Here is a 66,357-nt window from a genome sequence, read left to right on the forward strand (position 1 = left end):
CTTTCCTATCTGAATAGTGCTATCCTGCATCTCATTTTACCCCAAACTATCTTCTCCTTCTGGTCCTCTTTAAACATCTCTGTCTACAGCAGAGCCCCAAGTTTCAGACAAAAAGAGATGGTGAACTATAAGTCCCAGGACACTGACTGTCACTGCATTGTCTCCTTCCCAGGGGCTCTTGGACTCTCCACATCAACCAACATCATCCTGGGGGCTTTGGGGGCAGCTGCAGGAGCAGGAGTCGCAGGAGCTGCAGGAGCTGCAGGAGCTGCAGGAGCTGCAGGGGCTGCAGGAGATGCAGGAGATACAGGAGATGCAGGAGATACAGGAGATACAGGAGATACAGGAGATGCAGGAGATACAGGAGATGCAGAAGATGGAGGAGATACAGGAGATGCAGGAGATACAGGAGATGCAGAAGATGGAGGAGATACAGGAGATGCAGGAGATGGAGGAGCTGCAGGAGTTGCAGGAGCTGCAGGAGCCTCCAGAGGAGAGGAGCCTGAGCAACAGGAACTTCAGGAGCTGCAGGAGCTGCAGGAGTCTCTGGAGAGCAGGAGCCTCCAAACCTGTTAGGGGCAAGATTTGAATTTAGGAGATGACACCTCTATCAGTTTAACCCAAAGCCTGTAAGAATTACCCAGGAGAAAATGTACCAAGATGCACCTTCAAAACCCTCACTAAAGACAGAAAACAAGGAAAAATAAAGGTGGTTTGTTGGTGTGGCTGTCTTGCTTGAGGTGACTCTTTGAATGCTGCTGTGGCCTGATAGTTCCATGTCTTCAGGATTTGCCATCCAGCCTTGGCCTGGAGATCAGAGGGAGGTGACAGATTGGCCAGCACACAGTCAGTAGGCAGAGGGCTTTATGTGGTCCCTGCATTAGAGGAAACAGTCTGTGTGGTGTGAGGGCCTCTTTGGTGTTCATGGACCAACTTTATTTACTATTCAAGGTCAGACTGACAGAGGATTCTGTCATGAGGAAAAGGTGAGAGGTAGCCAGGACCATTGGCCCTCGAGCTCTGAGTCCTTCCTCATCAAGGGCTCTGGATTTCCAGGGCTATGAGCAGCCTATAGCACTGCAAATGTACAGCTGAGAGTCTGACAGAAAACCACCAGCGGGTAAATTCGGTGGGCTCAGCTACTGAACTGGTACCTCAGGAAGAAGATGGAAACAAAAATGGTCACCACCATCTATAATGACTTTAACATGGAAAGGAGACACAAATTCTTGCCTTAGGTTCTTGGATACTAACCACACTTCAGTCAAGGACTACAATCATCACCCATGTGATAAACTGTGCAGTGTTGGACAGAGTCCACACTGACACCTAGAAGACTTTGAAATCCAGATGATTCTGGCATTTATGAGATAATTATGACACAAAATATATGGTTCACCCCAGTGACAGGCACCAGGCACATTCATGAAAAGCAGAGAGGCAGGGATACAAGCTCATGGAAAAGAACTGAAAAGACTTCCTGGAAGAGGGGCATGTGTGTGGGACATGGAAAGGCATGCAGAGTCTATTGGGGAACACACAGAGTGATAAGGTTGTGTGTGGGCATCTGTTAAGTAGGGTCTGATGGGTTGGAACTCATCTGTCACCTCCAGGCCACTGGACAGAGGCTCTGTCTGGTTGTTGTGTGGCAGATTGCAGTCTGGGATGAGGGCTCAAGTTTTACAGAACCAGTTGTGGGGATGGGCCAGGATCTGTTCTTGATCATGCATTATGTGAGAGTTGAACATCCACCTCTCTCAGGTTCCCATCTCAAAGGGGCCTCAAGAGTATGTGGTAGTTAGGAAGAGTTCCTGGCTCAAATTCACCTTGTCAGCTTCTTTATTAGCATAGCTGTGGTAGCCACCAACTGAAATAGGACTTGGACAGAGAGGTCACTGGACTCTTCCAGGCTCACAATACCTAGGCTAGCGCCCTCCCCAGTTGCAATAGTTTATTGGATAAGACACCCTTCTCCTCTCTTCCTTCCTGGTGTCCTGGACTCCCCCTTTGACATATCATGAATTGCTCTCCTCAAGGATTTCCATTACTGTCCAGGTCAATATTTTCTTTTCTTTTTCTTTTTTTTTTTTTTTTTTTTTTTTTTTTTTTTTGGTTTTTCGAGACAGGTTTCTCTGTTTAGTCCTGGCTGTCCTGGAACTCACTCTGTAGACCAGGCTGGCCTCGAACTCAGAAATCCGCCTGCCTCTGCCTCCCAAGTGCTGGGATTAAAGGCGTGCGCCACCACCGCCCGGCTGCATATTTTCTAAAGGTGACACTTATTGTAAACATTTTAGCTATCTCCATTAACTGGAACCCATTCATATGCTCAAATCCTTCTAACTTCTGATGTTTCTACTATCTGTGGGTGCCTGAATGACAAAATGTTGGCAGGTTTTTCAGGTGTCTGGGTCTGAGGGAGTGAACAAGGGGTAAGGCTCACATAGCCGCTCTGGGAGTACAGTGTGTGATTCCTAGGACTCTTGTATTACCTCTCTCACCCTTGAGGTTTTCCCAGGACCTAGGTCAATCCTTGTAGATCAGTCTGGAAAACCTGTTCAGAGCCTCCTTATCCTGGGCAGTGTTGATCTCCCAGTCAGGTCACACAGAAAAAAAAAAACCCACTCTGAGCTACACTGTCTGGCAGTGATGCTCTGACAGACCCAAGGTTGGTTGGTGCTCAGGATCTGTGGGCATTCAGGCTAGGTCAGCTGGTGGGCATAAAACCTGTCTTGAGGAGACTGAGGTGGGCCTCATGATTTTCAGAGAATGTTGGGTTTTGAATTACCCAGTTATACAGATCACTGCTTGAAAAGGTGACATTAATCATGAAAGAGAGAGTGGAAACCTTTGAGTCTGGGGACACTGTTGTAGTGGGACTTCTTTCTTAGAGGAAGGATGAAGCCTGTGTCTGTCCCAGGGAGATTCCTCCCACAGCCCCAGGGGTAGAGCCATCTGCATGTGAGGACTGGAGCCAGGACCCAATGTGAAGAAACTACCTTTTCCCATAAACAAGCATAACTAGTAAATTAATTCTTCTCTCCTAGCATGGACAAGGTCTGCACTGAGTCAGACACAGGGGTAAATTTAATTTCCTTAGTAGACCTGTGGAACTGAAGTACAGGCAGAGGGTTTACATTGTGTTTGCTCAGCTGACTCACATGAGGGTTTTGATCCAGACCACCAGCAATAATCCCAGGATACACAGGGGTAGAGAGGATGATATGAATGCAAACCAGGCTCTGCCTTTGAGATGAGTGGCTCAAACAGAATGCCAGGACAACCTCCTCACAGGAACTGATTGAAGCCCATCCTGGCTGGCATCTGAGAAGTCAGGGAGGTCAACTCCTCACTTAGGGAGGGGCATAAGAAAGTGACATGCTCAGAGGTGTGGAGCAGTAGCAAGGCAAGGAGCCGCTTCTGTAATCACAGTTAGATACAGTGGAGCTGAGCGCACACCTACACCATGTTGGTCTGGGACAACACAGCAGGAAGAAGAGTTGAACCTAACCCAACCAATCCCACGGGGCAGAGAGCTCTGGCCCCTACCTTTACAGTGCAAACAGCACACAGGAAGAGAAACAACAAACAGGCAAGAACTTGCTTTTATTTCATATTTCCACCTAGGTGATCTGTGTTAGCAGATTTTCCCCCTTGGGTAATTAATCCGTCTCTATGTTAGACAAGTTGGGTGGTGTTTTCTCTGTTGCCATGTCTGCCGCCTTTGTTCCCATGTCCGCCACCTCTGTTCCCATGTCAGCCACGTCTGTTCCCATGTCTGCCACCTTTGTTCCCATGTCTGCCACCTTTGTTCCCATGTCTGCCACCTCTGTTGCCATGAAGAGAAAGGGGTAGTAACTCTCACAGATGCCCATCACACTGGCTACAACAGCAGACCCTGCAGAGCCCATGAGGACTGTAGATGGCATGGAGAGTCCAGCAGCTCCTGGGAAGGAAAAGACAATGACCAATATATGATGAGATAAAACTATGGGTCAGAGAGGTCAGAGGTGCCAGGACCACCCTGGATGGCCAGGGGCACAGGATCTCCACAGTACCCCTGCTATTTCCCAAAGGCTCTAGCACCTCTGTTCAACACTGTTGCTTTTGCAGGAAAAACTCCATACATGAACACTAGGTAATAGTCCAGCTAGATAACATCCCCCTCTGCAGGGAAAAGGCTGGACCTAAGGAGAGGACTAAACCAGGTAAACCATCCTGCAATGCTACACTTTCTCCTTCACCTCCCCTGTTAAACCCCAGAAAGAAGGGAAAGAAGTAACAGAGAGTGGGATGTGACCTGTTCTCCCTCTGGTCCTCCTTCCAAGACACTTACCAGCAGACTGCAGAATGGCCACCAGGCCACCAGCTGGGACTCCGCCCCCATTAGCAATAGCTGACAAGGACATCATCTTAGCTGCTAGAGAGGAGGCTGCAATTCCTGTCCCAGTGAAGCCCACAGCACTCAGCACAGGTGGTACAGCAGCTACTGTCACGGCTGAGGGAAGAGGAGCTTTGTCAAGTGGACTTGGAGATAGGGATGCCCCACCCCCACCCTGTGTCCAAATACACTTTGTTGAGCCTAAAGGACTTCCAGGGGTCTAGAGAAGGAGAGGATGAACAGAGCAGACAGAGCCAGGCTTCTCCTCTTCCCTGTAACTCCTCCTCAGGAGAAGCCTAGAGAGCACGGGTGAAGGGCTAGGCAGGAGGCACTCTGAACTGCAGTGCTGGGAGTCAGGATGCAGGGAACACAGGAGGAGAGCAGCTGTTAGTCACTGAGGATGGAGTTCTCACCTGGCTCTGACTGGGAGCAAGACATTCAGAAAGGCTGCTTGCTGGGCTCAGTGTCTGTCTTGGTCTGATCTTGGGATAAGGGAGCAGACCTGAGTAAGTATTTCTACAGGAGAATGTTTTGTCCAGGCAATGGACAGAAGTGGAACCCAACTGGAGTGACAGGAGGAGGCATGTCCCAGCCCTGCTGGGTTCTCACTGAGCATGTCAGAAGCCACCAAACTGATGGAACCTGTCAGGTCTTTAGGCCTGGGTAACTGCAGTTTGTCTAGCCAGGAGTTTTAACCTGTTACTAATGTTGCAAGACACGGTTTCCTGTGCTGTGATTACTGTTACAAGGGAACTGTCTTCTATGCCCAATTTTTGCTTATTCTATAGTGTTCTGTGCTGCTCTGTTCTTAGAAACCAATCACAATACATGTCAGTTAAAACTACTTTGTAGATATGGTCTTAATAAACTTCAGTCTGAACACATCCTGCACAATATATGAACTTGTATGGTTCATAGATTTTTTTTGCCCATATAAGTTACCCCCAGTATAGACCCCAACATAAAAGGAACATCTGTTCCAATGTAAGAAGCCATTTGAAATAAGACTTCCACCGTGAATGTGAGTTAAATAAAGTTTAAGTTCCCAAGACCTTCCTGAGAGTTGACATCCTACTTGGCAGAAAGAGTCATGAACATGGGTAACTGACATCATGGCTGGCAGACTGAGATGTGAATGTTGGGCAAGGGAAGTCCCCGACCACACTTGATTACCCATACCCAATGGGAAAGGGATAAAGGTACAGTATGTTCCTAAGGAAGTCTCCTAACCCTAACTCCTGATTGGCAAAATAACTTGGCACAGATGTTTGTGGATTTCAGGCTTGAGCTCTGTAGGATTCTGGCTCAGGAGAGCAGTCAGCTCCTGAGTCTGGTCTGAGGCCATGCTCAATCAGTCCTGGGGTGAATGCTCAACACCCTAGCCTTCTCTGAGTGACTTCAGTGTTCATGTGGTATGTGAGGTGAGTGCTGGACCCCAACACACAGCAACTCTAGTGCATTCCAAGTGTTTCTCTCCTTCCTAGAGCCCCCTTGGTAAATACTAAATGGGACAGATAAAATGTTCCGTCCTGTTTTTTCTTTCAAGGTTATAATTAGGAGCTCAAAAGAATTCAAATCATGCATCAGGTCACAAGGTGACTGCTCTCACATGAGGGAGTAGGCATTGAGGAAGATGTGGCTTTTCCTGCCTCTACACCACTACACTCCTTCCTTCTTTCTAGTTCCTTCTTTCAACCAGTTCCCTCACTCAGTCACCACCTTTGCCCCATGACCTCCAGGGAAACCTACTGGGAGAAGATGGGTTGTGTCCTGGCTCCATGCTGACAGAGACAGGTAGGAGGGGACCTGCACTATTTCCTGAAGTCACTTACCTCCCCCAAGCACAGCAACAGCAGCCTTGGCTAAAAAGGAAAAAGAAATCCTGTGAGAACTGTCACCCACCCCTCCACCACCCAGCTCATAGCAAAGAAAGAGCCCTGTGTGCCCTTCCCTAAGAGAGAGACCCAGTGCATATCTCTGCCCTGAGCAGGACCTGATAGCTTGCCTCTGGAGAACTCCAAACACTTCAGAGAGGTTATTCTTTGTCCTCCCTGTATCTCTCTACTTGCTGTTTTGCCTGCTGTGGAGAAGGGAAATCTGAAGCTACTTTTCTTCTCTCTGCCCAACTGCTTTTCAAACAAAGCAAAACAAAACAAAACAAAACAAAACAAAACAAAAAAAACAACAACAACAAAAAAACCAACAACAACAACAAAAGCCAGAGGCTTGGAGAACAGGTTGGTAGTAAAGTGACTGCCCTGGCTTCTATGAAAAAAAGAAAAAAGACCAGTATTCATGTATGTAGAACTAGAAAATGCATGTAGCCTCTCAGAGCACAGACTACTGGCTCTATAATTTAGGGCTGTGGGCCTGACTGATGTAGGGATAAGCCGCCATTGTGACTGGCTGCAGGTTGGCAGGCAGTCATGATGCTCTTGAAACTCAAAGGCACATCTTCTCCAACAAGGCTACACCTGCTAATTTTTCCTAAGCAGGCCCACCAACTAAGGACCACACACTCACATATAGGAGGTTTGAGTTTCCTTCTCAGTCAAACCATAGATGCTAACATGCTGGGATTCGTCCCTCAGGATAGGACTACTAGTTGATATGATATAGGGTCAGTGTTTGCCAGTGTGGATTTTCAGACACACTCCTTGCCCCCACACAAGGCAGTAAGTCTCCAGATCAGGAAGTGTTGCTTCATAGTAAGGTCTACTTGCATCCAGGTGGAGGACCAGTATCAATGATATAAATTTTTTATCTGAATGTTACCTGAGAGCCATGATTGAATTTACTGAGGCTGTAAGTCACTGTATACTCCTTCAAGAAGCTTTCTCAGGTTCTCCAGGGTAGAACCCCTTACTCTAGACACGAACATCCCACACTGAGTCATAGGAAGGTCATGGGCTCAGTTCCCAACAGTGTGAGCCATTTAGGATCCTGATCCCCTGCAGCCACTGGGCCCAGATTGAATTCTCTGAAGCTCAAAGGGCCAACAGTTCAAAGGTAACCTGGGGAATTTAGCCAGGTTTCCAGTGGCCTTGGGGTAAAAGGCAGAGGAATGGAAACAAGGCTTGTCCAAATCAGGTGCTGAGTGGCCAGAGGTTAGAAGGTATTTGCTGCTCACTGGTACTGACTGGCAGTCTGTCTGTCAACTGATGGCACATGGCCCATGAGACAAGAAGGTCCTCTCCTAAGGATGGGTGTTATCTGTCTGTTTTCCAGCATGCTGGGCTCCACTGATGGCCACAGGGGTAGCCTAGACTCTGGTGGATCTTCAGAGCTTCTGCCCTGAGCTCTTCCTTTCATCACTCCCACATATATCTTGATTGTCCAACTCTGAATTTCCTTTCTATTAAGTGGCCCTCAGAGAAGGAAAGGCCCTACAGTCCCTCCAGCACAGGGCCTTGGAAGAATGGTCCACAGTGGTCAATGAAGAATAATATTGACAGACATGGTGGTGTCAACACTTCAAACATTGAAAAGTTTATCAGAAAGGTTGTCACAAGCTTAAATGGGCACTTGCTCTCTCTCTCTCTCTCTCTCTCTCTCTCTCTCTCTCTCTCTCTCTCTCTCTCCCTGTATCTCCCTGTATCTCTTTCCTTCTGTGTGTGTGAGAGAGAAACACACACACACACACACAGAGAGAGAGAGAGAGAGAGAGAGAGAGAGAGAGAGAGAGAAGGAATGTGAGAGGTGGCTTGTCATAGTTCTCCATGTAGACCCAGGTCCCAAGCAGGAGTGTCAGGTGGACATGCAGGGCTAGTTACCTCCAATGGGGGAAACAGCCAAGGCGGAGGCATGGAACCCTGATAAAGCAGTGCCAACCTTCAGCCCTCCCAATGCAGATCCAAGTGCAGATGCTCCAGAGCCCAGGGCAGTCTGGGCTAACAGGGTGAGCCCTGGAGGGTGAAATCACAGATCAGAGAGGGGTCAGAAGCCCATCCCTCATGAAGGGACTCAAACCCTCATGAAGAGACTCCTGTGGGGGGCTGAGTGTGTCTTCCCTGGGCAACAGAAGGGAAGAGCAGCTATACACAAAGATTCTGTATAGATTTAGGAGGCCTGACCTTTTATTTTCTTTTAGGAACACTGGTAGGTTTTTAAGAGCCTTGTTTTCAGTGCGAGAAAAGCAACCGAATGAGCTAATGTTATCCCAATGAGAGTGTTACACATTGCTTCATCATCCAGGCAAATGATCAAGAAAAATCTCCACAGCAGGCTGGAAATCTGGGGCCGAGAGAGAAGATTTGTGCAAGGGAATTAAATAAATAAAAACAGAGAGGCCTTCACAAGCTGGAAGGAGAGAACTTTACGTTGATACCATGGCTTGTACACCCAGAAGGACCAACAGTTCTACAAAAGATGGCAGGACCCCGCTCCAGACCCCAGGGACCAAAGTCTCCGAGGAGAACCCTATGAAGCATGCAAGCCTGAGTTTTTAGGGACTCAGACCCTGCCCCATACACTCGTCTGTCTTTCTTGACTCCCTCAGGGCTTTCTCAGGGACAAGAGTTTGATGGATGTGAGACAGTGGGCAGCTCTGAGGTTAGGAAGCAGAATGATCCATAACTGTCCCCTCCCAGCCCACTCTCCACCCTTCCATGGGCACTCACCCTGTGATCCAGCTAGAATGGTGCCAGAGACTGCCCCTCCAGCTTTGACCATAGCTGCTGAAGATGCTATCTTGGAGACAATGGAAGCCAGCAGTGTACCTGTCCCAGACAATGCCATGGGGCCCAGTAAAGGTTCCAAACAGGAACCAAACCTATGAAATGAATTGGAGCTTTGATGAGATTGGAGACGGAGAGCTGGATTCCACCAACCATCCTGAAAACAGAGAGGCTGCTCAGAGTTGGTGGCCACAGTGGACTTGACCCCAGCCACAGGGTCTGAGATCCTGCTTCTTGTGGGAATTAAGGAGCCATTTCAGACAGTGCAAGTGATTTGCTCCAGGGCAGAAGGCTCCATAGCAAAGACATTAGGCAGCAAACCAGCCAGGTCCAGCTGCTTACAAGTGGCAGGATCTGACTACATTACTCTTAACACTTACAGCTTACTTACCTACTCTCTAGCCTGCAGGGACTAGTGGGGCCTGGGGTCCCTTCCTTCTAGGAACACACCTACCGTTTGGTTTTCAGACCCAAGCACGAGAGACTGAGGTGCATATTTTACCTATCAAAGCAGACCTGGCCTCCAGGTTCCAGACCTGGCCTCTAGGTTCTCCCAGCATCTCTCAGGCCTTCCCTGGTATACCTTGTCCCAAACTCTAAACTTTTCAGCCCAGAGGCTGGGCTGTCCTTTCCCCAGGGCTCTTCCCTGTATGACCCAGTCACTCTGGAGTCTGTCTCTTCCTGGACTTCTGTTCTCTCTTGGTACATGTACATTTCTCTGTGTCTCATCCTCCTACTCCCATAGGGAGGTTCCTGAACTTGGTCCTTGGGGGCCAGTGATTTTGCCTGAAAGCAGCTTCCCAATAAACTAGCCAATAAAGTAGGCTATATACAATTAATCCTTCTTGAATTGTCTTAATGCACTGGCTCAGGAAAAACAACTTATCACCTTTAAAGAGAGGTGCCTTTGTGAGAACTAGAAGACTTCTGAGAGAGACTGGACATTGGCCTCCCCTCAGATTCTGGGGACTTTTGCCTCCTAGACCTAGGGGCATCCGACTAGGATTTCTGTTGTGGCCCTGCCCACTGAAGATTCCTGAAAATCCCGACTGACGCCCCCACCCTCACTACTACCACCAGCTGGATCTTGGATTAGTTTCTGGAAAATGCAGTTCTCTTCAGAGTGGAAAAATCTACTGTGGTTGAAAAAGACATACCCAGTGATGTAAACTAGAGGATGAGATAGGTTTCGGTTTCCCAGTTCCCTCCAGGCCTTAGAAATCCACTCTAGTTGAAGGTGCACCCAGTAACTGAAGACAGCTACTGAGATGGGTTTCCGATTTCCTCTGCTCTCTCCAGGCCTGATGAATCCACTCTGGATGAAAATACACTGCAGTTACTGAAGACAGCCACTGAGATCGGTTTCGATTTCCTCTGCTCTCTCCAGGCCTGATGAATCCACTCTGGGTAGTGATGGAAGGCAGCCAAGGAGACAGTTCTGTTCTCCCTGCTCTCTCTAGGTCTGTTTGGGTTGGAAAGAATGAGTTATTCTTTTACTGAGAATTCTAAGTGTTAATTTGTTTGCAATGTATTGTAAAATATTACATGTTTGCCAGTGGGATTTTTTTCCTTCCAATGACAGTGCTGTGGGAGAAACTTGAAAAAAATTGATGCTATAAAAATTTATTAATAATGTTGCTTAGGAAATATTAAATTACATAAAGTGGAGTGTCTCCAACATTAATGGAATGTAAGTGGAATATAACTAGGTTTCTTATACACTGTATACTTATATTTGTATACTTATATACAAATTTTGTACCATGATTGAAGTTTAGGGTTGCTGAGAAAGTTTTTGCTATTGTTCATCAAGAATGAACCCAAATCAGGCTCCATTCCCATAACAACAGGGGACAACCCTGACTCACAGTCAGACCTTAGTTCCCTCCCCATATCAAAAAGCAGGCTCTAAAAAGGGCATCTCAAGGGAGCATCTCAAGGTCACAACCACCTTTAAGTCCTGGTCTGCCAACAGGCCCCATAACCTCTTATTAAGAAAGGCTGAATTCTGCAGGCTGGCACAGTAGACCTGGGTTGCAAACATTCAAAAGGAACAATACTGGTGTAATTAAAAATAATTCTGACAATACCTTTGCTGTATAAATCCCCCATCTGCACAAGGTGTCTGACTTTCAGCCTCCTGTCTCCAATTAAATATTCAAAGTGTACACTGGGGCTGGGACTGAAAGAGACTGAGGGGGTGACAGTTCCTATCGAATGCTAAGCCTACAGTGTAAATAAGTTAGTAAAATCTTCTATTTGTAGCCAGCTCCTCTTTGTACATTAGCCAGAGCCTGTTATTATCACTGCTGCTACAACTAGAAGTAGTAGTCCCAGTAGGAAGCCTTTTCCTTTAAAAAGTGTATATTTACTTTTACTATTTTATGTGCATGAGCTTTGTGTCTGGATGTACATCTGTACACCACGTTTGTGCTTGGTGCTGGAAGAGGTGGTGAGCGCCATGGGCGTCCTGTGCAACAGCAAGCGCTCTTGACCACTCAGCCAACTCTCCAGCCCATGGAAGGCATAAAATTGCTATAACCACAGAATATTCCAACAGGCCAATACAGGAGCTTATAAAGGCAAAGAGCTTTGTCCTTCTCACCTTCACCCAATCAGAGGCAAGCGTACAGCCAATCAGAGGCAAGCGTACAGCCAATCAGAGGCAAGCAACATCCAATCAGAGGCAAGCGTACAGCCAATCAGAGGCAAGCAACATCCAATCAGTGATAAGCATACATCCAATCAGAGGCAAGCATACATCCAATCAGAGGCAAGCATACATCAGACATCCTTTCTGTCTATTTACTTCCTGCCTAACTTCAATCAAGCACAGCCTGTGCAGTTAGGGCAACCAGCATTGTTTACTGAAGTGAAAACACACGTGGCTTGTTATCTTTCATAAACATCAGCCCCAGGCCTTCCAGGAAGTTGTCTGACCTTGGGCAAACCGGGCTTATGGATGACAGGATTATTTAATATCATATATAATATGTATTATATATCTCTGGGGCACAGTAATTTAAACTTAGAACTTTAGCCTTTACAAGGGTTATGTAAACAATAAGAATCGTTGTAAAATTTGATAGAATAAATGAATTTTAGCCAAGGCTAGCCTTAAAATAAGTATCCCTCTGAGGATGATCTTGAATATTTTGCTCCCACTGGGAGAGTGCTGGATTATATGCATATATCACCATGCTTGGTTTCTTCCATACTGGGGATAAAATCTAAGGCTCTGTCTACACTAGGCAAGCATTCTACCATTGAGATGCAGCCCCAGCCTAGAAGAGTTTTTCTGTAGTATTATTTTCTTAATCATTAGATTATTTAGATTTGCTTCTTTTTTCTTTATTTTTTTTTTTGGGGGGGAGGTGGTTTTGTCTTTGAAACAGGGTCTCTCTACATAGCCCCAGCTGTACTGGGACTCACTGTGTAGACCAGGCTAGTCTCCAACTCATAGAGACCCTCCTGCCTCTGCTTCCTGAATGCTGAGATTAAAGGTGTGCATCACTGTTCCGTGCGCCTCCCGAGTCCCCTTCACCAGCGAAAAAGACACGGAGGCAGTGATCGGGTAATACTACAGCGAGGCTTTACTCTTGTATAAGCAGAAGCGGAAAAGACGGAAAGACAGGAAGAGGCGCTGCTTAAATATACCCTAGAGTGACGTATTCACTTCTGATTGGCTGTTCACTCATTACCCATAATACGCCTCAGGATTGGCAGTGACTTTTGGCGCGCTTTTTGCCTTTGCACCTGCACAGTCAGTTGTTTACTTGTGGGAGGACAGGATGCCTGCGCCATCTTGGAATGGCGGATGTATCACCGCTAACCGTGGCTTCCTACACATCACCATGCCTGTCCTGATGTATTTGATTGGACAGCTAGAAGAAGCAGTGGGCATGCTCATAGATCCCAGATATTCCAGTGCTTGTCAACTTGTAGCCTGAAGTTGTTGAGGTCAGGGGCAATCTGGTTTTCATGTCAGGGCTATATATCAGACAGCCAAAGGTTAGTGATGTGTCTTGGTGGTAGATTGTTTACCTTACATGGACGGGGTTCATCCTCAGCACCGGGAAGAAAGAGAGGAATTTCGTAACGAGAGCACCAGAGTTTCATATGCCTGTCACTACAAAAGCCAACGAATAGGGACAGGATTCCCATCTGTGAGCCACATTTTATCCAGAGATCTGAAGATATGAGAGAGTAGCAGGTTAACATAAAAAGAAAACACCTCATTTGCCCCGGCCCGAGGGATTCGACAAGACCCTAGGGAAGAGGGCGAAAGAAGACACAAGGAAGAAGCACAGGTCTGAATGTCTGATCGAGCGCTTGAATCTTTATTGTTCAGGTTGTCCTTATAAAGGCAAGCAGGGAGAAGGGTCAGGATCTAGGGCCATTGGTAATTGTTTAGTTCTTGCAAGCATTCCTTAGCCCAAACCACTTTCTCAGGAGCAAGAGGGCAGTAAAACATCTGTTAGGCTCAAGTTGCTAATTTTCTCTCCCAGGCAGGAAGGCTGGTAAGGTCTTCCTTAACTCAGGCTACCCACTTAATTGATGTTTGCTTTCTCAGGAAGAAGGAAGTCTTGGCTCCCAGCAGTCATTTATTCATTTTATGTGTAGAGGTGTTTTGTGTACATGTATGTCTGTGCACCACCAGTATGTCTAGTGCCCATGGAGGCTAAAACATGGCACTGGATCCCCCAGAGCTGGAATTACAGTTGGTTGTAAGTTGCCCTGTGGGTGCTGGCAAGTGAATCCAGGTTGTCTAGAAGAACAGTCAATTCTCTGAACTGCTGGGCCATCTCTCCAGCCTATATCATGTTGACATTTTTTTTTCTTTAAAAATAATCAAATGTACAATTACCAAAACCTTAGGTGGGGGGTTAGGCCAGTGGTTAAAGAGCTAGTAATGCAGGTGTGAGCCCTGGAGTTGAGAATCCAGCACTCAGATAAAGGTCGGGCATATACAGCAACCTCTTGCAGTCCCAACACTTGGAAGCATTTATTAGGAGTTCCCAGAGTAATCTGGGAGCCAAATTGGTGAGCTCCGTATGGGATGAAAAGCTCTGCCTCAAAATCTAAAGTGGAGATTTAAGACAGAAGACACTTACCCTCATCAACTTTGGTATCTCACATGCACACATGTGTGAGCTTTTATGCCTGCACAAGTACACATACACAGACCCACACACACACACACACACACACACACACACACACACACAAACACCCCTAACATCTAATATTTCATCTCTAGTCAGTAACAGCCAGGACAGCTGTAAAGAATGGGAAGGTGGAAGAGAGCAGGGTTGGGGATGGGCAGAAAGAGCTGGCACAAAGACAACCGGTTAGTTTGGAGTTCAGTCATGGCCTTAAGGTCAGATGGCCAGTCACAGTCTAAAACTTGTAATATCCAATGTTTGTGTCTCTTTCATCCCTTGTGCTCTTGCTGGACTCCATGAATGTTTGGGCTCATACTTGGAAATGCTAAAGATTTATTAGTGTCTACTGGTGTCAACTTGATATTCCTCAAGGGGTAACAGGACTGGGAGAGGTTACATAAGATAAACAAGCCATTGACAGTGTATACATGTTAAGCTAATATTAACACACACATACAGTTTTCCTTTCACAATATGGAACACAAACTTTTTTTTCTTATTTGTTATTTTTGTATTTTGCTTTTTTTTTTTTTTTTTTTAATTCCAGAATAGGTTTTTCTTGTAGCCCTGCTGCACTGGAAAGGGCTCTGCAGACCTACCAATCTCAGGCTTTGAACTCAGAGATCCACTTGCCTCCACCTCTTCAGTGCTGGGATTAAAAATATGTACACACACACACCCCATTCCTGGCTTCAAATATGTTTTTCTAATATAAAATATTAATGTGGTGGTGGGGCCCATCCTTCTTGACCACTGTAATTTTTCTGCAGATGCTGTTTCCAGAGTATGCTGAAACACAGAACACTTGAACAAGGACTGATGCTAAACACCTCAGAGGCTTTCATTAAGACTCCACAAAGGCCTCAGAGATGATTCCACAGTTATGTGTACTGGCTACTCTTCTAGAGGACCCAGGTTCAATTCCCAGCACACAGAGATGTCATCTTCTTTGAAAACCAGGCATACATGTGGTACACTCATACACAAAATAAAAATGAGTAAAAAATTTAAAAGACTCTTTAAGAAGTATTCTTTTCTAGTTGTAACTGAGATATTTTTTTCTCATGGATTTGAGGTTTGTGATATCTAGTGAAGTTGTAGGGAGCAGACTGCACTGTCTTCCAGGAGTTGACTGCACAGAGAACAGAAAGGGGCCACCTGGCTTGTTATGTTCAATTTTAGCACATGTCAAGGTGGTTGAAGACTTCATGGGTGCTCATCCCTCTGCAGTCAACCTCCCATGGCTATTTTCTGTAGCTCTGTCACAGTTCTCCTGTGGTTGTCCTTTCCTCAAGTCTACCACTTTGGTTGTTTTGGGTTTGGGTATTTGTTGTTGGTTTTGTATTGGTTTCTGTGAGACAAGTTGTAGGGTAACCAAGGCTGGCCTGGACTTCTCTGTATGGTCCTTGAATTCTCCATCCTTCTGCCTTCACCTGCTCAGTGTGCAGAGGAGAACGCTTTGCCCCCCTCCCCCCACCCGTCCCTGTCTAAAATTCCTTAAGCAAACTTGAACTTCTTTTTTCTTTCCTTTCTTTTTGAAGTTTTAAATCTACAGGACTGGAGAGGTAAGTTGTAACGACCGAGCTGCCCCACGTTGGGCGGCCAAACTGTAACGCCCGCTCTGTTCTGCAGGTCCAGGGAGAGAGAGAGAGAGAGAGAGAGAGAGAGAGAGAGAGAGAGAGAGAGAGAGGCAAGCGACATGAAGAATGGAGACAAGACAGGGTGTGTGGTCAAGTCTCGTTTATTGTCTCTCTCTCCTTTATTGTCTCTCTCATTGTCTCCGGTATTCTCATTGAAGGGAAATCTGGGGTATTTATAGGCTTTTGCCACGTGCCTTGTAGGCGAGTGGATATCACGTGCCTTGCAGGTGTGGATATGACATAAGCCTTACAGGCGTCTATAGCATGGAAAGCACGTGCACCGTGTGCCTTGCAGGCTTGGATACCATGTGCACCTTACAGACATGTATGGTGTGGATAGCATGTGGACAGCACGTGAACCACATGCCTTGCAGGCGTGGCTACCACGTGTGCCTTGCAGCTGGGGGCAGTAAACAGCAAAACAAAATATGTGGGATATCAGAGTGTGCTTCAGCTGTTGTAGGCTGTTGAAAAACAAGTCTTGCCGGGCGGTGGTGGCACACGCCTTTAATCCCAGCACTTGGGAGGCAGAGGCAGGCGGATTTCTGAGTTCAAGGCCAGCCGGGTCTACAGAATGAGTTCCAGGACAGCCAGGACTACACAGAGAAACCCTGTCTTGAAAAAAAAAAACAAAAAACTGTTGGGAGCCGACTTTAGTAGAAAGCGGCTAGATCAACTTTGCAGTCATCTGGAACCATATACCCTGATGAAAGACTTGGTTGTCAAAAGCCTATAACAGCTGAAGCACACTCTGATAAGTATATTGTTTATCCCACATAGCTTGTTTTGCTGTTTAGTGACCTCAGCTGTATGGTGCATGTGGTAAAGTGTTTTCACCTGTGTTCTCCTGCTTGTGTATATAAATACCTCAGAATTCCCTTCAATAGGAGAGACTTGATAAAAGAGACTTGATAAAGAGAGACTTGATCACACCCTGTCTTGTCTCCATTCTTCGAGTCTCTTGCCCCAAGAGCCCCACTCTCTCTCTTGACCAGAGCACTTAGCCCCAAAAGTGTTGAGGCAAAACCGTTGAGGTAGAGTAAAGGCCGCCACAAAAAACAAACAAACGAAAAACAAGTCTCACGTCAGGGTATATGGCTTGAGATGACTGCAAAGCTGATAGCCGCTTTCTGCCAAAAGTCGGCTCCCAACAGTAAGTCAGTGGATAAAGTGCTTGATGTATAAGCATTGTAGGGCAGTAGGCTGTGAGAAGCAGCTGGGTGTTTGGTTGAGCATGAGTTTTGAACCCCAGAACCTTTATCGGATGGCAGGAGTTCAGCTCTGCTCCCAGGCCCTAGTTCTTTTCACTTAGCTTCAGTTCTCCAACAACCCCTCCCACAGAGAGGTTTATGACCATCAGTCATGAGCAACGGTCCCCTCAGGCTCTCCCACAGGCAGATGAGATATCTCCAAGCTCTCAGACCAAGCCAATAGACATTATCTGCTGTCAGACCCTAACCCACCCTGTGGGGGAAAAAATCTCTCGGGGGTGGGGGGAGGGAGTCCGGCGGCGGGGTCTCAGCGGCGGTGGGCTTCCCACACCACCTCGGAGGGTCCCACATTCACGCAGCTGTCGGTGGGTGGGCCAGCGGCTGCATCGGCAAGGATCCAGGGTTCCAAAAACTGGGAATCTGGCGGTGAGACCAGGCAACATGTGGAGTCCGGTTTTCCAAAGCTTTATTGTTCATGGCATATTGAGTGGGTATAGATGGTATGCGCTCCCCTCCCCCCCCCCAAAAAAAAGCCAAGGGAGCCGGACTTTTATAGGGAGGGGGAAAGGGAAGGGAATAACTTAATTAGCTACAACCCTGGCCTTTAGATAACTCATTAATATTTAAATCTCTGGAGGTGGAAACCTCTACCTGTGCTACGTGATTGAAGGTTGCAGGTTAAATGGAGTCACCTCGTCCAAGGCCCAACACCACCCCAAAACTGTATATAAGGGCTCTATTTAGGGGAAGTAAAGTGCCCTCAAGAATCATCCTGGTGTCCGAGAGTTTTTGTCACAAGAGCTGTAACACTTGGGAAGAGCTCTGCCTGGGACACCAAGCTGCCTCCTTGCCAGCTAGCCGACTGCAGAGAGACAGGTGCAGCACCTGGGAGAGACCAGTCAGTGACAGTGGCGAGCCAGCAGAGGCAGCAGCAGGGGCAAGCAATCTCCCCTCCTGCTCACACTCTGTGTCCTATGGCCTAGACCTCCCACATCAGGCCGGGCCAGAGACCTACAGATAGTGGAGACGCAGGCCGGAGGCAGTGCGGAGACAGTAGTGAGCCCTCCCTGCTCTTACCCTGTCCCCAATCAGGAGATCGTCGTGGGACACCCTCCAGAACAAGGGACCCACAAGCATAATGGACCTAGAGTTCAGAGCCACAGAACTCATGAGGATACTGGGTGGGTATGGTAACCCACCTTTAATTCCAGCACTCAGAGAGGGGAGATAGGCGATCTCGGAGAAAAATAATTAACCATAGGAGCCTATACTAGAGAGCTCCAGCTTTGAGAGACCTACCTCAAAGAATGAAGTGGAAAGCAATCACAGAAGAGAGTTGTCAACCTCAGGACTCCATCCGAGTGCACACAGGTGCACCCACACATACACCCACACTCCCACACGAATACACATGAAAAATGAAAACAATTTATTATAGTGGATACATAAAAACCACAATTTGCACATTTGCATTATATTTCCATTGGGCATTCATGCCTATGACCTCAAACATTTACCATTTTAAGGGGCAATATTTAAAATCCATTTTAGTGATGTTTTGAAAATAAAGTGAGTAACTATTATCTGTAGACACACTGTGGTGCAGTCCATGCTGGAACCTCTCACTTCTGGTTGGAACTAGTTCCTGCCTCCTTCTGTCCTCATCCTCCCTTGTCGCTGACCTCTGTAACCACTGTTCAGTCTGTTATCAACATTGTCTGTTAGGGTCCACACAAGTCTAGTACTATGTTAGGGTCTACAGGAGTCCAGTACCATGTTAGTGTCTTCAAGCGTCCAGTACTATGCTAAGGTCCATGTGAGTTCAGTACCATCTTTCTACCTGGCCTTATTAGACTTGACATCATGATCTCTGGTTGTATCCACATTCTAGCAGAGGATTTTATTCTTTTTGTGACCAAATGGTATTCCACTCTGCCTGAGTGCCATATTTCATGTATCCACTCATTGGATGATTGTTGGGAGCCGACCCTTAGCAGAAAGCGGCTAGAAAGCAGCTATCCACATCCTAGCCACACCTCCAAGGCTTACGTCATATCAACGCGCCTACAAGGGGCGTGGTAAAAGTGTATAAATACCCCAGATTTCCCGTCAATAAAAGAGACTTGATCAGAACCTCTGTCTTGTCTCCATCCCTTGCATCTCTTCCCCTTATCTCCTTATCTTCCTCTTATCTCTCTCTCTCTCTCTAGACCCTGACCGGAAGACGGGAGCAGCAAGACCGGAGCAGCAGTTTGAAGCCAGGCAGTGGTGGCGTAAGCCTTTAATCCCAGCCTTTGAAAGGCCAAGCCAGGCAGAGCAGAGCAGGCGGCAACATAGTAACTATTCATGCATTGTTAAGTCTTTTGTCTCAAGCCAGGTAGAGCAGAGCCAGTTGCAACAGATGATGACTCTATCCATTTGCTGGTTATCTTGAAGTGTTTGATGCACATAGGACTGCAAGTGTCTCTGACAGACTTCACTTGCTTTGGCTGTATTCCTGGTCATAGGCATGCATACATTCTGTGCAGATGGTCATTCTAGTTTTTCATTCTTCAAGAATTTGCATGGCCGGGTGGTGGTGGTGGTACACGCCTTTAATCCCAACACTTGGGAGGCAGAGGCAGGCAGATTTCTGAGTTAGAGGCCAGCCTGGTCTACAGAATGAGTTCCAGGACAGCCAAGGCTACACAGAGAAACCTTATCTCGAAACACCCCCCCCCCCCAAAGAATTTGCATGATTGCATGAATTTACTTAGTTACTTCCCACAACAATATGCTAGGCTTTGTTCCCTGTCCCAGTAGCCTCCTCACCAACACTCGTATCTGTCAGCACTGGTTAACATTCTCACTGCAGTCCTGAGCATTTTTTCTTGTCCCTTTTGAGAAATGCTTATTTTGGTTTATTGCCCATTTTGTAAACTTACCCTTTTGCTATTGAGTTTCTGAATTCTTTACTTCCTGCTTTATTAACCGCATTCAGATGTGTGGTTTGTAGGATTTCCTTTACTCTTTTTAACAAGATATTTCTTTTATGTGTTATAGGTATATGTCTGTGCACCACCTGTTTGCAGTGCCCACAGAGACCAGAAGAGGGCATCAGATCCCCTGGACTGGAATTATGGATGGTTGTGAGTTGCTATGTGGGTGGTGGGAACTGAACACAGATACATCCCTCGGATGAGCTGTCTGTGCTTGTAATCTCTGAGCCATCTCTCCAGCCCAGATTTCTTTTCCTCTCTATTCAAGGTGCTGTGCAGAAGCATTTTGTTTTCATAAAATCTCATGCATCTCTTTTGGCTCTTGTCTATCCTTTTGGTGTCTTGGCGAAAGTCCCTTAGTCCCTTGCCAATGACAACACTTTGATATCTAACTCAGTGTTAGGTGTGTATCTCATAATGCTGACACGCCAAAAAAAAAAAAAAAAAAAAAAAAAAGATCTAAGTTAAGAAATAAAAGAATAGCCAGGCTGTGGTGGCGCACGCCTTTAATCCTAGCACTTGGGAGGCAGAGGCAGGAGGATTTCTGAGTTCCAGGCCAGCCTGGTCTACAGAGTAAGTTCCAGGACAGCCAGGACTACACAGAGAAACCCTGTCTCGAAAAACCAAAAGAAAAAAAAAAAAAAAGAATACATTTTAATACATTTTCAGGTCTGGGGAGATGGCTCAGCGGGAAGAGTGCTTCTATGTGAATGGAAGACTAGTTTAAATCTTCAGCACAAACATATAAAAACAAACAAACCAAAGAGGCAGCTTTGTGCGGTAGAAAGGCACTACGGAACTAGAGAACATGGCCCTTTCAATTCATGCTTAGGTGGTTTGTAAATTAGATAAGGAAAAGTTTTAAGGATCTAGGTTACTCATTAACCTGGGACAGCCACTGCACACAAACTAGATCAAGATTAGGCAGACACTTGTGCTCCCTAGCGTCCAGGAAGGAGCTCCGAAAACATTGCCTAAGCCATAAACAGGAAGCGTAACCTAGGCTACGCAGGGCACCCTAGCCCAGCCCTCCCGGTTCCGGCCCAAGTCCTGAGAGAGTGCCAATCAGATAGACGCTTCCGCACAGAGGCGGGACTTCCTTCTGCAGCGCGCACGTGTGCTTGAAGCTCCGCCCCGGAATTGCGTTCCGGAACTGCAGTACAGACGCTGCTGCAGTTCCGGGTCGGGTTGACGCAGACGGCCCGGCGTGTGAGTTACCGCGGCGGTGAGTGCTCTTTGTGGGTTCGGAGCGGAGCAGGCCCTGGCCGGCTGCGGAAGGGCTTCCTGGTGTCTCCGAAGTATAGTGGCTCACGGGTGTCCCCACAGCCTTGGTTCCCGGTGGCTCACGCTTTGCTTTGGACATCAAGGCCCAGCAACCTCCCTTGAAGTCTATCGGCTGTAGTGCCCGTGGGACTCTTGCAGGCGGTACAGGTCACTCCCCGCGCCCTATTTCTAGTGACGTTCCCTTCCCTTTGTCCAGGTGGGACCGAGGTGCGGTGGGGGTCGGGAGTTGCTTTGAGTCCCATGCCAGAGACTGTTGGGCGAGCTTTGCGTGCGAGTCAGTGTGCCTCTCTACACAGACCGCCATGTTCAGCGGTTTTTTGATGTGCGTCACTATTTCGTATTCAGTGACGACCCAGTGGGATAAATATCATTGTCTTCAAATTGTAGATAAGGAAACTGAGGCACAGAGTTGTTCAGGAAACACTCAGAGCTGTCAAGTTCGGGATCCAGATTTGAATAGAGTTTTACCTTATGCCCTCCACAATATCCTTTTTCATTTAAAGAGGGCCAGTGTGGAGCCACTTCCACTCAGAGGAGTCATACATAGCCCCCCCCCCCCCCCCCCCCCCCAGACTTTAAAGACAAGGTCTTTTCTAGCCAAGGCTGGCTTTGAGCTCCTGATCTAGCTCCGTTCCTGAGTGGCTGGATAACCACTATGTACGGTTTTTACACAGTGCTGGGGGTGGAACCTAGGACTTAACGGGTTTTAACCTATCTGGCCAAGGCCAGGATGATGGAAATGGCGCTTGTCTTGTTCTACTAGGGAAGAAAGCACACTCTATCTCAGATACATGCTCCATGTTCAAAATGAATTATGTAGATCAGGTATCATTCTGTCACCTCTTTTGATACTTTGAATTCTTAATGTGTACGGTGTAAAATTAGATGTTATCACACCCCTCTCACTTAAAAAGATAATAACATAAATTCTGAGAGGACTAGGGAATATTGTTGATGGTTGTGTACAAATTAAGTATTGGAGCTAGGATCCTAACCAGAGTTAGCTCATGTGTCCTTTAGTCTATTGCCTGTGTCCCCTCTGCTTCAAGCCAAACTACCTATTCTGTGGGTGTGTTTCATTTTCTGAATGAGAGCATCTTCTGTATGTAAGTTAAACCATCTTCATGTCCTTGGCTGTTTGCAGGGTCTGGTATGTGTTAGGAAAGTGTGTGCTGCCCTAGAACCCGTGCTCCATAGTCACTAACCCAAAAGAACATTCCTTTTCAGCAACCATGAAGTTGAAGGAGGCAAAATCAAAGCCAAAGTCAGCAAGCCGTGGCACGTTTCAGAGGAAGGGCATCAAGGTTGTAGGGAAATGGAAGCAAGTGACGATCGACCCAAATCTGTTTGCAGATGGACAGATGGACGACTTGGTGTGCTTTGAGGAACTGACAGATTACCGTTTAGTCAGGAATCCCTCCCGTTTGTTCTCAAATGAGGAGACCAAGAAGAGAAAGGCCCAGGCTGTTTCAGAAGAGGAAGAAGAGGAGGAGGAAGAGGAGGAAGGAGAGTCCAGCTCCCCAAAGAAAAAGATCAAATTGAAGAAGCAGAGAGATCCGGTTCTAGTTGCTGAAAGCAGTGCTGCCCAGGATGAATATGAAGTCAAAGCTTCTGAGCCGGAGGCGCAAGGAGAAGTTACTGTTTGTTCTGATCCAAAGGTAGGAGGGGCCACATCAGAAAGCCTGGCACAGGCTGTTCCAAGAAAGAAGAAAAACAAAGGGAAAAAAAAATTAGATACTTTAAAGAGCACTGCCCCAAAAGTGCCCAAAAAAGGGAAGACATGGATGGCTGAGGTGCACGACCAGAAGGCAGATGTGTCTGCCTGGAGGGACCTGTTTGTGCCCAAGGCTGTTCTCCGAGCACTCAGCTTTCTAGGCTTCTCGGCACCTACCCCAATCCAAGCTCTGACTTTGGCCCCTGCCATCCGTGACAAACTGGACATCCTTGGAGCTGCTGAGACAGGTAAGGGCTGTTCTGTCTGTCCCAGGTAGGAGAGCTTCTGGATCCAGTCTTTGTTTGCTCATAGGCTGCGACACTGGGAGAGGGATTGTTGGGAATGTGACCACAAAAGCCATGGAAGGTGTTGCACCCATCCAGCTCTGGGCTGGAATTTGTCCCGCCTGACTCTGGTACCCTCACTCTATCTCTGAGGCCCCATGTGGCCTATATAGAGAGGCCAGAGGACAACTCGTGGGAGTCAATTCACAGCTCCCACCGTGTAGGTCTTGAGAGTAACCTCAATTGCTCAGGCTTAGTTGCACCAACTGAGCCATCTCACAAGCCCATCGGAGCTCTTTGAAGCTTATGACTGCGACTGTTTTTCTTCCAGAGATGGTGTATTGCTTTTGTACGGGCATTCTTAGCTGTCAACTTCGGTGTCCAGGAAGGATACCTTTCAGGTCCCCTAGTAGATCTGCAAAACACAGATGAGATAGATGATGTTGAACCCTTCTCTATTTTTTTCCTGAACATTATAGATCGAACGTGTTTTATATCTTGAGCATTCATGCTCTGTGGTCATACTTTCTGCAGATTAATATAACAGTAAAACTAACATTAACTTCTTTAGAATTTCAGGGAAATAACATTCATTCTTCTTGTAGAAGAATGTAGTAACCAATTCATGACTTTTTTCTGCAAGTTGAGAATTTCCAACTTTTCAACCAAAGAAAAACACTTTACAGCTTCTCTTTAGACTGTCTTGAGCTGCTCACTGGGGTAACTACTGTCAGGTGCTAGGACCAGTGAATAAAGTAAGAACTGCCTGAACATAAGCAGGGCGTAAAGTCTGATAACTGAGATCACTGAGTGACTAACAGGGGTAACATTTATGATGGGAAAACACAGGACAAAAGGAAGACATGTGTCTTGTGTGGATGGAGCCAGGCAGTGTTGGAGTCCCCTGCTACTTGGAGTGATATGTGGCCTGAGACTTTTGAAATGCTTATTCATGGAATTGTCAGTTTAATAAGTTTTTGGACCATAATTAACCATGAGTAACTGAAATGCAGAAAGTAAAATGGCAGTTAAGGAGAAAACCTGTACTTCAAATTCTTGGGTCGGGGTGTCCTGTTTGTCTTTACCCTTGGGTGTTATGGGCTTCATATGCCTTCAGAGGTCAGTTTGAACACTCGTGCATAAAGACAAACATGTTAAGATTTCTGAAAAGAGCAATTTATTTTATTCCCTTCTTCACTGAAGAAGGTCTTAGGGACATGTGTTGTACAGATTTCTCCACAGTACAAGACTGACCGTTCAGTCTTTATGGTTTCCTCATTTGAGTGTCTGTTCTTTGTCTCTGGTGATTTCAGGTATAGTGCCAGCATACTGCACCTTTCCTTGATACTCAGATGGGGGAACCTGTGTAGAGTGCTGGTGCTTTGGGTTGGTCAGGGTGGCGCGTGGCTCTTTCAGGTTTTCTTATTTCTAAGCAAGGGTAGGAACTCCAAACATTGACATGTGCATCATGGATTCCTGGTGTTTTTGCTTTACTTCTAAGGAAGCGGGAAAACTCTGGCTTTCGCCATCCCGATGATTCACTCAGTGCTTCAGTGGCATAAGATGAAGGCTCCCCCCATCCCAAGTAGCACTGGAATGCCACCGAGGGAGGCGAGGTTGGGAGCTGCAGCCCATCTCGGATCACCTTGCAGGGATGGAACCGAATCTGGAGTGTTGCCTCAAGAGGCCAGAACTGAGACTGAAGCACAGCCCAGTGACTCTGGGGTCCAGGCCACAACCAAGACTAGTGCCTCAGCCTCAGCCCAGGCACTGCTCTTCTGTGATGACGATGCTGGTGAAGGACCTTCTTCCTTAGTCGAGGAAAAGCCTGTCCCCAAGCAGAATGAAGACAGAGAAGAAAAGTTTGCAGAGCAGGCTGGGAAGTTAAAACAGGAGTTGTGTGACCAAATTGCTGTTTATAAAGTACATCCAAGGCGCCCTCTGCTCGGACTAGTCCTGACTCCTACTCGAGAGCTGGCCATCCAGGTCAGACAGCACATTGATGCTGTGGCCAGGTTCACAGGTGAGATTTAGCTTCACTTAATAAATGTTTCTAAGCAGGACTCTGAATGCCAGATGACAACAGTGAGAGTTGTGGCTCCTGTTCCAGGGGAGTTTGATCGTCTGCTGGAGTATTAAGTCCTTTAGAAATCAATCAGTAGTTCGGTTTCCTCAAGGGGACCAAACCTATAACATAGTTGTGAGTCACCAGACATTTTAAGAACAGATTTGCTGATCCCTGCCATGAGATAGAAGCTTAATTCTGTTCCTTGGGGAAAGGTTTTCACGGTGGTGTTTATCCTCACAGAAGCCACATTGCACAGCTGAGTTCTTCCTCAAGTCCAAGGTACTTGCTCAGTGCCTCAGTGGTGTCATCATGTGCATCCACTTCTATCCCACGGCCCCAGAGCGGTTCTCTTAGAGAGAAGACAACACCAGACCCTAAAGGGCTCCCTACAGTGTGTCACAACATAAATAAACATCCTTCCCAGCACTATGGTGCATCACTGCTTACCTCCAGAGCTCTGGAAATAACTGTGACCAGGTTCAAATCCAGCCTCTCTCTTGTGGTTAGGGGAGAGAATGGAAAGAAATGGCAAAGTAGACAGGATCCAGACCACAAAATACAGACTACTTGGTAAGCCCTGTTGGTGGAGTCAGGCCAGGCCAACTGTTACAGCATTTCCTTGGCATAGAAAGCTGTGCTAGTGACCATGCACTGATCCATAGGATGAACAGTCAGATGGAATAACATTATCTGTCGTTTTCTGTCCTGTAGGGATTAATACAGCAATTTTAGTTGGTGGAATGTCCACACAGAAGCAGCAAAGGATGCTGAACCGCCATCCTGAGATTGTGATCGCCACCCCTGGTCGGCTCTGGGAGTTAGTTAAAGAAAAACACCCTCATTTGAGTAACCTTCGGCAGCTCAGGTGCGAGGTGGCCCCTCCCCATCTCTCCTAACCATCTCTGAAGTGAGCCTGAGGTGGCTGCATGGTTGATGTGTGCAATGCTTTCTCACTGTTAGAGAATCTTGTGGCCATCCAGGCCCTATTCTCAGAAACTAAGCTTGCATGAGAAGTTAATGGGTGCCTGGTGGTGATGGCTGGGTGCTGTGTGTGCACGTGGAGGAGAGCGTGCGAGTCGGGTGGACATGGGATGTCCTATAGCAGTTTCCTTCCCTGCAGGTGCCTGGTCATAGATGAGGCTGATCGGATGGTTGAGAAAGGCCATTTTGCTGAACTCTCTCAGCTGCTCGAGTTGCTAAATGACTCCCAGTACAACCCCAGTCGACAGACTCTGGTTTTCTCTGCCACATTAACCCTGGTACACCAAGCTCCTGCTCGAATCCTTCATAAGAAACACGTGAAGAAAATGGATAAAACCGACAAACTTGACCTTCTCGTGCAGAAGATTGGCATGAGGGGCAAGCCAAAAGTCATTGACCTCACAAGGAACGAGGGTACAGTGGAGACACTGACGGAGACCAAGATCCACTGCGAGACAGATGAGAAAGACTTGTATCTCTACTATTTCCTCATGCAGTACCCAGGTCGTAGCCTGGTATTTGCCAACAGCATCTCCTGCATCAAACGCCTCTCTGGGCTCCTCAAGGTCCTGGATATCATGCCGCTGACCCTACATGCCTGCATGCACCAGAAGCAAAGGCTCAGAAACCTGGAACAGTTTGCTCGTCTGGAAGAGTAAGTGAAGTCTGTCTCACATGAGCCACTGGACTCAGGAGGGCAGGGGCCAGGGAATTAGGGACCTTAGCAGCACAGGGCAGGCTAGCTCTTTTTTTCCTCCTTAATTTTATTTCTGTATTTGGCAAGGTCACTTATTCATTGTGTTTGTTTGCTGTTAATGTTGTACAGAGGCATCCAGTTAGTCTAACATCCTTGGGAAGCAGCAGAATAGCTTGTGCTCAAGAGAGAGGTCAGCCTCCAGAACCAGAGTATCTGAGAGCAGATCCTCACTGGTCAAGTCAGTCAGTGTGCCTGCTTCATTGTCTCATACATAGGGTGACAAGTGTGGCTTTACAAGAATGGAGTGACTGGGAACAGTGTAGGGAAAGTGTTGGCAGTGCCACCCAGTGTGGCCTTTCATAACCACAGTGCCCTACTGCCGCTCACTACTGTTGCTCTTCTCACGTCGTAGGTGATAGAGTGACCCTAGAAAAGTTCACCAGATTGCCCAAGCTCCTACAACGTGGAAGTGACAGGCTGGGTCTCAGACATCTGTCAGACCCCAGAGTCCATGCCACACCTCTTCATGTTTGCTCATCTGCCTGTAGACCAAATGATGCAGGGAATGGGTATATGTTGTCTAGGGAAGAATGAGGCAATCTCTCAGGATGGAGGAGAATAGTGAGAAGGTAGTAGGAGACAAGGACCCATAATGGATATGGCTTCACTTAATTCCCAGCACAGAACACAGCATGTGCTTGAGACAGTAATGACCCAGGTTTGGGGTCCTGATTCCACAGCAGACTAGCCATGTGTACACCAAGGAAAATGACTCTCTCAGTCTCAGGTTCTTAATTGTAAAAGTGAGATACTATTATCACCTTATAGGACTGTGGTGTGGAGTGCTTAGCAGGTGCTGAGCTGACTGATAATTGCTGCCATTTATAATTATGGATGTGCTTTGTTTCCACACAGCTGTGTTCTCTTGGCAACAGACGTGGCAGCTCGGGGTCTGGATATTCCTAAAGTTCAGCATGTCATCCATTACCAGGTACAGCTCTTAGTATTAATGCTCACACAGCCCCCAACTCCATCCCTGTCCTTCCCCCTGCGGTGAATGGGGACGGGTAAAGCAAAGGTTGAGCAGAGGGGAGGAAGACTCCTCCGGGTTCCCTGTAACATGTTCTCATTAACATCTAGTGCCCAGGGTTACTGCTCTTCAAACACCTAGTGAGGGCCCTATCAAGAAGTAGCCTTTCTTAGATTTTCTTCATATAATATATTCTGATCACAGTTCTCCTCTAGGTCATCCCAGATCTTTCCCACCTCCCCATCTTCCTTACCCACCCACATCTATACCTTTTTTTCTCTCTCTCATTACAAAATAGGCAACTAAAACAAAACAAAGCAAACAAACCAGTGTGGAACTATATAACAAACAAAGATAAAACACAAGAAACACAGATGCAGAGGCACACATACTCACATACCCAAAAATCTCATAAAAACACAAACTCAGAAACCATAACATAGAAACAAAGACCTGTAAAGGGAAGGAAGGAAGCCTGGATAAAGCATTATGGCTGCGGAGGGAGTCGGGGACCTCTGAGAAGACCATGGAGTTCATTTCATGTGGCCATACACTACTGGGCATGGGGCTGCCCGCAAGTGTGGTTTGTATACCCAGTGAGACTGTGTTGGAGAACACTAATTTTCCCTTTGCCAGGGGTTGTCAATTGAAGATAGCCTCTGGGTTAGGGATGGGGGCTTATATTCACCCCCTCTTCTCAGCCCTGAGACCCCACCTGCCTTAGATGGCCCTGTGCGTGCTGCTTCAGTCTCTGAGTTCATATGTGTGTCAGTCCTGCTATGTCCAGAAGGCTGCATTTTCTTGGTGTCCTCCATCCCTACTGACTTATACAGTCTTTTCATTTTTCTTCTTCTACAATGTTCCCTGAGCCCTGAGAGGAGGAATTTGATGGAGACATCTCATTTAAGGCTGAATGTTTCAACATCTCTCTCTGCACATTAGCCAGTTGTGTGTCTCTGTATTTGTTCCTGTCTGGGCTCCTCCAAGGGGTTGGCGTCACTTCTCCAGCTCTGCCTCTGTAGCACTCTAAGCTCAGATTGAGCCACTCCTCCAGCTCTGCCCTCTGTAGCTCTCTAAGCTCAGGTTGAGCCACTGCACTGCCGCTGCTGTTTTGGGTGATCATCCTATGGTACTGGCATCTCCAATGCACTGGGGTCTTCAGCTGCAAGTAGGCTTCACCAATGGCCTTTCATAGTCTTTCTTCATGGTGCCAAGCCTCAAAGCCTTTACGTGAACCCTTCAGTCTTGGGCCATCAACTGCAACTGAGGCTGCACCTTCAACAATGGCCTTCTGTGACCTCTCACAGTGCCAAGCCTCAGCTGCTCTTCATGACCCCTTCATGTCTTCAAAACCAGTACCACCTGGGTGACTCTTACACATTACCAAGTACAGCTGTAGCAGGAGAAACAACCTTGGCTATCTCTGGAACACAGTTTCTTTGTGCTCTCAGAAAACACTTCCCAGAGGATTTCACCTCAGTGATGCTGGTCTCTTCTTAATCACCACTAATTTCTTAGCTCCAGCTAACCAGAATCAATTGTCCCAGTAGCCCCTTCTACTCTGGACTCTAAAGCCAGAGCCACGTGGCCAAAGCTGCCAAGTTCTGCTGCTTGTTGGGGCTGGAACAGGGCCCTCTTGTTATCTTATCACCAGCTTCCTGTTTTCCAATTCCTTCACTGCCTAAGCTTGGCTGTCCTGAATCTTGCTCTGTAGACTGACTTTGAACTCAGAGATCTGCATGCCTGTCTCCTAAACTCTGGGATTAAAGGTATGGTCCAAGCCTGGATTTAAGATTTTCTTCACCTAGAACTTGCTCTGTTCTAGGGTGGCCTTGAGCTCAGAGTTTGGGTTTATTTCCTGGGATTAAAGGCTTATACTACCATACCTAGACCTAAACTTTGCTGGGTGGGATCTTGCCCCAAGGCCACCACTCCCTTAATTTAATTTAATATCCTTGAACATGGGATTCAGCTCCATTTCTCTTCCTGGTGCCCCTTTACTACTTGAACCATATATTTTATATTTTTCCTTTCAAAGTTTGCTCTGTTTATTCAAAATGTTCTTCATGAGACGTAACCAAAGAACAAAGTCTATGATGGACGTTTCTGAGACTTCCTTTGTCAATGCAGTTAACAAAAGTCTCTTCACCTTAGCCTCAGGCAGACTCTTCAGACAGGGGCTAAAGGCAACCATGTTCTTCACCAAAATACCACAAAAACAGCCTCCAGGCCACATACTGAACTGCTTTTTCACTGAAACCTCTTTGGCTAGGTCTGCACAGTTTAAATTACATTTAGTAACAAAGTCTTACGTATTCCTACTAGGATAGCCCATTAAGCCCCATTTAAAACATTCCACTGCTTTCCAAAACCAAAGTCCCAAAATCCACATTCTTCCAAACAAAAGCATGGTCAGTCCTATCACAGCAATACCCCAGTCCCTGGTCTTAGTTAGGGTTTTATTGAGGTGAAGAGACACCATAACCAAGACAACTCTTATAAGGACAATATTTAGTTGGGGCTAGCTTTACAGGTTCAGAGGTTCAGTCCATTATCTTCAAGGTGGAAACATGGCAGCATCCCGGCAGGCATGGTGGGGGAGGAACTGAGAGTTCTACATCTTCATCTGAAGGCTGCTAGCAGAATACTCACTTCTAGGCAGCACAGTGACACACCTACTCCAACAAGGCCACACCTCCTAATAGTGCCACTTGTTGGGCCAAGCATACTCAAACCATTACACTTAGGCAGCCAAATTGGAAACAATGACTACATGTTCCGGGTCAGTAGTAGCAGTAACATTAGTGATTGTGAAAGCCAACAGTAGCATGTAGTTGTACCTGGGCACATGGGCTCCAGATCCTGCTGCCAGGAATTGAACCACCACTCTGATGCTTTAGAATTGATAGCTTTGGGCAGGTGAGAGCCCTCCCCCACTCAGGCCATGTCAGCTGTGGTATGGTTTCACATAATTTACATCTGCGTTGCATCCTCCTAAATATTCATAAGGGATGCTGTGATTATTATCAGAAACTGACAGATTTAAAACACAAAGCCCCCTTCACACCCTAAAGTATGTGTTGTAGCAGCCAGTTAAGGCAGCGGGTAGGGGTACAGATCACCTCACTGCTGGGAAGGAAGTTCCAACACTTGAGGCTTTATCTGTGGCTCTCCACACACACTGACAGGTACTTTGGGACCATTCATTTCAGTGCCATTATCTGTAAGCTGGAAGCAACAACCACACCTGCCCTGCCCCATAGGGTTGTTTTGAGAATGGAGTTGAATGGATGGTGGCACCTACCACGGTGTAATGTGGAAAGCCTGGCGTCTAGTAGAATGGTTTTTAGTACTTTTCATTTTTAATTCTGTTGCTTTTAACATCTTTTGAGGGCATAGATTTCAGAGTAGCACATTTCTAGAACCGAGGGACTGGGTCTGTTGTAGAAGATACCATGACTATATAATATAGTCCTAGCCCCTAGGAAGGTGCTACATCCTGTAGAGGAAAAGTGAGATACGATCACCGCTGTAAGGCAGGTAATATTAGAAAATTATCACATGTAATACAATTTGAAAGGGTGCTGAGTGCTTTTTAGAAAATGCTGGCATTCCAGGATGGAGAGATTGGGTATACAGAGGGGGACAGGGAGTGTATAGAGGGAGGCATGATTGGGGTATTCTTAGGGTTCTTCTGCTGTGGTAAACACCATGGCCAACAGCAGCTTGGGAAGGAAAGAGTTTGTTTCACCTTACAGCTTATAGTTGAAGGGAAGTTGGGGCAGGAGCTAAAGATGAGGCCATGGAGGAGTGCTGCTTATTGGCTTGCTCCTCATGGTTTGCTAGTTTGTCCCCACCTGTCCAGGGGGGCAGCAGCTACAATGTTATCACTGAGAGGCTGGGCCCTCTCACAGCAGTCACTAATAAAGAAAGTGCCCCACAGGCTGATCTACAGGCCATTTAATCTGATGGCAGCATTTTCTCAGTGGAGGGTTTCACTTCACAGATAACTCTAACTTGTATCACATTGAGAAAAACTGACAAACACAAGGTTACTTAACCTGGAGTGAGAAGAGGACGTTGTTGGGAAGAGAGGACGTGAGTGGTTGGTAAGCCAGCAGTCAGTGGGGAGCAGGTGGCTGAAGGCTAGAGAATCGGGAGGAGCTGGCTCTTGATTCTCTAAGATGAAGAATGGCACATCTCATAGTGACACTGAGCCTGCTGCACTTCACTGTGGTGACTGCTATAGGAGTCGGGGAGGAGGAGCACCAGGGCCCACGCCATGCTGCCTGTGCACAGCACGCCTGCCTGCTGTAGAGGCTGTCCTGGGTTAATGTGGTCTGTGAATCTTGACTCCCACACTGAGGTGGATAACCTAGAGGAAGTGGTGGATCTGAGTGCACTTTAGTTTCCTAGTTTATAACAGGTAGACAGTGATAAAGTATTTCATATGTCTAGCATAATACTGTCTTCATTACATTTCTGTTGCTGTTATAAGACAGTATGACCACGGCAGCTTAAAGAAGACATGGGAGGCAGAGGCAGGCGGATTTCTAAGTTCGAGGCCAGCCTGGTCTACAGAGTGAGTTCCAGGACAGCCAGGACTACACAGAGAAACCCTGTCTCGAAAAACCAAAAAAAAAAAAAAAAATAAAAAAAATAAAAAAAAAAAAAAAATATATATATATATATATATATATATATATATGAAGCAGAGAGAGTGCACTGGAAATGGTACCCAGCTTTTTTGAGCTCAAAGCCTGCCACCAGTGACACTTCCTTCAGCAAGGTGACGCCTCCTAGGCCTCAAAAAAAAAAAAAAGAAAAAGAAAAAGAAAGCAGTTGCCAGTTGGGGACCAAGTAAGTGTTCAAATGCCTGAAACTTAACAGGGAACATCTCATTCAAACCACCACATATGATGTATTTTGTGGTTGGTTGGCCTAAAGCAGTCACTCTGTAACTGTTGGTTATAAATGTACCATCATCAGTCAGGCAGAGCTGAAAAATATGTGGAGTTTCAAAGTGGAGATTCAAATAGACAGTGTTGGTCAAAAAGGGAGTGATTGAGTGTGAAGAGCTGGGGGCAGAGCCTGCACAGTGGACAGTCTGTGTGTTGGCATGAAGGGCTAGGTTGGTCCACAGTGCTAGAGAGATTTCTGTTCCGCAGAGAGAAGAGCCAGTTTTGGGTTGTGCTCCTGAGGGAAAGAGCAGTTTTGGGCACTGTCTGTGTGCTGATTCTTGTGGCTGCTTTGGCAGGTGCCTCGAACCTCTGAGATTTACATCCACCGAAGTGGTCGGACTGCTCGTGCTACCAGCGAAGGCCTCAGCTTGATGCTGATTGGGCCTGAGGATGTGATCAACTTCAAAAAGATTTACAAAACTCTCAAGAAAGATGAAGACATCCCTCTGTTCCCAGTGCAGTCAAAGTACATGGACGTGGTCAAGGTAAACAGTTAAATTCCAGTGTACTGCCTCCTCACAGAGCACCTTACCCTAGGGAACTGAGAAATGGTTCTGCCGATGGCTAGACAGCAGCTTTTGTTAAAAGGCTGGAAGTGTCAGGCCTGAGAGAAAAGCAGAAAGAGGGAGTGACCAGGGAAGTGTTCGTTTTGTCCCTCATTCACTTTGATATCTGGTCCTGAAGTCTCACCTGCTTCTGCTCCAGTAGACAGTACAGTGAGCTCAGCCATAGAGACACCTGTCAGAGAGCTGTGAACAGCAAGGTTAATACTGCAGTCCTCATGACCCTGAAGCAAGCACAGTAAGACTTGCTTTCTGCATTTGTATTAACTCAGGAACATTCTCTGTGATTGTTGTGTACCCCGGGCCGCAGTGTACCACGAACTAATATGGGGTAGTTTTCCTGAGGCTCACCAGTGTGTGTCTAGGGTAAGTCCACGGCACAGCAAAGTGTCCATAGAGCCCTGGGCCTGATAGGTGTGTGGTGTGATGTGGGAGCAGAGCCTTCGTCCTATGGAGAGATAAAGAAGGGCGAAGAGAAGATGGAGTTGCAGGCATTGAAGGTGTGAAAACAAGGAGCAGTTTAAGGGTGTGTGACCACTTTGGCAAGAACGTTAGTTGTGTAAGGATTTAGATGGCTGGTAGAAGATGGGATCATAGAGAATCCCTGTTGTTCCCACTGCACATGCTCGGTCCATGTCAGGATGAGCAGAGCATTAATGTCACTGCAGTGTGACCTCTAGACCGACAAGAAAGAGGATCGAGGAAAGGGGAGACAAGCTCACTCTGGGCCACAGAGAAGCTAGCACCTGGGACAGAGCTTTAAGGAGGTGCAAGCAGGTTTCTGTGGTTATGATTGTCACCTGGGCTGTTAGCAAGAACATGGACAAGGATTTCAGGAGAATCTGCATCATTTCTCACTGGTAATTGATCACATTGCAGTTTAAGAACTGCTTCAGTAAAGCTTGCTGAGAGGCCTAGACCCTCTATCAGAGGAATATGTCGTGTTACTGCCCCCTCAGGAGCGGATCCGTCTAGCCCGACAGATTGAAAAAGCTGAATACCGGAACTTCCAGGCTTGTCTACACAACTCGTGGATCGAGCAAGCAGCAGCGGCCCTCGAGATTGAGCTAGAAGAAGAGATGTACAAAGGTGCGCCTGGGCAGGGTGTGTGTTTTCCCCTTAGCTTTTACCTGGTTGAGACTATCCTTACTTCTGTGATCCCATCAGGAGCAGCAAGGTACCCCTTTCTTGTCTTATGGTTGCTTATTCTGTATGGGCCAAATGCCTGGGGCCTTTCTGTCTGTCTGACTGCCTCATGTGGACAGCCACTGGACTCTGTGACTCGGAGCAGATCACAGTCAGGAGATATATAGATCCTTGTTAATGCAGCCTGTCCTTTTACTGTATGGTTAGCCTTTCCGCTATGCCTCTTCGTTCATCTACAAGTCAAGTAATAGACTCCCTGTAAAGGAGACTAAACTAGATACACTTGTGCTTGAAGAATAGGAAGTACATGACACTGCGGAGTCATCGTCTACCATTATTATTTATCATTATCATCATTATATGCCATTATTTATCATGGTTGTTAATGTTGAACACACAGCGCCTCCGTGTCTCATTTAACTTCCCCAGTTTCTTGGCATGAATTGAGTAGGAGCTATTGTCCTTTTATGTGAGGGATAAAGAGATAAAAAATTCGGAGAGCCAGGTAGTAGTAGACTGGCCTTTAGTCCCAGCAGAGCCAGGTAGATCTCTGTGAGTTCAAGGCCAGCCTGGTCTACAGAGCTAGTTTCAGGACAACCAGGGCTATTTAGAGAACCCTATCTCAAAAAAAAAGTGTGTGTGTTTTTGGGGGGGGGTAGGGGGGGATGGCTCAAGAGAGAAGGAATTTGTACACCAGAACAGCTCTACCACCAGGCACTGCTTCAGCCCTCTTCTGTCTGTCTTGGGCCAGAAACCAAGGAAGAGGCCAGGGGTGAGGGGCTGCCTGGCCCTGCATAGCAAAGCTGAAAACTGCATCTGGGGCCTATGACAGCAGTTATAGCTGGTGCCTGTCTTCCATACCAGCAGCAAGTTCAGCTGAGGTGTTGACTTCTCAGGCAGATTGCTGCTCAGTGTAGGAGCCGGGAGTTTGCCAGCAGTGTGCTCTTCCTTGTAGCTCAGGTCTGGGGCGCATAGAGATGTGAGCCTCTGTCTTTCCTAGCTGAGATCAGGCTTGGGTGGAGACTTGGGCTGTGTCCACCTCTGCATGCACTCAGAGCATTGGTGAGCTACTGGAGAGACAGGCTGCACTGTCTCCCAAGGAATTTATGGTCCTCATAACCCAGGAGGCAAAATGTAGCTACAGGGTTAGGACAACAGACTTCAATCAGATGTGAGTTCTGATCTCTGACAGTTTGCTCTGTGGCCGTTACGTGACTCTAACCCTCAGTTGCTTTACCTGTAAATAGAGGAGTTTGTCTTTACTGGTGTTCTAAACAATGAAGGAGGGTGGTCTACTGTACCCTTTCTAATCAGGAGTTCTGAACTGCAAGCCAGCACAGCTTGATTTAATCTAATTTCTGTGTAAGCATGATCTTATGATTGTGTTTCAAGGAGGAAAAGCTGACCAGCAAGAAGAGCGTCGGCGACAGAAGCAGATGAAGATTCTGAAGCAGGAGCTACGCCATCTGCTCTCCCAGCCGCTCTTCCAGGAGAACCTGAAGACCAGATACCCCACACAGTCTGGCAGGCCGCCGCAGCTTGCGGTGGCCCCAAGGAATGTGGAGTCTGCACTGAGCTGCCTCTCCAGGCAAAAGAGGAGGAGGAAGAAGCCAAAAAACCATCAGGCACCACCACAGCCAAGTCCAAGCACAGGCTAATTGCCCAGTTGATGTGGTGACTGTTCAGTGGTAGCCTCCAGTTGTTTGTAAAAGCCTTCCTCTCCTTGCCTTTCACTCCACCATCCACTGGGCAAACCTCCCGCTCTTCCATCCTTTAGCAGGAAAGACCTCCCACGCGCGTGTTGTGGAGTTAGGTGTGGTAGGCGGCGCTGTGTGTTTGTATCTGTGTCTGCAGGCTTCTTATGCTCACCTTTTCCAAATTAAATCAAGTAGGAGTCAGAGACATCCTGAGGTTGTTGCAGTGTTTTATCCTTGACTGAGATTTCCCTTGGGCAGAGAGAATGCTATTTCCTTGGTAGGGGAAATGGTGTCATAGGCCCCTGGCCATGTGTCACTATATCACATTACTGTCAGGTCTTCAGCACATGTCCCTGTCTTTCTCCACAGCATACCAGTTCCTTTGCTCTGTCACACTGCCCTCTGCACCTTACCTAAGCTGTCCTGGAAGATGGACAGGAAAGTCTTGCAGGTCGAGACCGCCCTCAACTCACAAAGCTTTCACAAATCTGCAGGGTCAAGCATGCACAGGATCTGGCCCAAGCTCCTGGACATGAATCCATGTGGTCTTTGGTCCTAGCTTTTTTGTTAAACAGACTTTTCAGTGTGAACTATTTTGTGTTCATCCTGGAGTACGGCTATGTGTTCTCTGTGAGGAACAAGGCTCAGTGCTCTGGGCTACCTGCCCTGCAGTACTGGCCACAGTTGTGCTCCAGAGCTCCAGGGCTGGAGGCCTCCAGTCTTGCACTGGGGCCTAGTGTACATACAGTGCAGGAACGGTGACCCATGCTGCCCAGCTCACGGCCAGTCTGGCTGAGTAACTCTCAGGCTTGGGGAAGCACAGTTCAGCCTGGACTTTGAGACAGGTGTTTCATGGGCCTGCTTCCAATGTTTCCTTTAAGGAGTCCTGTAGGCTTGAATACAGTACATGGGCAACCCTAAATATCCTAATATTTAAGAAACATGGTGTCCCTCAACTCTCAGCAAGGTTGGGAGGTTGCCATGACACTTGATTCTGGTGTCACTGTTGACTGAGTGCCTGGCATTAGGATACTTTGTAGCCCTCTGTGCCTCATGTGCTAGGTGCTTTATCACTGGTTATCTGTATTGCCAACCTCCCGCCCCATTTTCTTTTTAACTTACATGGTATGTGAGGGAAGACTGGCTGTTCACACATGGAGATAATTGGTCCTCCCATGCCACCTCTACCTGGTTCTGGGGATCTGGGTTGCTAGGCTTGGATGGCAAGTGCTTAGACACATTGCTCCTACTATTTAGTTTGAGTGGTTTCAGTGTCTAGGCAAGCCTTGAACTGGGAATCCTCTTGCCTCAGCATCCTCACAAGCTAGGACTATAGGCCGGTACTGCCAGTCCTAGCTGTTAGATGCTATTGACTTAAAATCTGACTTGGTTGTCTATGAGGTCGTGGTGTATCTTAATACTTTTTTTTTTTTTTTTTTTTTTTTTTTTTTTTTTTTTTTTTTGTAGTCAAGGAAGTGAACATCTATTGGTTGAGGTTTAGCCAATGCGACCCAATAGCCAGACAAAATATTGGGGTAACTCAGGACACCTTCCTTCTGAGTGAGTTCTAATATTCTGAGCCCTTTCCATGACCCCACTTTCTCCTCCTGACCTGGCTCAGAGGACAAAGCAAATACTGAGAGCACCCAGGTGGCCTCCACTTTGCAAATGCTGCCCTGAGGTGTCAGCAGACGGTGGGGTCAGTCTTCAGATCCTAGCGGCGCCCACCTAGTATGGTGAGGCTCTGGTCAAGTGTGCATAGCTTACTGAATCTGCTTTGTAAATGAGGGGACTAGGGGCAGCCCTTCTAGTACAGTCCACTCATTAGTGCCCTGTGGGAAGACAGTGGTGGTCTTCCTTACATAACTAGTTACCCAACATTAAGAAGCCAGACTGAAAGTTGTTTATAGAAACAGTTTTAATGCTAAGAAGATGTTTTCACTTGAGGGAAGCTGTAGGGCTTGGCCTTGGGCCTTGGACACTCACTGAGCCCCAGGCCCCATTTTCCCAGGCTGTCTGTATACTTGGCTTTTAGACCTGGTTCACTTTGAAGTGGCATGCTTCTTTGCTTCAGAGGTGAAGAAATTTGGTCAAGGTCACACAGTTGAACTCGGGCAGCTGACCTCAGCACTTGCATCTGCTTTCAGAAGACAGATAGCAGGTGCACCGCTGTTACTGTCCCCACTGGCTGTTCTGGGAGAGTGAGGAATTGGAAAATAGCTCTCAGCACCTGCGCTCCACTGTTTGCTCTAGAAAGAGCTGGCAGGACTTGACTGTAACCTAGCCAAGAAATTGCTATGCTTGGCCAGGCTTTAGCATGTTCTCAAGCCCATCCCCCTGTCCCCAGACCCATCTGAGCTCCTGTGGAACATCCCAGGCCGTCCATCAGTCAGGCATCCTGTACTCATACCATTAAGCCTGGAAATGGATGATACTGGCTGAAGACAGCCGTGGAAATAGGTGCCCACTCTTGTGGGCTACCTGCTGTAGATACCTAGGTCAGGGTGGGACACGGAACACTTCAAAAGCTGAAGGGCAGATTTACACTCCTGTGCCAGCAATAGACTCACTTAGCTGGAACCTTTGGATCTAAATGTTGGCAGAGGGCTGCCCAGACATCTTGGTGCTTTTGACTTAACACCAAACAAAAGGACAGATACAAATCTGAATTATAGAAGACTCAGGATGAGGATCCTGCGCCCAGCCCTGTGTGCAGGCTGTCAGCAAACCCTCCCAGTAGCACCAGTAGTCTAATTCCTGCAGAGTGAAGCATGAGCGAAGGAAGGACTAGGGGTGGTCCCACAGCTGTCCTACAGAGGAGGGTGTGGCTAGCGGCTGCCAGTGTGTCCTCAGGTGGACTCCTAAAGGCCTTGAAGCAGCAAGACAAGGTAAGTGACTATTCAGGGGCACGTGCAGAGGAAGAAATGTCCTGCTGCCAACTCCTATGGCTTGTCTGTCCTTCCCTGCCTAACTACCTATGGAGCTGAGCTGGGGAAAACCACAGAGCCTTGTGAAACCTGTTCTCAGCCCTTCTAGGTCCATGCTGCACAGACCCAGCCGACTACCTAGACCTCCTTCTAGAATTTACGGGGGGGTGGGGGGGGCACAGCAATAGCCCCTTGGTCCCAGACATGGGCACACTGATTCAGGTACAGACCCTGGTCCTTGGCAAGCCTTATCCAGGTGGGAGTGAGAGCAGAACCCTGAAGGGCCTGTCCTCCAGAGTCCTGAGTTCTGGTCCTGAGAGGTAGAGGGACCTCACAACCTGAGCTTCATGCTGAAGGCTGAGCAAGTCCTTTTCTGGACTTTGGTAAAAAGTCTTTGTTTTTGTTCCCTCTCTCCTTCAGTGGATGGGAAAGTACAGCCACCATGAATGAAAAACCACCTCACATTCAGACAGTCTACCATGACCCACCCAACATAGCCAGGCTGGACTCTTCGTAGGTCTAGTAAGTCACCTGAACTTGACACGACAGCTGACCTGAGCTTTTCTCCCCTATGAGGGCCACTGCCCTGGGTGAGGACAAGCCCGATAGTCCCCGATTTCACACAGCAGCATATCAACACTGTCAGGAACCTCTTCCAGATAAATAAGTCCAACGAGGTTCTTGAAGGACATGGGTACAGAGACAGGGTTTCTGGCCTTATGGTCCAGAGTCAGCAGGCATTATATCATCTATCAAAATAAATACTAAAATTCCTATTAAGTTATCACAGTCCATAGTGGGCACAGGTCTCAGTTCAGTGTGGCTTTACCCAGAAGGCTATGTTTTCTAGTTGTCTAAATCACTCAAAAAATTGCCAAGGCAGAATGTTCCATTCAGAATGCAGTCCATTGGATGACAGGCTCTGGCATAGCCTAAAATTAATCAGTGTTTTTCAGCTGCATAGAGGATGTTGTAGTGGGATGTTTTATAGAGCAGATAAACAGAAGGGATGGCAGCCTCGGGGAACACGTGGTGGTTCAGAGCGGTGTCCATCTCGTCGACATACTCGACCTGCAGAGCAATGTTGAGTGCCTGCGACAGGGCTGTGATCTGTACGTGGTCACACTCCATGGCCATGGGCTCTACTTCCTGCAAAGCCAAAATAAAATACTTAGGAGGGAGGCCGGGCCAACGGGGTGTGTGCAGCCCTGGCTCCCAGGATCACAGTCACCTATTCTGTGCCAGGGTGGTGACGCCCACCTGTCACGGAAGCAACACAGCCAGACACTGCTAGTGTTGCAGAAGATGAAGGGAAACCATTTTTATCCCAGGCCCTTGACAGAATGTGCAGAAGAGGAGGGATCTTTCAGGCTGGCATCAAAAACTTAAGAACTAAAAGGACCCTAAAGTCAGAGGCTTCCAAGTACAATCAGCCTGCAGAGGCCAGAGCCTGGGGGTGAGTCCTGATGCTTCAGAGACAATAGAGAGGCAGAGGTGGTGGCAGGCCAGCATGTGTATCCCACAGAGAGCAGCTGCTCTCCTGCCTGTGGTAACCACCATTTAAATTAGGGGCCCAGTACCTCCTAATTAAAACAAAAAATCCAGATAGCCATATGATATCTTATGATATGTTTCTTCAGAAACAAGAGCCCATCATAAGGAAAATGTGACAGGGACTGGTCCTCTGCAGCTCAGTCCTGCGATCCCAGAGATTCCCTGGGATTATAAGCAGCCAGCTCAAGCCTCAGAGCTCAGACCACTCAAGGAAGATGTCTCCAGCAGGCTAACCTCACTAGTTGGCACTGTAAGGGCGTAACTCTGGGCAGAAACAGTAGACCTGGAGTGTGTAAGGACAGACAAGCAAAGCCTAGGCTGGGAGCTACATCACCAAGGAGGATCCTAGGGACCTACGTGAGTGCAGAAGTCTTTGATGTCCATCTCCTCATCGATGAAATGTCGGAAGAAGTCAGCTCGGTTCCTGATGAAGGCCGACGTGAGGAGGCGTAAGAACTGCACGATTCGGTCCGAGGAGCTCTGGTCATTGAACACCTTCAGCAGGCTGGACACTGAGCTATCCTTCTCTACCAGCTCTACCACACTGTAAAACTTTACACCGCCCCACCATCAGGGCAGACCCGGCTAGCACCTGCCCCCAGCACCCCAGGGAACCCCCTCATTTTGAAACTGCAAGTATTAGTGTTGAAGCCCAGAGACACATCTGGGCCCTGGCATTGAGTCCCCATCCACCACACATTCAGAATGGCAGGAGGCTGGCAGTCCTCCGATCTGAGGTCCCCTGTATTCACATATCCCCACAAGTAGGAAATGACCCTGCCCTGTCCCGTCTGCTCTGCCCACGTGGAGGGCCTTGGTCCTCAACCAGTGTGGCTCAGGTGAACTCACAGCATTAAAGAAGTTTCTGAACTTGTGTTCCTCAAAGCCGGCAGCCAGAAGGTCGTTTGGGGTCTGTAGCACACGCTCTTTGAACCTGGAGGGAAGGAGACCTGATGGTCACAAGGGGGAAACGCAGGGTGCTGATGTGACAGGCAACTGCTTAGTCCACACCAGCAGCACAGAAACACTTCCTCAGGTGCTGCCTTCCCTGCCGTAAATGACTCCATTTCTCAGATGAAGAAACTGAGGCCGTCACAACATTCTCCCCCAGATAGGGCCATTCTGTTTCAAAAGCTTCCTCCCTAGATCTGTGGTCCCACTTATCTGTCCTGGTCATGTCCTTCTCTTTCCCTCCTCTCCTTCACAGAGACCTCCAGAGCAACCAACAACACTCCTCCCATGTCACAAATTTGCTGGCCTCTGCCCGTGACACTGCTCCTCATAAGGTTGTGTCTCCCTCATCTTCAATGTCATACTGGCTGTCCATCTACAGCCAACCCCCATGTGCACTTTACCTGGACAGGGCCTGTTAGGCCCCGGCGACTCCTCCCCTCCTTGGGAGCTGCCAGTGCACCGCCCACTTTAAGCTAATGAACTGTAATTTTAAGACTTTTACCAGCCAGGAGTTAGCATCCCTTTACTGAAACCCAAATGGGCAAAGGTACAAGGAAATAAACCATACTGAAAACCAGATGGGGAGATGGCTCGTTGTTAAGGAACACTGGTTCTTGCAGAAGATCCAGGAGATTTCCAGCACAACCTCACAACCCTCTGTAACTCCAGTTCCAGATCAAATGCCCTCTTCTGACCTCTTCTGGCACCAAGGACACATCACGTACATGCAGGCAAACACCCATACAATAAGTAAATATAATTTTGAAAATAAAAAAGAATACTCGAAGCCCAGTCACCTGTTCAGTACTCATGATGCTTCTGGGCGGCTAGGAATGTTACATATGTGAGGTGGGAATGCCATGGACCCCAGGATGTGCCTGTCCCTCAGATCTCTGCTCTGGCTGCTCCTATGGGGTAGCCTAGCGCCAGTCCTAATACCAGCGTGCTCACCTATCAGGTCAGGCCTCCTTGCCGTCAACCCCAGCCTCATGGCTGCTGATACACATTCCTCTGGTGCGTAGCCCCATCCTGTCACCAGCCACAGGGCCCTCGTGAGCATGGTGAGACACCTGACCAAGTAAAGCAGCTCTTCATTAACCAAAGGACCAGCCTGGCACTGGGCTGTCCTTGCTCACTATCTGGGTCAAGGGCCAGCAAGAGGGCTTGGTAAAGTGGCTGCCCTTCCATGCAGTGGGAAGAGAAGACTCCTAAAGTTATCCGCTGGCCTCTGTGCACACACCACAGTGTGCCCTCACAGACACACACACACACACACACACACACACACACACACACACACACACACACACGAACATGATCAAGGTCAGCAGGAACAATCTTCCTCCTTTTGTATTCTTTCTTTTTTTTCTTCCTTTCTTTTTTTCTCTTTCTTTCTTTTCTTTCTCTTCCTTTTCTTTTTTCTTTCTTTCTTTGTTTCTTTCTTCTTCTCTCTTCTTCCTCTCCCTTTTCTCCTCCTCCTCTTTCTTGTGTTGGTGTTTGAAACAGGGTTTTACTTAGTGCTACCACATCTGTTTTTCATTTTTGTAGTAAATACCAAGTACCCACCCAATGCTGCCTGAAGAGGCAATGCCGAAGGAAGTGTCAGACAGATACAGACGCCTTCCTCAGCCTCTGGGCTGCCATCAACACCCTCACAGTGGGCAGCTAGGTTTCCAGGCAAGTCACACCTCTACCCCTGTCACACAAGCCTGGTCCAGCACAGAGAAGCAGAGGAGTCTCACGCACAGGTCCCACTCACTTGAGGACCTCTCTGCTCTTGCCCAGCAAAGACTCCAGGTAGGAATAGCCCAAGGCCCTGTAGAAGCAGTTTCCGTCTCCTTTGGTCTTTCGGATTGAGGTAAATCTTTTGCTGAGTTCCTAAGGGGAGAGAAAGACACATGGACCTCAGCACGACATTGGTGTGGCTGGCCACTGGCCTGTCCACGGCTCCCTCCCTTCAGGGTTCCCACCCTCATCCGGTCTCACAGATACACAAATACACTGAGGTGTCAGACACAGGATGTCAGCTCCTGGGCATGAGCCAGCTTCAGTCGGGGGAGGGGCCACAGAATTAGATGATAGTAACAGGGTTTGAGGACAGGAGCTGGGGTGTCCTGGGTCAGAGACATCCATACCAGACTTTGGCAGTCAGGGAAGGCTTCCTGGAGGAAGCTGGCAGCTGAGTGGGGGTGAGTGACAGGGAGGCTGCAGATCGCTAAACAACCTTGGCTGTCCTATAAAGGTTCCTCAATGGCGTGAAGAGTGCTGGACCACACAGAATCATAAAGACTCAAGCAAGTGAATCCAGCTCTTAGAAACGGTGCTTAGCTTTAAAATGTATGGCGTTCCCACAGAGAGAGGCTCTTTCTCAGGCCAACGCACAATGTCAGAATGATCGAAGTGTGTTTCAGTTTGCACCCGATCCTGGCCCAAAGTCCACGTCTCTCAAAAGCTGCCCCTTCTTTACTCCCCATCTCAGCCCTCTTTGCTTAAGGGCTCTTGGTTCCTCTACCCTCTGCCCCACCTGGATTTTCCTCTGGTAAATCCTATTTTCAGGGTGATCCCGAAGAATGGATAGAATGTCACATTTTTCTGATATTAGGTTGAAAGATGTTTCACTCTGAAAGATAAAGAAGAAACGGTGAGCTGGCTTCAAGGACGCCGGCAGGGCTCACAGAGCTGATGGTCTCAGAACAACCAGGTACACAACCCAGAACATGGCCTGTTCTCTCAAAGGATGTGTGAGCGAGCATATGGCCAGCATCCTAGGGACCATTGCCTGAATGGTCTTAGTCCCAGGGCAGGGACAATCAGGACTGGCACCATCATGAAGTGACCTGGTTATAAAGAACTAACCTTATAACTTGCTAACATTCATTTCATAATATTTAACACCTTGGACTTAATAATTTCTGTGCTGGAGTATGTTTCTACTTCATTCATTCCTTCATTCATTCACTCATGCATTCTTTTCTTTACTCATCCCCTGATCCCCCCAGTTCCTGTGTCAAGCTTGGCATCACCACTTACTGGCAATACCGGAGTATTCCTACCCTTACACAAAGGCCAGTAAGTAATACCACAGGGTAAAGGTTAGCTGTGAGGTGACCCCATGTGGCACTGGAAGGTGTGTGTGAGGTGCCAGGGAAAGGATAAAAATTTGAGTTTACACAAGGGCTGGGGCATTGGGGATATCTACCCATACTACCTACCAGTGTTGCCCAGCTCTGAATCAGGGCCAGAACCAAGTCTGGCACATGTCTGTGGAGAGTCAAGGTCTCTAAGCCTTGGAAGGATGAAAGCAGGTGGGAGACAGGGCAGGGGATGCCATGGATTGAGGAGTGGCAGCTGCCTCCCCACCTCTGCAGTTTTACTAGGCCTGGGGTGAGGGTGCTCAGGGGTTGGGGCTCAGCCAACTGGCCATGTCCTCTTGCCACCAGCCACCCAGGAATGGTGCTCTCTGCACAGGAAAATACAAAGTGTTGGTCTGCAGGGCGGTGGTGGTGCACACCTTTAATCCCAGCACTTAGGAGGTAGAGATAGGTGGATCTCTGAGTTCAAGGCCAGCCTGGTCTACAAAGCAAGTTCCAGGCCAGCCAGGGCTACACAGAGAAACCCTGTCACAGAAAACAAAAACAAACAAACAAACAAAAATTTCAGGGCCAGTGAGAGGATTCAGATTGCTAACAAGCCTGACCACCTGAGGCTGATCTCAGGATTCCACATGGGGAAAGAAGAAGCAACCCTCACAAGCTGTCTTGTAACTTGTGTCAGTGGTGGTTTGTGTACACACACACACACACACACACACACACACACATTCTGTCTCTCTGACTCACACACTGTCTCTCACACAAACACACACACACACATATATGTATACACACACATACACAATATACACACTGTTACATACACACACTCTCTGTCTCTCTGACTCATATACACAGTGTTACACATGAACACACACACATACACACATTCTGACTCACATACACACAGTCTCACACATGAATACACACATACATGCACAATATACACACATTGTCACATCCTCTCTCGCTCTCTCTCATACACACACATACACATACATTCTCTTTGATTCATATACCTACACACTGTCTCTCACACACAAGCACCCACACAAATAAATATATATATGCACATACATACACAATATACACACATTCTGTCAGGTACATACACTCTGCCCCCCCACACACATACCCACACACTGTCTCACACATGAATACACACACACACATACACAATATACACACATTCTGTCTGTCTCACACACACACACACACACACACACACACACACACACACACACACACATTGCTCTTTAAGTGCTATTTGACCCATGTCAAGAGTTTCCAGAGGCTGGAGAGATGGTTCAGAGATTAAGAGCACTGTCTGCTCTTCTGGAGGTCCTGAGTTCAATTCCCAGCAACCACAAGGTGGCTCACAACCATCTATAATGAGATCTGGCGCCCTCTTCTGGCCTACAGGATACATGCAGGCAGGACGCTGTATACATAATAATGAGTTTCCATCTTAAAATAAGAGTTCTGTAGATGGGGGCATGGCTCTGTGGATACAGCACTTGCCTTGTAAGTGTGAGGATCAGAGTTCAGATCCCCAGGATATATATTCAGGTTAGATGAACAACCTGCCTATGATCCCAGTTCTCAAAGGATTGGTGGTACAGGGGATTCTTGGGACAAGCTGACAAGCTAGATTACCCAACTAGGTGTATTCTAGGCACATACAAAAGTCTGCTGGGGCTTCTGGGGAAGCTTTTGGTTTGAGAGAAAAAGAACAGAGATGCTGATGCAATGTCTACTTTACAGCAGCCATCCTACGACCCGAGGTTGAAAGTGAACATAGGGAGGATGGTTTGATGATCTGCCGCTACCCTAACCCCAAGATGTGTGACATGGTGACAGGTGCCATCATTGGGCACTACTGTGTTCCAAGACCAGGAGCAGAGGCTCACATGGCCCATTGTCTCCATTATCCCAGCACTCTAATGAGGTGGTGATTACCTGTTTTATTTTTCGTTTGCTTTGCAGAGCTAGGGATGAACCCAGGGCCTTACACATGCCAGAGAACAGCTAACACCCTCAGTCTGCTGCTACCTTCCAATGCCTGTGCCCGGAGTCATGTAGGAACTGTCCCTTGATACAATGCAGTAAGCATCATACACTGGCCAGGCTCTTGGGCACGCTGAGCTCCCATCAGGAAGTCGGGGGAGGAGAGGACAGTGTCTCTGGGGAGCCGCAGAAGTGCGAGGTTGGACGCAGCCTCTGGGTAAGGAGGCCCCACACTGCCCTGGACAGGACACTCCTTTGTGGTCTGCCAGATGAGTCCTTTGAGAGCTCTGGCATCTGGGCTGTCCATGTCTGAACTTCATACTATCACTTCCTAGCTCAAACAACCTGACCTTGGCGGTGGGTTTAAAATATACATGTGTATATTTAAATATATAATATATAAAACATATAATTATGTATATATTTAATATATTAATAATAACTATACATGTAGCTATATATAAAATATATATTTATTTATATAATATATATTTTTATATATTTAGAAATATATATATATATTTCTAAATCATGGAAGCATGACATCATTTACATAACACACAGCTGCTGGTGTGCAGTTAAGTCTGCTAACACTGAGTTGAAGACACAAATCCCCATGGGGCAATATTGTTCTGAACAGCCCTCGCCACACCTTGTGTGAATGGCAAGGTGACCCACGGGCCCCTTGCCTGGCAAGTGGCCACATGTTCTGCTTGACCAAACTCCTTCTTGCTCCCTTGTTCATTCATTCGTGTCTTGCTACCTGCTTTATGACTCGTTGTTTATAGAAGTATTTTTACAGATGGCTGACTTAAAAACGGTGCATGGGCTTTCCAAACAACAAGCTACAGAGCACAACGTCCCGACTGTATTTAATGAACTTGCACTCAATCCTGGCCCCAAACAAAACCCAGAAATGAAGATGTCAGGGGCATAGGGAACACAGAAAAAATGCCCAGCCAGCCATATTTACTTGACAGCTTCTGAGAAGGTATCAGAGAGCCAGGAAAGAGGAACTCCATTCACCCTCAGAGAGGAGTCCTGAGGAGAGAGGGACTATACAAGGGAAGGCTTCCCAGGGCTTGTGCTTGGCATAGTAGCTAACCTTCCTGGGAGCTATTTGAGGCTGTCACACTAACAAACAGCATCAGGACCAGCTCTGAGCTGTTGAGTGGTACACTCTTTTCCATCTCAAGAGTGTTCAAAGTTTATCTCGTGTGTCCCTAATCAGTGTTGTGTCTCCAACCCCCTGCCCCTCACTCATGTCCCGACCCCCCAAGGTCTATGTGGTATGTCTTTTGAAATGTATGTCTTTAAAGAGTACGGTGGTAGAATGTACATAACATGAAACCATTTCGTTACCATTTCAGTCATTTTTATGCTCACAGCTCTGCTGCCTTAAGTACCCTCCCATCCCCCCCTCCCTATCTTTGGAAACCACCCCTTTCTACTTTCTACTTTCTTTAGAGTACAGATGAGATGAGATGTACTTTCCAATTTTTTTAAAAAATGGAGTTGTATGGTTTAAATATATTGCATATATATTATAACAGACACACACACACACACACACACACACACACACACTAACTTTACTGGATACAATTTAAAAACCAACCCTGGATGAGTATGACAATAGCCCATAATCCTATTATCCAGGAGGCTGAGGCAGGGGGATGGTAAAATTGAGGCTAATATAGGCTACACTGCAAGACTGTCTCAAGGGAAGAATAGGGGAGAGGAAGGGAAGGAGGAAGGTAGATGGGTCTTGGGGTTGGCATCTAGTGTCGCCCAAGTGTATATGTGGACATCCTAGTGACAAGCAGGTTTCCACCCCGGAAGTCCCTAAAACACTCAAGTCCCCACCCAAACGCACTGGCATTCCTGGGTGAGACCAGCCTCAAGATCCAGGAAGAACCTTGGAGCAGTATCAGTTCACTAGTCCGTGAACCTGGAATGATGCTCTGGGTTTTGACCTTGGCCAACATTAATTGGTGTTTGCTTTTAAAACCCTAGCTGAAGACTTCCAGATTGTTCTAGAGAAAAGGAACAGAGACAGGTCACCTCTGACTGTCGGGTCAGACCTCACCAGGCCACAGCGATGACACTGGCTCTTTAATTGCTGGGTTGCAAACAGATGCTAATTAGTGAAGCTGGGCAGGCAGGCCCTGGGCTTGGCAACTGTTTTAGCAGCGGACATGAGGGATGTGTTTCACGGACCAAACCTATAGCCAGGCCTCAGCTCACACCTCTGCCTACCAACCGCATCTGCTAGCCAGCCATTCTGCCGTGCATCTGAGCATGCCCACATCCCAGGCTCAGCAGCACCCATCAGACCCAGCAGGCAGGTCATCTTTCTCTGGGCAGCTTGAGCAGGGTTGACTCAGCAACTAGGCCCCAATGCCACCACTCACCACACAGCCTGACCTCAAGGCACCTAGGAAAGCTGGAAATGCCAGCCCCACCTGCCTGCCAAGCAGGTTCAGAGCCTCAACCTCTCCTATAGGAAGGCTCACATCCTTGCCAGAGGCCACCCAGAGTTGAACCCTGGCCCTGCCTGCTCACCTGGAGTCCTCACGGGTGTGCTTTTCAGTGTCTACTTGGGGACTGGGAAGGTAGCCGAATGGGTAAGGAATTCACTGCGTAAGCATAAAGGCCCCGGGTTTTGTAACACAGCAACTGTGTAACCTGTACTTGCCATGCGCCTGAACCTCTGCACTGGGAGGAAGATGTAGAGACAGTCAGCTCTCAAGACTGATGACTGGTCAGTCCAGCTAGTGAGCTAGCTTCAGGTTTAGTGGAAAGACCCCATCTCAGAAATCAGAGGAGTTGAGGAGAGGCCTCAGTGAGTAAGGCGCTTGCTGCCCAAGGGAGACAAGAGTTCAGATCCCCAGAACTGATGTGTGACAGCTACCTGCAATCTCAGCCCTCAGGAGGCAGAGATGGGATCCCTGCAGCAAGCTGGCTAGCTCGACCACCCAGAATCGACAAAGTCCAGGCTCAGCAAGAGACCCTGTCTAAATAAGCAGTGATGGAGAGGGAAACACCCAGTGTCAACTTCTGGCATCTGCATGCGGGAATACATACGTGCATGCAAATCCATAGATACATGTGCCCACACAGTTATGAAGCAGGTTCATATGCACACTACACACATGTGCATGCATTAAACTTTTAAAAGAAAAATGATAGAGGAAGATATCTGATGTCAATGTCTGGCCTCCACACTCATGTGCACAGGTTGGTACAATCCTCTATCATGAATACATACCTATACAGGGATACACATACACCTATCGTGAATACATACCTATACAGGGATATACATACACCCAAATCTCTTTCTCTCTCTCTGTCCTCTCTCTATATATATGCGTGTGTGTGCGTGTGTGTGAATATACATTTACATGTATGCATGTGTATATGTATGAATATATACATATGCATTTGTATATATGTATATATGAATATTCAGATATGGATGTATATGAATACACATATGGTATGTTCAAAAGTCCATTAATAATGAGGTGACTTAAGCCAAAGATCACTGAAGCCACAGGTACAGGGAGACCTGTTTCCCTAGAGGACCCATTCCTGCTCTAACACCTGGGGACAACTGTGGTTGTCACAGAACACCACCACTTGACTTCTTTGAAACTGGAGCCGGGCAGTGGTGGCTCACGCCTTTAATCCCAGCACTTGGGAGGCAGATTTCTGTGTTCGAGGCCAGCCTGGTCTACAGAGTGAGTTCCAGGACAGCCAAGGCTATACAGAGAGACCCTGTCTCGAAAAAAAAAAAAAAAAAAAAAAACTGGAAATCGGAATTCCAGTCTCCTCCATAAAGGCAAGCTGTGGACAGGCTGTGCTTTCGGGACCTTCTGGACGCTGCTGCAATGCAGGCTGCTTTTCTCAATTCCTAAAGGCAGCCTAGGCGCTCTGCCTGAGTTTGACCCTTGTGACCTATGTGGTGGAAGGAGAGAACTGACTCTTGCAAGTTGCCCTCTGACCTCCACACATACTCCATGTCATGCCTGCACCCAACCCCCACCCCCTACACACACACACACACACACACACACACACACAAATAAATACACGTTAAAGGCTGTCTGGCTTTCGTGATGGATGACCCCTTTCTCTCACCTTTCTTTTCACGGTCCCCTTACCTTCCCCTCCTCTTTCTTGTAGGGATCCTAGTGGTGACCTCTCTGTGCCATCCTTGATAACTAAGGGCAATCTTCCACTTCTTCCCCTTAACTGAGTCACTTTGGAACCTCTCCTGCCATGGTAATATATCCCAGATGCTATGGAACAGGATACGCTAATCTTTGTTGACAATCACTCGGCTTACTTCGTGACCCTTCTCTGTGGGGCCAACCCCTTATCTTAGTTGCTGGCTGTTTTCAGAGCTCCTGAAGCTGGGCTCTGCCTCCCTCAGATAACGTGAACTTGTGTGACATCTTTGAGTGGCCTCCTGGTCTTAGCTCCAGCCTTACCTCTCCCTAGAACTCCAGCCTCAAATAGCCTCTTCTGATTCATTTACCCTTAATTACTCTGTTGCCTCTTCTGTCTCCACTAGGCTTCTCTAGCTCCTAGGACACCCCTCCACCCACCAGAGTGTACCCCCAAATCCAGGAGCACTCTCCCATTGTCTCACCCTGCCCCACTAGTTCCTGAGAGCCCTCACCATCTCCCACAAGGAGGACGCAATGCACCCTGGGCTCAGGGATTCCTCTGCCAGTCAGCCTCTCGTTCTCAATGAGCAGTCAGCACAGGCTGCTTACCAGGCAGGGCCTTTCCTCAGTACTCTCTGCTGGGCTTAGATGTTTGTTTAACTGCCAACGCCATGGTATCAAAAGGCAGCACTCTGCCTTCAATGACTGGACTAACGTCACGATCGTAAATTTATCCAGTGTCAACTCAGTTTCCCTTGCCTCCCCTTCTGCCAAGCTATGCCTTCCTTCATTGTAAGAAAGCAGGAAGCCCCTGGCCTGATGCCGGCACTTCATTTTAGGACTTCCCAGCTTCCCAAGCTGTGAGCCTGATAAAGCCGTTTGGCGTAAACGGCCCAGTGTTAACCTATTACCACAATACAACCAGGCTAAGACATGGCCAGGAGTCAGGAGCAGAAGCTGCCATAACTAATACCTGCAGACATGAAGGCTTCGGGGGAGGGGAGTGGCTACAGCTGGGACACTTCCCAGGATGATGCTGGAGTAGCCTTCGCAGCTGTGAACAGACCACGGAGGGCGACTTTGGTGTGGGTAAGACAAGACGGGGAGCAGAAGGTAAAGTGGGAGTCTTCCCAGAAGATTCTGTGTGAGAGCGCCGGCAGGAACTGGCACAGAAGAGGCCATGAGGACGTAGCCTCAGATGGAAGTGAGGAATGAAGTCCTGGAGACTGGAAGGAAGGGCCATCTCCTGAAGTAGCAAAGAACTTGGCTGCAGGGTGTCCTTGCCCCAGGTCTACATGGGAAAACAGAACTTAACAATGAATTAGGAAGGACCCTGTGGCAGAAGCCTAAGATGGCGGTGTTCGGGTTGCGGTGTGGGTTCCCATGTCAGCTACTAAATCGGGAGAGGAGAGACATGGTGTGGGTTAAGACAGGATTCCTAATCGAAGAGAGTGAAGGTCTTGGGAAACTCGCAGCTCGACTAAGTAAAAGAAGGACAGAGCATCTTCACACCAAGGGTGTGGCCCCGAGGCTGGCCACCACTAAAGATAATAGCACAGACTTGAGCTCAGTATCACTCAGGGAGACAGGAGGTAGAAAACCCACACACACAAATATGGCAGAGAACCATAGACTGTCTACACCTAGAGAGCACCTTCCAGGGAGCCCCTCAAGGGTTCCCACATTTCAGGGCAGCAGGCCACCTGGGTGACCAGCTGTGGCAGGGCCTGGGGAGGACTGCTACTCTAGTGGCCAAAGCTGTGGTCTTGGTGGAGAGTCCACATGAACAGGTCCCGAGGCCTGCAGAATGACAGTGGGTGTGGTACACAGCATGGAGACCAGAATAAGCAGACACAGTCTCCACTAGGGTGATGCCCACGGCAGAGAAGGCCATGGGGATGTAGTATGGCTGATAGGAGCTACTGCCTAGGCTGAGCCCCGTGAATTCCAGGGTGGGCACTTCCAACAGCCACCCAAGTGGCATGGGCGGAGTGCAGACTCAACGATTATTCTGGAATGTGATTTGCTGAATTGGGTGTCAGACTCAACGAGGTTTGAATGTCTTCTCCAAACCAACTCGTAATTCAGCTGCCAATGTGACAGTTTTTCAGAGGTCACGGGGTCTGGGGACTCCCCTCTCACGACATGATTCACACAGCCATCACAGGGAAGGGTTTTCTCGAGTCCACCCTCCCCTCCTACCATACTATGACATAGCAAGAAGACACGTGGGCCCTCACCAGAGGCTAGTAGCTTGATGAACTTCCCAGATGCCTGCAGAACCAGAAGCCAATAAATGTCTGCTTATTATAAATCACCCAGTCTATGACACTGTGGCAGTGCGAAACTTTTTAGGCCCCCCACTGATTTACTTGACAACAACCTCTCATCTGGCCCTGGTACACCTAGGTGCTCCAGTCACAGTGGCTGCCTTGTCCCTCCAACCGGATACACACTCTACCTCAGGGTCTCTGCTCCTCTTTCTTCTGTCTCCATGTTCTTCTGCCTCTTTAGACGGCTTGGGAGATGCCGCCTCAGCAGAGAAGCCTCCCTCCCACCCCCCACCATCCAACGACCTTATCTTGCTTATTCAAGACAGGATCTGACAGGTGGGCTCACTGGCTGATGTGTGCTGTCTCCCTCCACTCCAAGGCCATCTCCACAAGGGTAGGGACCTGTCATCTGTCACTGACGGGTCTCCACTTCCACGGACCTTGGAATGCATTCTAAAAACGTATCCCGAGTGCTTTGAGCTGAATCACTGAAGCCAGAGCTCCAGACCTCAGAATGCAACTTTATTTTGGAATAGGATCATCACTGATATAATTAGTTAAGATGAGTTCACAGTGGAGGAGGCTGGGTTACCAGCCCCATGACTAGCTTCCTTATTAAAAGAGGAGTCTAAACACACGTACAGGAGAGAACCATCTGTGGATGGGTTCCTACGTCACAAGTCAGGCTACTGCTGGAAGCTTGGGGAAGCTGGGAATAGAACATTCCCAAACAGCTTCAGAGGGACTGTGCCCCTCCCTGCACATTCACCTGAGACTCCAGTCTCCAGACTCATCAGAAAGCCAGTGCCTGTGGGTCTCGCCCATGGAAGGGTTTTGTTGCCGTAGCTCTGGCAAGCATGCTGAATGAGCAAGCCTGCCTCTCCCTCCAGCTGGCCACCCACGACCCGGCATCAGACAGAGCTAGCAACCATTTCATATGCATCACAAAACGCTAACAGTTCCCTCATGTGCAGACAACCCAAACTCCACGGCCCAGCATGCAAATCCCTGCACAGGATGCTCAGACCCCATCCAATTTCCCAGATTCACTACTCTGGTCTCCCCCAGTCTCCTGAATCTTACATGGATCAGCCGCTTACTCTTCCCAAGATGCCCACTCTTGACCATGTCGCATGGCAGTCCCCCTGCTACCTAGAATGTTCTCTCTCCCCAGTCCTTCCTGAAGACCCCTGTACAACCTCCAGCACCAGCTCTTCCTACCGGTGGAGTGTGCCATGCTCCTGGACTGTGCAAGGCCCCTATTGGACTCTCAGGCTATGTCAGTAATTCAGTAGCTGTTGCCTGGCCCACCGGCATGAACTCAGGAACAGAGCAGGTGTCATGTCTTTCTTACCATTGCCCCAACATAGTCTGAGGACGCCAGCATTGGTTTATTTAATGCACGAGAAAAGGCGGCAGACGGGAATGTGTGCTTGGACTGCCTATAACTCACACTCACTCTTGTCCCCAAGAGCAAAAGCACACAGCCCTGACTCCCGAGGACTTCATGGCTTCTGCCTGGCATCCACCTTCAGGCTCAGCCCAGTGACATAGAAACAGAGGAAGATGCTGTCAGTCCCAAGACAGTCTCCTGTATCTACCACCCAAGCTGTCTAGCCTCAGCCAACATTTAAACACATTACAGTAAATCAGCCATGGGCCTCAGGACTTAACAAGGTGCCCAACACACAGTAGGCGTATAATAAATACCATATAAATAGTCTCTAGTTCCGTCCTCATGACTCCCAGACAGATGTCCTATTTGGTGGGTTTTAACTTCTCTCTCTCTCTCTCTCTCTCTCTCTCTCTCTCTCTCTCTCTCTCTCTCTCTCTCCAAGGCACCCAAACTTCCCAGAGGAAAGTTGCTTTGGGTCTCAGCAGCTACTGGTCTCCTGGGTTCAGAGCAGAACCAGCTACACTGTAAGGGACAGAAGTTGGGGTCCCAGATTCTATTGCCTTGCTGTGCTGTCTGCTACCACCAGTGGTGGCCAGAAGTCACACAGCCTCCAGAATCTGTGTGGCTAAAACTGTCATTTCACTAGCCCGATTTCCGGGCAGGTAATGCAGAAATACCTGGACCACTTTCCAAGAACAGCAGAGCAGGTAAAGCCTTGGGTACTAACAAGAACAAGCAGAAAGCTTGTGCTTCCAGTCCCTCCCGACTGTTTCTGGTTACAAACACACCACACCCCGCCCGCACCTCCCTCACCCCTTGGCTTGTAAGATGCCCTGGCTGCCCATTCACACTCAGCACAAGTTTGGCTCTGACCCTAGTCCTGCTGTGTCCCAAAGTAGTGACCCAAATGTGGGAGGGAGGGGAAAGCACGAAGAACCAGGCAACACACACACACACACACACACACACACACACACACACACAGAGTCCAGCCTTATCTAGCATGAATAAAAACCAGGGTTCAAAACCCAGCATCACCAAACAAAACAGAAAAGAGCAGGTGATCCCAGAGCTAAGTGATCCCAGGCTAACCAGTAGCACCAATGATGGTCAAGCTCCCCGGAGCTAGAAGTTGAATAGCATAGGCTAACCACCATACCCAATACCCTGTAGAAGCTGACCTCATGGCAACCTGGAGGGTAGGCTGATGCAACACGCAACATTGGACCAGAGGCTTGAGACTAAGTCCTAGCTGTCGCACCACCACAATCCCTACTAGTTTTCTCCCTGTCTGGCCTCAGTTTCCCCACTTGGACACCCTGAGTTTGACCTGGTTTGACCAGCCCAGGATCTCCTGGGCCGGCTCTGCTGGGAAGTTCTTCTAAGTCACTTTGCCTGAACTCCTAACTCATCTCTCACAACCGGGGCCCGCCTCTTCACATGTCCTGACTCTACAGACCTGTTGCCATCAGGAAACTGAGCTTACATCAAGGGGCCATAAGGCTTGCCAGGGTGGTCGGATCGCTAGTCCCTGCGGACGGTTGGCTGGGGTACAGTCAGTCTGTGGTGGCTAAGTCCTCGATGGGTGGGCTGCAAGCTGTACATACGAGTGCTACTTAACAAAGAGTATAGAGACCACAACCCCAGAGGTATCCCATTCCTCCCCAGCCAGGCACAAGCATCGGTACTTAGAGGAGGTGCCTGGGGACCACCTAGAGTGGCCACGAGGCAGCAGGGCTCAGTCCAGGCTGGCTCTTCTGGTTGCGGGTCCCTAAATGGACTGCACGGCGCACCCCGATGTTCATCATCCCGAGGGTGGAAAGGAATAAGCCTCGCGCCCGAACGCGCGGACGCACACGCGCTCAGGCGGCGCCCCCTCCCCGTCCCGCCACCACTGACCATAGTGACCGGAGCCGTCGGGCCACGTCCCGCCCCAGCGAGGAGCGAGCGGGTGCCAGGGGAGGCGCTGGGCGGCTCCGCCGTTGGGTCGGGCGGCGCGGGCCTCGCGGGTGTGGGGCGAGCGCAGAATACACCCGACCGCCCCTCAGACCGGAGCGCAGACCTCCACTGTGTCCCAGCAAGACGCACACCCCACGATTGACGTCGAAAGCCGGCAATCAGAAGCCCGGACGCGGGACGTCACAGAAAGTGGGTGGGACTGCACGCGCCTTTGGTCTGTGTTTTGGGGCCCGTTTGACAGGAGGCCGCCCTCCTTTTAAAGACACAGAGTGCCTTTAACTAGCAAAGGAGTTTGCCCAATCCGGAGAGCTGGTCCGGGTTTGCAAAGACAGAAGGACTTTTAACTAAAACTGTTCATTGAAGTCATCTGGAAGATTGGAAGGCTCTCATTAATTAATCAACGAGTTCACATAAGTATATTTCTCTCAAGATCAGAAGACACGCGCTTAGGAAATACGTTTCCAGTGACATCAAGTTACCTGCCTGCTGCTGTCTAGCTACAAATAATCTTTTACCTCTTTGTAACTCATGAATCAGACAGGCATCCAGGTAATATCTGTTGAATGAATGAACGTTTGAGATGGTTGGCGTGGCTCTGGGGGTGTAGGGGTATGTAGAAGACACAATACTGAACCAAGTATAGGTGAGTCACCCTGTGTACAAGCTCACTATTACTGGACATCAAACAGGAAATATTATTTAAAGGTTTGTTTGCCAGCCCTTGATCCCTGAAGGAGCTATTGTGGGTACTATGTGGAGAAGGAGGCTCCTGTATGTGGCACATAACTACTTTAGCAGGTTCTAGTACTTACACGGTTCTACTTCGCTGTGGTCTAAACATGGTAATGTCGGATAGACCCGGTTTTGCTCTTTTCCTGAGCTAATGGCAGATGCCTCTCATACCCTCAGAAAACTGGATAGCCAAATTGAGTGACAGCTTCAGTCAGCCCCACCAAAGGAAACAATAGACGCACCCCAGGGTTCTATGGTGCAAAGCCAAGATGGTTGGTACATTTGAAGTGATGCATGCATAATGCATTTTTCATCTTATGATGCGTGTGTGTGTGTGTGTGTGTGTGTGTGTGTGTGTGTTCCTGTGCCACATATGCCAAAGCCAGAGGTAAACTTGGGTGTCTTCCTCTGTTTCATTCAACCTTATTATTTTTATTTTCTAAGGTTTATTTTTATTAGCTGGGTGTGGTGCCATAAGCCTTTAATCCCAGCACTTGGGAGACAGTTTGAGGCCAACCTGATAGAGCAAGTTCCAGGATAGTATCTGTACATATACATATATGTATGTGTTCATTAGTTTTAATTACGTTATTGTGAGTGAATGTCCTCTAAGCCAAGCATTTGCCATCTGAAGGAGTTCATCTTTGTGCCCCTTGCAAAAGATTGCCCCATGTGTGTTTGTTGATTGTTTACACCCCAAAATAGAGGAATAGAGTAGGGAGACCCTCAACTGATTACCCAACTTCTCCACCATTATCTCCGAATGCAGCACATGCCCTGGAACTAGAGTGTGTATAGGAAGCCTGGTGTGTGTGTGTGTGTGTGTGTGTGTGTGTGTGTGTGTGTGTGTGTGTGTGTGTGTGTGTTTTGGTGGGGAGGGGGTCCTCCTTCCATCTGTGTGATTCAGGGAAGTCTTTATTACTTGTGGGTAAGGCTTTTCAGGTGCCTGTTGGGGGAGGGGAAGGAGAACCCATACCCCAGTAATTACCCATCACCTATGCTCTGTAAGGAAGTCCCATAAACTCACTGTTTCCCCAGAGCAAACTTTTGTGGAATTGTGCCTTGATTTGTCATTGAGACCTTGGGAGGAGGGGTAGACACATATCTGACCCCTAGGAAGGAATTTTAGCAACATATGTGTGGGTGCGGGTGTCTGCAAGTGGCTATGTGTGTGAGTGCAGGTACCTGTGGAGGCCGGAGGATGTGTCAGATGCCCTGGAGCTCACATTATAGACAGTTGAGAAAGCTGCCTGACACAATGCCGGGAACAGAAGTTGAGTTCTCAAGAAAAGCAGGAAGTGCATGCTCTTAACCCAGAGCTGTCACCCCAGTCCTTCCACCTTATTTTGGGGACAGAGTCTCCACTTGAACCTGGATCTCACAGATTCCATTAGGCTAGCTGGCCAGAGAGCCTCAGAGAGCCTACTGTCTCTGCCACCCTAGTATTAAGATTACAAAAGCAAGCAACCATGTGTGTATGTTTGTGTATGTATGTACACACATACACACATGTATATTATACACACACACATATATACATACACACACACATATATATATACATACATACACATATATATACATACACACACATACACACACACACACACACACACACACATATATATATAATGCTCTGAGAAAATGCTCGCTCCTTATGCTTGTGGGACAAGCCCCTTTCCAACTGAATCATCTCCCTATCCCTTTGTGATTCTTTAAGTTTGTGATTGCTTTATCAAGCACAACTCTAATACAGAGCCAAGGCACATCCATATAGGCTCACTTCCACGTGCCTATAGACACCTTTCTTCTCTCACCCTCATGTCTTCTATTACCCCCTCCCTCAACCCGGCTAGGTTCTTGTTCAAGCCAGCATCTGTGTCTTTGACACCACACCATACACTGAGTCGGGACTGTGGAGTCCAGTTGGGGTGTGGGGAGCAGCAACAGCAGCTAACTATTCACAGTCCTTTGTGTGAGGAACTCATGATCAGACACGCTGAGACCCCATACATCCCTTTACATACCTCCCCATTCCAGCATATGGAAGTTGGCCCCACATCCCTGTCCCTGTCTCATAGGGAGATGAAATTACTTGCTCAGCCCAGCTTGATATCACACACCTTTGATTCCAGGCAAAGCTGGTAGATTTCTTTGAGTTTGAGGCAAGCCTGCCTATATAGAGAGCTCTAAGCCAGCCAAGGTTACAGAGAGACCTTCCTTGTCTTATATGAAAATAAAGAAGGAAAGGAAGGAAGGGAGGAAGGAAGGAAGGGAGGAAGGGAGGAAGGAAGGGAGGAAGACTTTGCTTGCCCAAATCTACAGTACACACCTTGGCTGAGACCCAGAAGCCTGAGTACCAAACTGGAGGTGCAGAGAAACCAGGCACCGGTGTGAGAGTTGTAGACTACACCCTGCCTGCCACTGCAGGCTCTTCCTGAACTCTGGGAAGATGATTAGGGGAGAAAACGCTGCAGAAACCTGTAGTTGGTCTTTGCGACTCTGTGGACTCTTCTTTTTCCCACCCGTTATCCCCGACCGGGATTTCAGCCCCTGTCACTACATAGGAGAGAAGCAAGGAGAGTGGAGAGAGAGATACAGATCCTTAAATTCAATTTCTTTCTTTTTCTGTTTCTTTTTTGAGCACAACTACTAACAAACCGCAGCCGCACACACCCCTAGTGACCACCAAGCACCAAGCATCAAACCGCCCATGGGGCCCTAGTATGTATATACCCTCTGAAAAAATTTCACAATTCCAAATTTCTCACAATCACAGAAACTCTCTGCAGCTGGCAAAACTGTGCCTCTGCCAGTACAGGAGACAAGTCAAAGTCTGCTACCATGGATAGTTCAAAGCAGCCCCGTATCCCCACGTCTGGGATCAAAACTAAAACATACTCTTATAATATTTCTATTTAAAAAAAAAACAGAATTCTCACTATAGAAACCTCCATGCAGCTCTAAAGCTGTTTGAATGGTCCTTGAATGGGGGCCCCAGTGTAATGGTCCTTTCTCCCTGCATTTTTTACCTGGAGTTCAGGTGACTCTGTGGAGACAGAAGCTAGGGATGGCATCTGTGGATAGATGTGGCCTCACACGGTAAGAGAACAGTGAGGTTCCTAGTGAGGACCCTGGGCTTCTGTGTGGATGGCCTGTGAGGCTGGGCTGTGCTGCTCAAATGACTGGGTCTCTCCAAGGCTCTTTCTCAAGTTAGTCAAGGCAGACAGCTCTTCCAAGATCCCCACCACACTCTCTGTTTACCTCTATGAGCCCTTTGTCCCCTTGTGAATCCTAGCTTCTCTGTGGATGTTTAGGGGTTCAGAACCTTCCCCTCACTTGATCACCCTAAGCACCTTCCAACTCTTGGATAGCTCTGCTATCCAAAGCTGTCATTCTCCACAGTCTGGCAGCTCCGTGAAGCTTTTCTGGACTGCACCGGGGGGTCGTGCATGTAAACTTCCTGTAACTTCCATGTCAGGGAGCTGACCAGCTCCTATGGTGACATGTCTTGCTGCTTTGATTGTAGGGACAGGAGGACATGGTGGTTATGCAAGTAGGCACAGGCATCAGGCAGACTCATGACACCATTCCTAGCATCGATGTCTGAACAGGTCAGACCTCTTTGGGCCTGCTTTCTTGCCTGTAGTTGTGAAAGCATTTGGGAGGTGTGGGTTTGGCGTGCTGCCTCCAAGGGCCCCAGCCTTACTCATTCCAGGGTACATAAACATAACACAACAGTCAGTGAGGCCTGACACACCCTGACCTCCACCAGTCATGTGGATCGACCCATGACAGTGACACCTCAAAGAGGTCTGCGTGGTGTGCCTGAATGAGGCTGTTGATATCTCTCAGAATCAACACAGGGAGCTTTTGCCAGAAGTAAAAATAACACACACACACACACACACACTCACACACACACAAATGTGCCCCTCCTAGGGAGCACCTTCCTCTAGTTTTTCCTTCCTTCTTTCCCTCCCTCTTTGCCTCCCTCCCCCCTTCTCTCTTTCTTTTCTTTTTTTGAGACAAGGTTTCACTATATTGTGTAGCACTGGCTGTCCTGGATCTCACTCTATAGACCGAACTGGCCCCAAACTCACAGAGATCCCCCTGCCTCTGCTTCCTGATTGCTGAAATTAAAGTTGTGCATCACCACCTCCTGGCTTCTGTGTATTTCTTGACTGAACAAAGACCCTCCTTGCCAGCCTCAGGCTGAGTGAAGCCTTGAGATAGAGCATAGGCCCTGTGTAAGCTTTGGGCTTCTCTGCTCAGCGTCAACACTGTCTCTCACCATGTGCTGGAAAAGGTTTTGAGGTCTAGATTCTGGGGCTGTTCCTAAGCTGGAAAAGAAGATCTAGAAGCCCCTGACTTCTAACGACACCCCAACCCCACCCTTCACCCTTCACGCCCCTTCCCCAGGGAGCAGAGCTCTGCCTCCTGCCTTCCAGGGCACATTTGAGGAAGAAGCTCTTGAAGACCAATGGATCCGGGGACTGGAGAATGCAGAGGTAAATGTGGCAGAAAGGGAGAACTTTCTGGAATCAGGAAAGGCAGAAGTACATGTCCTGAGAAAGGTCCTCACTGTCTCAGAGGGAAGGCCTGTGCTGTCTGAGAGAAGTTGGGCCCCTAACTGACAAAGTCCCCTTTGTCCCTACCCTCAGAACACTGCAGCTGTCTCCTCCCTCAGAAAGCCACCCATGTTTGGGCAGTGGTTAATACCTGCTTTTCTGCACTGAGGAAACTGCCTGGGCCCACACAAAGTCAACAGGTCAAAGGTAAGGAGGGAGCATCACAAATGAAGATACCTAATTTACCAACAGGTAAAGAGAGAGGGAAACACACAGTATCCTATTAGGCAGGAAAAATCAAAGCAAAGAGGCCACCCCATGCCCTCTGACAGCTGCACAAGCCCTGCTCTGGACTATAAAGCATATCTTCTGTCCCAGCAGAGGAGGCAGAGACAGGCAGATCTCTGTGAGTTTATGGCCAGGCCTATGTAAAGAGAGACACTGATTAAATAAATACACAAATAAGGGACCTGGAGATGCAGCTCAACAGCCCTTGCTTTGCTTAGCAAGGCCCTGGATTCAATCCCCAAATACCACACACACACAAAAAAATGTTTTGGAAGAGAAATAATCCAAGTTGGCTTCACACCAGGTCCCAGCTCCCTTGGTGGTTTGAAGTAGGCCTGCAGGCCTGGAGACATAACTTGTGGGTCAGTTCTCCATTAAACTACCCATATGTGATTTCCCAGGACCAACTGAAAAGTAGCATTTCATGAAAGTGTCATGCCCAGCTTGGTCCCCTGGGCCGAGCAGGGACAGCTTTGGCTTCTACACAAGAAGAACATCAGAAGTGGTTTCTAAAAAGCTGAGGCCCAAGGTGTTGGGAGCCGGCTTTTAGCAGAAAGTGGCTATCAGCTTTGCAGCCATCTTAAGCCATATACCCTGATATGAGACTTGTTTTTCAACAGCTTACAACAGCTGAAGCACACTCTGATATCCCACATATTTTGTTTTGCTGTTTACTGCCCCCAGCTGCAAGGCGCACATGGTATTCATGCCTGCAAGGCATGTGGTTCACATGCTATCCATGCCATACATGCCTGTAAGGCACACATGGTATCCAAGCCTGCAAGGCACGTGGTATTCATGTGCCTACAAGGCACATGGCAAAAGCCTATAAATACCCCAGATTTCCCTTCAATAGAGAAAATACAGGAGAATGCAGGAGATTATGGGAGACAATGAGAGAGACAATAAAGGAGAGAGAGACACAATAAACGAGACTTGATCAGACCCTCTGTCTTGTCTCCATTCTTCGCGTCGCTTGCCCCACACTCTCACTAGACCTTGACCCGCAGACCAGAGCGGCAACTTGGGCCGGGAAACAGTGGCTGCCAAGTGTGGAGTGGAGAGGGCCACAACATTTTTGGCGCCCAACGTGGGGCAGAGCAGGCCTTACAGTTTGGCTACCCAATGTGGGGCAGCTCGGTCATTACACAAGGGAGACCTCTGTGCTTGGGGAAAGCTCCAACTCCATCCACTCTCTGTGTGGAGACAGAAAGCCTGGATTCTGAAGGAAGCTGGACCACATCCTGTTTGGACCCTCGAGAAGGTTGCGTGGCCTTTAACCCCTCCCTTCCCCAGCGCTCTTTCCATAGGTACACCTCTACCAGGATCCTCTCCTCTAAGGGTGGCCTGGCCACTTGGCCTAATTCAGGGAGCACAACTGGTACCCAGTGCTATCCTGCACATACTGTACTGGCCACCAGCTTGGCTCACTCCTCCAGCTATATTCATCTGAAGAACAGAGTGTCTGGAGGATCCTCACAGCGATTGCCCAAAGGCCTGCCAATCATCACCAAATGACATCATTACCATCCACTTTCCTCTGAATGACACATCTGCCAGCTTCACAACCAGGAAGGACCATGTAAGGAAAGAAAGGAGGCAGAACAGATTTCCAGAGAGCCTGGTGAATCTGCTCAATTTGTTTCGGCTTCCTGTGAACTGAATTTTCCAGAAAAAGAGAATCCACAGCTGTATCAAACATTCTACAAGGCTAATGGTGGGATAGTGGGAACTTCTGTGATCCTGGAAGATAGAATGTTATAGCCAAATTATTCTGGGTTATCTTTAACCTCCTGAACACTTATTGTCTACCTTGTGTCTTACCTAAATCCTTGTGACTAACAGGTAAATCCTTTTGGAATGTGCAAACAGGTCTCTGGCTTCTACCAACCCAAAGGCTGACAGCGTCTTAGCCTAGAGCAAAGGTTCCTCAACTTTACTATAGCTATCTACCTGATGCGTCTACCAATATGTTTGAAAAATGTCTTGACTTAGGACTTTCTTTGTTCTATTAGTAGAAAAACTTCACCAAACTCTTGCCATGTTGGACCATGGTCTTTGTGTGGCAACTTGAATCTGTTTTAGGGCATTTTGACTCAACTTTGACTCCAAAATCGACTCTCTCTTCCTTCCTTTGAGGTTAGAGTTGTGTTTTTGCATGCATCTACTTGGTATCCATCAAATCCCAGTTTCTCAGCCACTGGGCTGAGAGATCATCACACTGGGCTCTTGCTTCTTCCCTCTTTGCTCACTGAAATTAGGCTTTTCACTTCTTTACTACATTTTGGGAACTGGGCTCACAAGACCTGCCCAGAGGGTGTGGCATTTCCCTTGTTGGGGACACTAATGAATCAAGAACATACCAAGAAGAATTTGTTTCTGTTTTTGAAAGTGAGTTTTCTTTTTCTGATTATAAAAGGTAAACATGTTTATTGCAGACACTTTGGACAAGATATAAAAAGTATGCATAACAAAAGACAAAATGATAATCTGTCTTTACCATCCATCCTAACCATTGTTTCCAAGGCAGGACAGACTCCTTTGCACTTTTCATTTTATTTATGTGTGCATATATGTCTGTGTGAGTATCTACACACAGGTATACGTGTGAATGTCCGTGAGGCCAGAAGAGAGTCTCAGATTCCTTGAAAGCTGGGGTTACAGGTTCCCAGGAACCATCCAATGTGTATGCTAGGATCAGAACTCTAGTTCTTCTGATTGAGTGGCAAGTACTCTTAACCATTGAGCCAACTTTCCAGCCCTCTGCCACTTAAAAAAAAACAGAATGTTTATGCTTATATCTTAGCGTACATTAGTGTATCACTTGCCTTAAGGAGCCCAAAGAAGCCATAAGAGGGCATTGGATTCTCTGGAATTGGAGTTATAGATGGTTGTGAGCTGCTAGGAAGGTGCTGGGAATTGAACCAGGGTCCTCTGAAAGAGTAGTACATGCTCTCCTGCCCAACTTCTCTCCCATTTAGAAAGAAGATGACTCTTTGTTTGGTGTGTATTAGATCTAGTTAGTGACGGGTATATCAGTCAGCTATTGCTGTGTAACACACACACACACACACACACACACACACACACACATTGACTTATACTCTAACTATTTATTGATCATGCATGGGCCTGTGAGTTGGCTAAGGACCAAATGGTTTAGGTGGATGAAAGTCTTCCTGGAGGCACGTTCTCACCATGGTCAAACTCATGGGTACCAAACCACCCAGCACAATCATGTACTCATTCTCTGCTGGAGTCAGAATCCAATAACATCGGACAAAGGAAGTCACGTTGTTAACCCAAATTCCGAGTTGGAAAAACAGACTGTCTACGAGGGAGTTTGGGCCAAAGCATGGAATTTACACATGGCCACAGCAGTGTGGCAACCTGGGGCCAATAATTCAATCTATCATGCGAAGTGGGTTTCACCGTAACCCAGCACAAGGGGCTTGCCCCTTGGTGTGGGCAAAGTGAAAAGCATGCCAAGAACTAAGAGCAACCAGAAAGATGCATTGCCTGTAGCAGGGCTGCAGAGCACAGGAGTTACTTCTGAAGCACTGCCCTCCTCAAACACAGGAAGCTGGGAAGGGTGGGTTGCTAAGGAGCAGACCCCTGTGCATGCTCAGTCTGAGGTCTTAACAAGAAAAGATGGCAGACACATTTCAGAAAAATGCTTCAAAGCATGGTTAAGCAGCTTCCATAACTGGTTTTAAACTCTTACAGAACACACGGTTTCCTGAGAGGGGGGTTTCCTGTCCAGGTGATTGACAAGACCATTTGGATTAACTTTAAAAGGGAGAGGGGACAGCTGTCTTTTTTTTTTTTTTAATCAGAAAACCTATGGGTACAGAGCATTTTTTTCTTTTTTCATATTTTTTAATTGGATATTATGTTTACATTTCAGATTTTATCCCCTCACCCCATTCCCTCCACCACCCAGGAACCCCCTA

The 66,357-nt window shown here is 47.9% G+C and overlaps 4 protein-coding genes across 11 annotated transcripts in view; 2 read left to right on the plus strand and 2 right to left on the minus strand.

The window, feature by feature from the left end:
- The window catches only part of LOC143436838 (uncharacterized), a 1,950-nt gene extending 1,223 nt beyond the window's left edge, over positions 1-727 (plus strand). For both annotated transcript variants that reach the window (XM_076921309.1, XM_076921310.1), the window contains exon 4: positions 173-727. In XM_076921309.1, coding sequence (XP_076777424.1) covers positions 173-576 — 404 coding nt within the window. In that variant the 3' untranslated portion in view covers positions 577-727. The remainder of the gene's footprint in view (positions 1-172) is intronic.
- Positions 728-3,584: 2,857 nt separating this feature from the next.
- LOC143436837 (uncharacterized) lies at positions 3,585-10,422 on the minus strand. 2 transcript variants are annotated; one of them, XM_076921307.1, is made up of 6 exons: positions 10,212-10,422; positions 8,998-9,149; positions 8,152-8,283; positions 6,211-6,240; positions 4,334-4,495; positions 3,585-3,943 (listed from the first exon to the last, which is right to left on the minus strand). In XM_076921307.1, the coding sequence occupies exons 2-6, from the start codon at positions 9,113-9,115 to the stop codon at positions 3,660-3,662; spliced, it is 726 nt and encodes a 241-aa protein (XP_076777422.1). In that variant the 5' UTR covers positions 9,116-9,149; positions 10,212-10,422; the 3' UTR covers positions 3,585-3,659. The 2 variants fall into 2 exon arrangements, with proteins under 2 accessions (XP_076777422.1, XP_076777423.1); XM_076921308.1 differs by lacking the exon at positions 8,152-8,283 and having other exon boundaries at positions 10,212-10,413.
- A 10,709-nt stretch (positions 10,423-21,131) lies between these two features.
- Ddx24 (DEAD-box helicase 24) lies at positions 21,132-36,680 on the plus strand. 5 transcript variants are annotated; one of them, XM_076921312.1, is made up of 9 exons: positions 21,132-21,273; positions 22,560-23,294; positions 24,832-25,353; positions 26,110-26,263; positions 26,519-27,034; positions 27,992-28,067; positions 33,364-33,552; positions 34,590-34,734; positions 36,169-36,680. In XM_076921312.1, exons 2-9 carry the CDS (start codon positions 22,565-22,567, stop codon positions 36,432-36,434), a joined length of 2,598 nt encoding a protein of 865 aa, XP_076777427.1. In that variant the 5' UTR covers positions 21,132-21,273; positions 22,560-22,564; the 3' UTR covers positions 36,435-36,680. The 5 variants fall into 5 exon arrangements, with proteins under 5 accessions (XP_076777427.1, XP_076777429.1, XP_076777430.1 ...); XM_076921314.1 differs by having other exon boundaries at positions 34,590-34,719; XM_076921315.1 differs by having other exon boundaries at positions 21,242-21,528; positions 34,590-34,719.
- Positions 36,681-38,373: 1,693 nt separating this feature from the next.
- On the minus strand, positions 38,374-56,976 carry Otub2 (OTU deubiquitinase, ubiquitin aldehyde binding 2). Of its 2 annotated transcripts, none has more exons than XM_076921317.1 (6): positions 56,754-56,976; positions 44,433-44,528; positions 43,668-43,786; positions 41,804-41,888; positions 41,312-41,506; positions 38,374-40,549 (listed from the first exon to the last, which is right to left on the minus strand). In XM_076921317.1, the coding sequence occupies exons 1-6, from the start codon at positions 56,754-56,756 to the stop codon at positions 40,343-40,345; spliced, it is 705 nt and encodes a 234-aa protein (XP_076777432.1). In that variant the 5' UTR covers positions 56,757-56,976; the 3' UTR covers positions 38,374-40,342. The 2 variants fall into 2 exon arrangements, with proteins under 2 accessions (XP_076777432.1, XP_076777433.1); XM_076921318.1 differs by lacking the exon at positions 56,754-56,976 and adding an exon at positions 52,159-52,443 and having other exon boundaries at positions 40,288-40,549.
- Between the last annotated feature and the right edge of the window lie 9,381 nt (positions 56,977-66,357).

This window comes from Arvicanthis niloticus, chromosome 23 (genome assembly GCF_011762505.2).
Source record: "Arvicanthis niloticus isolate mArvNil1 chromosome 23, mArvNil1.pat.X, whole genome shotgun sequence".
In the NCBI taxonomy this organism is placed as follows: domain Eukaryota; kingdom Metazoa; phylum Chordata; class Mammalia; order Rodentia; family Muridae; genus Arvicanthis; species Arvicanthis niloticus.

Bases quoted from the DNA above. Each gene is read 5' to 3' on its own strand.
- LOC143436837 (XM_076921307.1), bottom strand. From the start codon at position 9,115: ATGGCATTGTCTGGGACAGGTACACTGCTGGCTTCCATTGTCTCCAAG. The intron at 4,496-6,210 runs GTAAGTGACTTC...CTCTTCCCTCAG, and splicing joins TGTTGCTGTGCTTGGGGGAG to CCGTGACAGTAGCTGCTGTA. The intron at 3,944-4,333 runs GTAAGTGTCTTG...TTTCCTTCCCAG, and splicing joins GGCCATTCTGCAGTCTGCTG to GAGCTGCTGGACTCTCCATG.
- Ddx24 (XM_076921312.1), top strand. From the start codon at position 22,565: ATGAAGTTGAAGGAGGCAAAATCAAAGCCAAAGTCAGCAAGCCGTGGC. The intron at 27,035-27,991 runs GTAAGTGAAGTC...GTTTCCACACAG, and splicing joins CAGTTTGCTCGTCTGGAAGA to CTGTGTTCTCTTGGCAACAG. The intron at 34,735-36,168 runs GTGTGTGTTTTC...TTGTGTTTCAAG, and splicing joins CAAAGGTGCGCCTGGGCAGG to GAGGAAAAGCTGACCAGCAA.
- Otub2 (XM_076921318.1), bottom strand. From the start codon at position 52,428: ATGGCCCTTCCTTCCAGTCTCCAGGACTTCATTCCTCACTTCCATCTG. The intron at 44,529-52,158 runs GTATTAGTTATG...TTTATCTTTCAG, and splicing joins CGAAGCCTTCATGTCTGCAG to AGTGAAACATCTTTCAACCT. The intron at 43,787-44,432 runs GTGGGGCAGAGG...CTCTCCCCTTAG, and splicing joins TTTACCAGAGGAAAATCCAG to GAACTCAGCAAAAGATTTAC.